Genomic DNA, 70,338 nt, shown 5'->3' with positions numbered 1-70,338 from the left:
CAAAGAAGGAGTTCTTGCCTGAGTTGTAAGGTACGAAGTTAAGACTTAAAGCTCGACCACGGCAGAATAGAGAGAAAGGACGAAGGTCGTCCCCTATGCTTAAGACGTAGGATCTTCAGTATGCTATGCTGTGTACCGCACCTGAAGTGTGCCTTGCCATGAGACAGTCAAGGGGTACAAGAGTGATCCAAGAATGGCTCACAGTACAACGGTCAAAGTTATCCTTAGTAACTAGTGGACTAAGGAATTTTCTCGATTATGGAGGTGGTAAAAGAGTTCGTCGTAAAGATTACAACGATGCAAGCTTGACACCTATCCCGATAGCTCTGAGTAGAGAGACCGGATACATATAATGGAGCAATAATTTAGAATAGCTCCAAGTAGAACATTTGTTTGGAATAGCTCCAAATAGAGCGTGGTAGCTGCATCTAGGAGATGACATAGAGATTTGTAAAGAACACACGGATCTGAAAGGTTCAGACCTGTTGACTAAAACCTCTCTCACAAGCAACATGATCAAACATAAAACTCATTGAGTGTTAATCACATAGTGATGTGAACTAGACTACTGACTCTAGTAAACTCTTGGGTATTAGTCACATGGCGATGTGACCTGTGAGTGTTAATCACATGGCGATGTGAACTAGATTATTGACTCTAGTGCAAGTGGGAGACTGTTGGAAATATGCCCTAGAGGCAATAATAAAAGTATTATTATTATATTTCCTTGTTCATGATAATTGTCTTTTATTCATGCTATAACTGTATTATCCGGAAATCGTAATACACGTGTGAATACATAGACCACAATATGTCCCTAGTGAGCCTCTAGTTTACTAGCTCGTTGTGATCAACAGATAGTCATGGTTTCCTGGCTATGGACATTGGATGTCGTTGATAACGGGATCACATCATTAGGAGAATGATGTGATGGACAAGACCCAATCCTAAGACTAGCACAAAAGATCGTGTAGTTCATTTGCTAGAGCTTTGCCAATGTCAAGTATCTCTTCCTTTGACCATGAGATCGTGTAACTCCTGGATACCGTAGGAATGCTTTGGGTGTATCAAACGTCACAACGTAACTGGGTGACTATAAAGGTGCACAACAGGTATCTCCGAAAGTATCTATTGTTTTATGCGGATCGAGACTGGGATTTGTCACTCCGTGTAAACGGAGAGGTATCTCTGGGCCCACTCGGTAGGACATCATCATATGCGCAATGTGACCAAGGAGTTGATCACGGGATGATGTGTTACGGAACGAGTAAAGTGACTTGCCGGTAACGAGATTGAACAAGGTATCGGTATACCGACGATCGAATCTCGGGCAAGTAAAATACCGCTAGACAAAGGGAATTGAATACGGGATTGATTAAGTCCTTGACATCGTGGTTCATCCGATGAGATCATCGTGGAACATGTGGGAGCCAACATGGGTATCCAGATCCCGCTGTTGGTTATTGACCGGAGAACGTCTCGGTCATGTCTGCATGTCTCCCGAACCCGTAGGGTCTACACACTTAAGGTTCGATGACGCTAGGGTTATAAAGGAAGCTTGTATGTGGTAACCGAATGTTGTTCGGAGTCCCGGATGAGATCCTGGACGTCACGAGGAGTTCCGGAATGGTCCGGAGGTAAAGATTTATATATAGGAAGTCCTGTTTCGGCCATCGGGACAAGTTTCGAGGTCATCGGTATTGTACCGGGACCACCGGAAGGGTCCCGGGGGCCCACCGGGTGGGGCCACCTGCCCCGGGGGGCCACATGGGCTGTAGGGGGTGCGCCTTGGCCTACATGGGCCAAGGGCACCAGCCCCTAGAGGCCCATGCGCCAAGATAAAGGAAAAAGGGGAGAGTCCTAAAGGGGGAAGGCACCTCCGAGGTGCCTTGGGGAGGATGGACTCCTCCCCCCTCCTTAGCCGCACCCCTTTCTTGGAGTAGGGGGCAAGGCTGCGCCTCCCCCCTCTCCCCTGCCCCTATATATAGTGGAGGGAAGGGAGGGCATCTATACCTGAGCCCTTGGCGCCTCCCTCCCTCCCGTGACACCTCCTCCTCTCCCGTAGGTGCTTGGCGAAGCCCTGCAGGATTGCCACGCTCCTCCACCACCACCACGCCGTTATGCTGCTGTTGGATGGAGTCTTCCTCAACCTCTCCCTCTCTCCTTGCTGGATCAAGGCGTGGGAGACGTCATCGGGCTGTACGTGTGTTGAACGCGGAGGTGCCGTACGTTTGGCACTTGATCATCGGTGATCTGAATCACGACGAGTACGACTCCATCAACCCCGTTCACTTGAACGCTTCCGCTTAGCGATCTACAAGGGTATATAGATGCACTCTCTTTCTACTCGTTGCTGGTCTCTCCATAGATAGATCTTGGTGTTACGTAGGAATATTTTGAATTTCTGCTACGTTCCCCAACAGAAAACCCAGTACCACATATCCTGATGAATTGTGATAATCAAAATGTGATCGTCAAGATAAACAGTTCTAAGGATAATATGAAGTCCTCAAGGCATGTGAAGAGGAGAATAAAATTTGTAAGAAAATTGAGGAACTCCGGAGTTATTATGTTGGATTATATCCAAACGTCAAAACACTTGGCAGATCCCTTCACAGAGGGTTTATCACGTAATGTGATAGATAATGCATCGACGGAGATGGCTTTGAGACCCATTGCATGAGTTGTCCATAGTGGTAACCCACTCTATGTGATCGGAGATCCCATGAATTAGAAGTGGGAGACAAGCTATTGGTCAACTGGGAAGAGAGTATCCCTATTTTAATTATCCCACTCTGTGAAGATGCAATACTCTCCTGATCTGCATGGCAGGTTGATATTTATCTTAATGTGTTATGAGTGGCTTATCTGAGTAAGCAAAGATGCTGTCCTACGGAGCATCTCCTGAGGAACACACCTATATGAATTTGACTGTTAATGTCGCAGTCTGTGAGAATTGGGTGTTCTCTAATAAATTCATGAAAGGCCTTGAAGTATGACGTATACGCTCCACCCATGGGGAAGCCTTGCGGCAGCCCAGTATCGGTCAAGAGTTTGTGTGAAACTAGTCTCACAGAAAACTTGTAGTTCAAGACATAGTCCACAATTCAAGTTGTGTTCTAGTGTAGCATAAAATTCTAAGTGGAAGTTCAACTTCACATTCTCCACTAAGCACCGGTATATAAACAATGTTTTGGAACTAAATGATGAGATGTGCCAATGAGACTTTGTGGGGGATTGTTGGAATTTGTTAGTAGGCCTTTGGCCAAAAGACCAACCAAAATTCTGAAATTCTCTTGGCCCATTCATGCATAGCTTGAGAGTGTTGTGAGTTGAACTAAAGTTTAGTCTCACCCCGGAAGTTGAGTGAGACTTTCACCTCTTTATAAGGTAAGCTCTTCTACCACTTGTACGAGCATGAGAAGAGGATACCTACACGCGCGGTCCTCCTCGCTCGCCTCACCGCGCCATGCCTCGTCACGACGCGCTGTGGGTTGTGGGAATGATCCGAGCCGTGGACACGCTTGTGCGAGGCGATGAACAAACCGAAATGGGCTCCAATGAGAAGCACGGTATTAGGGGACTGTTGCACCACCAAGGAGGACACGGCCAGGGGCAAGAAGATGGTGCGGGCTTTTTTTCTTCTAGTGAAGTGGGAGCTACGAAAACATTGAAATACAATTGTATTTGAGGTGGCTAGGCCTTCCATTAGGTATGTGTTGACTAGGATTGTAGTCAAGGGTAAAACATGGAAGAGCGGGGCATCCTAAAACGAGAGGTTGAAGCCTTCCTTGGCACCCTAGCGACATGGGCAGACATGAGAAGTTAGGCAATTCCTAGTACGCACACTCGTGCATATTCGAGAGAGAAAAAAACTTCAACATGCACCGATCTGCTCCCAGCTGCCGTGCGCGTCATTGTAGTCGCTACACCCGGCGCATCTCCTCGTGCTCGCCATGGCCGCGCCGGCAAATTGCTCGCGCTGTAGCACCGACTGCCTGTGGTGATACCCGTGTGTTCCCTACGAGGTCAACTTGCACCCCAAGTGCTTGCCTCAGACCGAGCAGACGCCGCTAAGTATTCCCTAAGGCTTTGTTCAGTTACACCCTATCTCAAGGGGATTTGGGGGGATTTGACTTCTATGGGATTCAATCCCTGTCAAACCCCTTCAAATCCATGCCAACCGAACGCAACCTAAGGGAAATAGGCTATCAACTGCATTGCAGATGTGTTATGCATGCATGATGCATCAGGTTAATTTGATTGTCGAAGCAATGATGTCTGCTGAAGCCTGAGAACTTCCGATTTCATGTTGTGCGGCGTCTGTCTGGTCATTCAGCTACATGATTGTTGTTTCCGTATCACTTCCTATATGTATTTGAGATCAACATCTACTACTCTGATTGATCACCCCCTGCGTTATTTCTTTGTGAGACTTTAGTTACGGCTTATGTTATCTCGCGAACGACAACTGGAAGGGGATGACAAACAAATATTCTTTTATGGCAAATTTAGTTGGTAAGAGACGGCAAATCCCGCCATTTTTACCTCAAAAGTTCTTCTTCCGACAAGATGACATGCGTTTCTGAGGAAGTTGCCATCCCATGCAACAAAACTTGTCATCTAAAACTTTTGAAAATGTCAATCCCTCCCATCGAACGTTTGCCCACTATTGCTTTCCTTAGTTACAAGGTAAACTCTAGATAGTTGCCTCTAGTGACGACAAGTGGCATGCTATACATCACCAGGGAGTTAAAAAATGCTAGACCTACGTGTGGGCTACTTAATTGAAAATTTAATTCGGTGTCCGGGCTCATCTACACCCGGTGGACGCTAAAATAAATGTGCTTCTGCAAAATTGGAATTTCAAATCCGAATATACTTTGAACCATTCATCCAAGTTACTGAAGGTTTTCACTGTTGTGTTCATCACATTTATTTTTTTGAATTAGATGCCATGTTAATAAGTTTTATAGTTCCATACGTAGCTTACTTCTAGTCTTCAAGATGCAACTGTAGTACATGTGTACTTCCTGTTATAGTATACTCTCGTCATTGTGGAGTGCACTTGTAATTCATATTGTACACTTTCTGGGCAGCTACTATAAATCCATCAAGCTGGCCGGGAGGGATTCATCTGATGAAATTTTGAAGGGCAAAATGACTTCCCCGACCTTCGACATTCCTTTACAGAGGGAGGCAAGCCCTCCTGCTCCTTGGCCGGCCCCGTTGTCGGGCACTGTTGCCCTGTCTATTGATGGCTCATTCCGGGGGGTCGACGACTCCGCGGCTGTTGGTATGGTACTCAGGGACAGTGATGGTTTGGTTTTATCTGCAACATATCGATCCATATTCCAGTGCAATGACCCATTGGAAGTGGAACTTCATTCAATCGTGCAAGGAATGGCTTTGGCTATCCAACACCCCAACCTTCCAGGGGTCCTGCAGTCGGATTCTTCTGAAGCTCTGTCTAGTTTGTCAAATGATGCCTTGGCTCACTCTGTGTATGGCCACTTAGTTCTAGAAATCAAGGATTTAATGTGTGATGGGGAGTTTTTACCTCAGAATATTAGCCGTAGTCAAGTAGAGTTGCCGATTTGTTGGCCAACTATAGCCGATTCGAGTGAGCTACAACTGTGTGGTTGGGCTCGGTTCCACCGTGTATCGAGGACTTGTGGCCTCTTGACCGTAACTCTATGAACTTGTAATAAAACTCCCTTTACCCCCGCAAACTTTTTTCATATTGTACACAATTGCATGGACAAATTTCCATGACTGGTCACCAATGATGAGCCTTCACCTGTAATCGGAGATACATGGAAAATGTGCAACATGCATTGTTGGGTCATTGAACTGTTATGTCATTGGTGTGATGGCCGGAAGCTCCCTAGGACCGTCGACCACCTTTTGTGAGATGTTGGTGACAGATTGTGGCCAAAAGCTCGTCACTCGCCTCCGAAAAAATATATAAGCGTCCCATGGTGATATCAAAGGATGCCTCGAAGTAAATAGCATAAAGCTATCACTTTTCGGGTTAGGGTTCCAAAAACCTACAAGAATTTTATTTGTCATTGATAACTACGAAAAGTATGGAGCGAGACGGCGTGTTCATTAACGGTTGTTACTAGACCGGTGTGGTCGGAACCAAGTCGCTCGGTTGTTCCCCATTCTCTCTCTGTCGGTCACTCTCTCCTCCATGCTTTCTCTGACCTAGCACCGACGATGGCGGCGGAGAAGCCCATCCACGGCAATGATTTGGTGGTTGTAGGTGGTACTGGAGGCGAGGGCTATGGGCACTTTGAGGTGGACAAGTGGCTCGGCAACGCAAGTTTCCCGACACAACGGTCACCGCGGCCAACACTGTAGAGGTTCAGATCTCGTCGATGTTCCGCGCGGCAAGGGCAGTGGCGTGATGTATTCACTTGGATCCAGATGGCGTACACCACTGGGCGTCCTCATTAGTGGCAAGAGTTTCTTGTAATCCTTTCATACCTCTAGTATGTGGTTTAATTTTAGCTTCTTAGTTTGAGCATTTAGGAATTAGGGTTATATTAGATTTTCTAGCCAAAGCCCGAGGTGTGGATGGCAACAAAGAAATGCTTCACAAAGCGTGACATAGCACATAGTGTGCAAGATGGAACTGAGAGCGAGGTGGTGGAGTTGGAGACCGCAGAGGAAACAAAGACTGTGGAGAAAAGAATGAATGGGAAACCGAGGCCACGCACGAGGTGAAGGACAAAGCATACCCGCTCCTTGTTGGATGCGCGGGGTTGAGGCACCGTGATGGACCAGGCATTGTTGCCCTTGGAGACTAGCGCTACATGTGTGAAGGCGCGCTCCAGCAGCAGCAGATAGTCGGCCCTGGACAGCCGGTCCAACTGGGCTTTGATGGCGATTGATGGCTTCATGTCAGCGTTCACCGCCTTCCCTCACTTGAGGAGCTTCCTCTCTCCGACAATGAGGTCCAGGGTGGTGGCGGCGCGCGAAATGCTTTGCTTTTGGGGTGAGCATGTGCGCGGGGGTGATGAGAGCAGGGGCACGAGGAAGAAGATGATGGCAGGAGAGATTGGGAGCGTAATGCTCTCTCCCTCCTCACCTCCTCCTTTTATAGGATGGGCAAATGCGAAGCAGCGAGTGAGTAATCACCGCCATGTGGCAGTAAATCCCCTCGGTTTCCCCATGCTTATGCGATGATTATGCAGGGGGATTGGGGGGGCGGGCCTGTCACTATTATTGGGCCTTTCGATATGCATGCTCTCTTTGATGGGACTTAACCTTGGTGGGTCCCACACCCACATCCACACGTCACATGGACAGTTAGGTCAAGGTCGCCACATGACCATGTGGGCCCATGGACAAGACCGGTATGCGTTGTCAGAACCAGACTGGATAATCATCACACCGTAAGCGAGAAAATACTTTGCGCCCATGGCTAGGTTGCGAGTGAACATTTCCGACGTGTAGCTTAGATCCAATTCTTACGGCACTTGTCAGAGACTGAGGTGATATAGGTAACTTCGGATGCATCTCGACGCTAGACCTTGGGTATGGGGGAAGATGATTTCGTTGACCAATTTCAAGACCGTTGGTTGAAGATGATGTGAAGTTTGGATGAGCCAAGGTGCGACTATACTTGACGAATAGTTCAGGGACTACTGACAGTGTTCCAGCTAAGCGGCCTCTCACCATGTCAACTCTCGCCTTGGTGGGCCGGGTTGGGGACCCCCTTTGCCGGTTTCTGATGGAAATATGCTCTAGAGGCAATAATAAAGTGGTTATTATTATATGTCCTTAATCATGATAAAGGTTTATTATTCATGCTAGAATTGCATTGACCGGAAACTTAAATACATGTGTGGATACATAAAAAATAACGTTTCCCTGGTAAGCCTCTAGTAGACTAGCTCGTTGATCAACAAATGGTTAAGGTTTCCTAACCATAGACATGTGTTATCACTTAATAACATGATCACATCATTAGGAGAATGATGTGATGGACAAGACCCATCCGTTAGCATAGCATATGTTCGTTCAGTTTATTGCTACTGCTTTCTTAATGTCAAATACATTTTCCTTCAATCATGAGATCATGCAACTCACTGATACCGGAGGAATACCTTGTGTGCTATCAAATGTCACAACGTAACTGGGTGATCATAAAGATGCTCTACAGGTATCTCCAAAGGTGTCTGTTGAGTTGGCATGGATCGAGATTGGGATTTGTCACTCCGTGTATTGGAGAGGTATCTCTGGGCCCTCTCGGTAATACAGCATCACAAGAAGCTTGCAAGAAAAGTGACTAAGAGTTAGTTACGAGATGATGTATTACGGAACAAGTAAAGAGACTTGCCAGTTACGAGATTGAACTAGGTATGGAGATACCGACGATTGAATCTCGGGCAAGTAACATACCGACAAACAAAAGGAATTAGGTTTGACTGATAAAGATCTTCGTAAATATGTAGGAACCAATATGGTCATCCAGGTCCCGCTATTGGTTATTGACTGGAGAGGCATCTCGGTCATGTCTACATCATTCTCGAACCCGTAGGTCTGCATGCTTAACGTTCATTGATGATATAGTATTATATGAGTTATGTGAGTTGGTGATTGAATGTTGTTCGGAGTCCCGGATGAGATCACAAACATGACGAGGAGCTCCGGAATGGTCCAGAGGTAAAGATTGATATATGGGACAATGCTATTCGGTCACCGAAAAGGTTTCGGAAAGTATCGGGTATTTATCGGAGTGCCGGAAGGGGTTCCGGGAGGCCACAGGTAAGTGGTGGGCCTTATGGGCCAAAAGGGGGAAGCATACTAGCCCACAAGGGGGTTGGCACGCCCCTCCACCCCGGCCCACACGCCAATAGGGGAGGGAAGGAAGGGCGAGGCACCCTAAGGCAGGCAACCCCCCTTTCCTTCCCCCTATGTTCATATATGGAAGGGGGCAGCTAGACAGGCCCTAGGGCTGGCCGCCGGCCCTTTGGGGGTGCCCTGGGCTGCCTCATCTTCCCCCCTCCACCTATATATATGTGAGGAGGGAGATGGGCAACACAGACCACGATCCCCAAGCCGTGTGCGGTGCCCCGTCTCCCTCTAGCTCTAGTTCCTCCTCCCTCCATGTCCATTGTGCTTGGCGAAGCCCCAGGGATAGTTTCACCACGCCGTCGTGCTGCCAAAAATCATCTACTACTTCTCCTCTCTTGCTGGATCGAGAAGGCGAGGACGTCATCGAGATGAACGTGTGTTGAACGCGGAGGTGCCGTACGTTCGGTACTTGATCAGGACGGATCGTGAAGGTGTATCACTACATCAACCACGTTGATAAACGCTTCCTCTTAACGGTCTACGAGGGTACGTAGACATACTCTACCCTTCTCGTAGCTATGCATCTCCATGGATAGATCTTGCGTGTGTGTAGAATTTTTTTTGTCTTCCATGCAACGTTCCCCTACAGTGGCATCATGAGCTAGGTCTATGCGTACATGATATGCACGAGTATAAGACAAAGGAGTTGTGGGCGGTGATGTTCATACTGCTTACCACCAACGTCTTATTTTGATTCGGTGATATTGTGGGATGAAGCGGCCCGGACCAACCTTACATGTCCACGCACATGAGACTAGTTCCACCGACTGACATGCAACTTGTTTTGCATAAAGGTAGCTGGCGGGTGTTTGTTTCTCCTACTTTAGTTGAATCGAATTTGACTACAGCCGGTCCTTGAAGAAGGTTAAAACAGCAAACTTGATAATCACCATTGTGATTTTTGCGTAGGTAAGAACGGTTCTTTCTAGTTGCCCGTAGCAGCCACATAAAACTTGCAACAATAAAGTAGAGGACGTCTAACTTGTTTTTGCAGGGCATGTTGTGATGTGATATGTTCACGATATGTTGTGATATATGTTCATGAATAAGATGACCATGTTTTGTAATAAATTCAGAACTTGCATGTCAATTAGTACGACAACCGGCAGGAGCCTTCGGGTTGTCTTTAATTATTGTATGACCTGCATGTCAATCACTAGGCGCCATGTAGTTGCTTTACTTTATCACTACGCGTTAGCAATAGTTGTAGAAGCAATAGTTGGCGAGACGGCCCCGACGCTACGATGGAGATCAAGGTGTCGAGCTGGTGACGATGGAGATCATGCCGATGCTTTGGAGATGGAGATCAAAAGCACAAGATGATGATGGTCGTATCATGTCACATATTTTGATTGCATGTGATGTTTATCCTTTATGCATCTTATTTTTCTTAGAACGATGGTAGCATTATAGATGATCCCTTCACTTAATTTCAAGATAAAAGCGTTCTCCTTGAGTGTGCACCATTGCCAAAGTTTGTCGTTTCGAAGCACCTCGTGATGATCGGGTGTGATAGGCTCTACGTTCACATACAACGGGTGCAAGACAGTTTTGCACATGCATAATACTTGGGTTAAACTTGACGACCTAGCAGGTACACACATGGTCTCAGAACACTAGAGACTGAAAGGTCGAACATGAGTCATATAGTAGATATGATCAATATAGAGATGTTCACCATTGAAAACTACCCCATCTCACGTGATGATCGGACATGGGTTAGTTGATATGGATCATGTATCACTTAGACAATTTGAGGGATATTGATTTAAGTGGGAGTTTATTAGTAATTTGATTATTTGAAATAAAATTTATCATGAACTTAGTCTTAATAGTTTTTGCATATCTATGTTGTAGATCAATGGCCCGTGCTACCGTTCCCTTGAATTTTAATGCATCCCTAGAGAAAGCTAAGTTGAAAGATGATGGTGGCAACTACACGGATTGGGTCCGTAACTTGAGGATGATCCTCATTGTTGCACAGAAAAATTATGTTCTTGATGCACCGCTAGGTGACAAACCTACTGCAGGAGCTACTACAGATGTTATGAACGTCTGGCATCGATCTGATGACTACTCAATAGTTCAGTGTGCCATGCTTTACGGCTTAGAACCGGGACTTCAAAGACGTTTTGAACGCCACAGAGCATATGAGATGTTCCAAGAGCTGAAGTTGATATTTCAAGCTAATGCCCGGGTTGAGAGATATGAAGTCTCCACCATGTTCTATAGCTGTAAAATGGAGGAGAACAGTCCTGTCAGTGAACACATTCTCAAAATGTCTGGGTACCATAACCACTTGACTCGGCTAGGAGTTGATCTTCCAGCTGAGAGTGTTATTGACAAAGTTCTTCAGTCACTGCCACCAAGCTACAAAGTCTTCGTGATGAACTATAATATGCAAGGGGTGACGGAAACAATTCCCGAGCTCTTTGCGATGCTGAAATCGGCGGAGGTAGAAATCAAGAAGGGGCATCAAGTGTTGATGGTTAACGAGACCACTAGTTTCAAGAAAAAGGGCAAGGGAAAGAAAGGGAACTTCAAGAAGAAGGCAAGCAAGTTGCCGTTCCCGTGAAGAAGCCCAAAGCTGGACCCAAGCCTGAAAATGAGTCCTTCTATTGCAAAAGGAATGGTCACTTGAAGCGGAACTGCCCCAAATACTTGGCGGATAAGAAGGATGGCAAAGTGAACAGAGATATATTTGATATTCATGTTATTGATGTGTACCTTACTAATGCTCGTTGTAGCGCCTGGGTATTTGATACTGGTTTGGTTGCTCATATTTGTAACTCGAAATAGGAGCTGCGGAATAAACGAAAATTGGCTAAGCACGAGGTGACGATGCACGTCAGGAATGGTTCCAAGGTCGATGTGATCGCTGTCGGCACGTTACCTCTACATCTACCTTCGGGATTAGTTTTAGACCTCAATAACTGTTATTTGGTGCCAGCGTTGAGCATGAACATTATATCTGGATGTTGTTTATTGTGAGACGGTTATTCATTTAAATCAGGGAATAATGGTTGTTCTATTTATATGAGTAATATCTTTTATGGTCATGCACCTTTGATGAATGGTCTATTCTTGTTGAATCTCGATCGTAGTGATACACATATTCATAATATTGATGCCAAAAGATGCAAAGTTGATAATTATAGTGCAACATACTTGTGGCACTGCCGTTTAGGTCATATTGGTGTAAAGCGCATGAAGAAACTCCGTGCGGATGGACTTTTGGAATCACTTGATTATGAATCATTTGATACTTGTGAACCATGCCTTATGGGTAAGATGACTAAAACTCCGTTCTCCGGAACAATGGAGCGAGCTAATGACTTATTGTAAATAATACATGCTGATGTGTACGGTCCGATGAGTATTGAGGCACACGGCGGGTATCATTATTTTCTAATCTTCACAAATGATTTAAGTAGGTATGGGTATATCTACTTGATGAAACACAAGTGTGAAACATTTAAAAAGTTCAAAGAATTTCAGAGTGAAGTGGAGAATCATCGTAACAAGAAAATGAAGTTTTTACGATCTGATCGTGGAGGCGAATATTTGAGTTACGAGTTTGGCCTTCATTTAAAACAATGTGGAATTGTTTCACAACTCACGCCACCTGGAACACCACAGCGTAATGGTGTGTTCGAACATCGTAACCGTACTTTATTAGATATGGTGCCTTCTATGATGTCTCTTACCGATTTACCTTTATCGTTTTGGGGTTATGCATTAAAGACAACTGCATTCACGTTAAATAGGACACCGTCTAAATCCGTTGAGACAATACCGTATGAACTATGGTTTGGCAAGAAAACCTAAGCTGTCGTTTCTTAAAGTTTGGGGATGCGACTCTTATGTAAAAGGATTCAACCTCATAAGCTCGAACCCAAATCGGAGAAGTGCGTCTTCATAGGATACCCTAAAGAAACTATTGGGTACACCTTCTACCACAAATTCAAAGGCAAGATCTTTGTTGCTAAGAATGGGTCATCTCTAAAGAAGGAGTTTCTCTTGAAAGAAGTGAGTAGGAGGAAAGTATAACTTGATGAGGTAATTGTACCTTCTCTCGAATTGGAAAGTAGCACATCAGAGAAAACCATTCCCGTGATGCCTACACCAACTAGAGAGGAAGCTAATAATGATGATCATGAAACTTCAGATCAAGTTACTACTGAACCTTGTAGGTCGACCAGAACACGTACCGCACCAGAGTGGTACGGTAATCCTGTCCTAGAAGTCATGTTGTTAGACAACAGTGAACCTATGAACTATGAAGAAGCTATGATGAGCCCAGATTCCGACAAATGGCTTGAGACCATGAAATTTGAGATAGGATCCATGTATGAGAACAAAGTGTGGACTTTGGTGGAATTGCCCGATGATCGGCAAGCCATTGAGAATAAATGGATCTTCATGAAGAAGACGGACACTGATGGTAATATTACTGTCTACAAAGCTCGACTTGTCGCAAAAGGTTTTCGACAAGTTCAAGGGGTTGACTACGATGAGACTTTCTCACCCGTAGAAATGCTTAAACCTGTCCGAATCATGTTAGCAATTGTTGCATTTTATGATTATGAAATCTGGCAAATGGACGTCAAAACTGCATTCCTTAACAGATTTCTTAAAGAAGAGTTGTATATGATGCAACCAGAAGGTTTTGTCGACCCTAAAGGTGATAACAAAGTGTGCAAGCTCTAGCGATCCATTTATGGATTGGTGCAAGCATCTTGGAGTTGGAATATACGTTTTGATGATATGATCAAAGCATATGGTTTTATACAGACTTACAGAGAAGCCTGTATTTACAAGAAAGTGAGTGGGAGCTCTTTAGCATTTATGGTGTTATATGTGGATGCCATATTACTGATTGGAAATGATATAGAATTTCTGGATAGCATAAAAGAATACTTGAATAAGAATTTTTCAATGAAAGACCTCGGTGAAGCTGCTTATATATTGGGCATCAAGATCTATAGGGATAGATCGAGACGCTTAATAGGACTTTCACAAAGCTTTTGAATAAAGGGTTCTTGCCTATAAAAGGACCTTGACAAAGTTTTTGAAGATGTTCAAAATGGATCAGTCAAAGAAAGGGTTCTTGCCTATATTGTAAGGTATGAAGTTGAGTAAGACTCAAAGTACGACCACGACAGAAGATAGAGAGAGAGAATGAAATTCATTCCCTATGCCTTAGACATAGGTTTTATAAAGTATGTCATGTTGTGTACCAGACCTGTTGTGTGCCTTGCCATGAGTCTGGCAAGGGGGTACAATAGTGATCCAGGAGTGGATCACTGGACAGCGGTGAAAAGTATCCTTAGATACCTAAATAGGACTAAGGAAACGTTTCTCGGTTATGGAGGTGATAAAGAGTTTGCCGTAAAGGGTTACATTGATGCAAGCTTTGACACCGATCCAGATGACTCTGAGTTTTAGTCTGGATACATATTGAACGTGGGAGCAATTAGCTAGAGTAGCTCCATGCATAGCATTGTAGACATAGAAATTTGCAAGATACATATAGATCTAAATGTGGCAGACCCGTTGACTAAACCTCTCTCACAAGCAAAACATGATCACACCTTAGTACTCTTTGGGTGTTAATCACATGGCGATGTGAACTAGATTATTGACTCTAGTAAACTCTTTGGGTGTTAGTCACATGGCGATGTGAACCATGGGTGTTAATCACAAGGCAATGTGAACTAGATTATTGACTCTAGTGCAAGTGGGAGACTGATGAAAATAGGACCCATCCGTTAGCATAGCATATGATCGTTCAGTTTATTGTTACCGCTTTCTTAATGTCAAATACATATTCCTTCGACCATGAGATCATGCAATTCACGGATACTGGAGGAATACCTTGTGTGCTATCAAATGTCACAATGTAACTGGGTGATCATAAAGATGCTCTACATGTATCTCCGAAGGTGTCTGTTGAGTTGGCATGGATCGATATTGGGATTTGTCACTCTATGTATCGGAGAGGTATCTCTGGGCCCTCTCGGTAATACAGCATCAGAAGAAGCTTGCAAGCAAAGTGACTAAGGAGTTAGTTACGAGATGATGTATTACAGAACGAGTAAAGAGACTTGACAGTAACGAGATTGAACTAGGTATGAAGATACCAACGACCGAACCTCGGGCAAGTAACATACCGACAGACAAAGGGAATTACGTATGTTGTCATAAATGTTCGATTGATAAAGATCTTCGTAGAATATGTAGGAACCAATATGGGCATCCAGGTCCCACTATTGGTTATTGACCAAAAAGGCGTCTCGGTCTTGTCTACATCATTCTCGAACTCGTAGGGTCCGTACGCTTAACGTTCGTTGACGATATAGTATTATATGAGTTATGTGAGTTGGTGACCGAATGTTGTTCAGAGTCCCGTATGAGAACACGGACATGACGAGGAGCTCTGGAATGGTTCAGAGGTAAACATTGATATATGGGACGGTGCTATTCGGTCACCGGAAAGGTTTCGAAAAGTACCGGGTATTTATCGGAGTGCCGGAAGGGGTTCCGGGAGGCCACCGGTAAGTGGTAGGCCTTATGGGCTAATGAGGGGAAGCACACCAGCCCACAAGGGGTTTGGCGCGCCCCTCCACCCTGCCCACGTGCCAAGAGGGGAGGGAAGGAAGGGGGAGGCACCCTAAGGCAGCCAGTCCCTCTTTCCTCCCCCCATGTTCATATATGGAGGGGCTAGGCAGGCCCTAGGGCTGGCCGCCGTCCCTTTGAGGGTGCCCTAGGCTGCCTCCTCTTCACCCCCACCTATATATATGTGAGGAGGGAGAGGGGCAACACAGACCGCGATCCCCAAGCCGTGTGCGGCGCCTCGTCTCCTTCTAGTTCTAGTTCCTCCTCCGTCCATGTCCGTTGTGCTTGGCTAAGCCCTGCAGATTGTTTCACCACCTTCGTCACCACGCCGTCGTGCTACCAGAACTCATCTACTACTTCGCCTCTCTTGCAGGATCGAGAAGGCGAGGACGTCATCGAGCTGAACGTGTGCTAAACGCGGAGGTGTCGTACATTCGATACTTGATCGGGACGGATTGTGAAGGTGTACGACTACATCAACCGCGTTGATAAACGCTTCCGCTTAACGGTCTAGAGGGTACGTAGACATACTCTCCCCTCTTGTAGCTATGCATCTCCATGGATAGATTTTGCGTGTGCAATTTTTTTTGTTTTCCATGCAATGTTCCCTTACAGTTTCGCCCTGGGCCACTTCGGGCTGCCCATCACAATTATAAGAAAGATCTAGAAGACTTAATGCATACTCCAAGACGCTGGATCTGTGGAGAATTATATCTTCTCATGCGTAGCCGATTAGGATCATGTACCATAGGAGCCCCTAGTACCTATATGAACCAAGGGGCCTGACTCGTAGAATCATACTTCGAATCTCTTAGTAGATATCTGTACTCTATATTTGTTCCAACGCAATAAACACAAGACATAGAGCGTTATTTCCTCGAAGAGCCCAAACTTGAGTAAAATCCCTGTATTACCCTTGTTTCAAGATATCTAGCTTAGGATTACCTACCTTGAGATCCGTTGGTTTAGGTTTAGTCACATGTGCACTCGAGTCAGGAGGCGACGGGATACGCACGTGAACCCTTGGTACTTTGGTCGGTTTTAGCATATCATTGCCTTGCCAAATACTCCCTCCGTTTCTAGATATAAGATGTTTTAGTAGATCAATTTGAACTACCAAAACATATTATATTTAGGAACATAGGGAGTAGTTGGCCATCGAAAAATTTGGTGAAGTTTTTGTTTAGAAGGCTTTGAAGACTGCAATAGCCACTCGTCCCTTGAGAAGAGATGTATAAATCGCTAAAGCAGCATTAGCTGGAGTATCACCCCACGCAGAATAGGATTGTGATCCATCACCCCTAGTTCATAGGGTTGGAGAAACCAGGTCAAGCCAAAGAACAACACAGAAGAAGGTGTCGAAATCGCTACACCAATAACCAGCCAATAGCTCTCCCTGAAAGATACACGGACTTCCAATATTTGAAGGGAACAAACGCATCCGAGGACACGAACTCTCACAAGCTCTTTCGTCAGCGTCGGATTAGACGTCGAGGTTAGGAGTGACGGAGAGACCTTATTCCAACACGGCATCGCCGCCACCACCTCATCAATGTCATCGATGAAACGAAAAACTAAGAAAAATAAAACAAGACAGACATGTCCCCACTCCTCTTGCCGCCGTCAACGCCGTCGAACGAGGAATACGAGGGGGACCAAGGCGGCGGCGTGTAGGGAAGCTGTGGTGACGGTGGCAGCTACTAGGGTTGGGAGAAGGAGGAATGTGGTTGACATGCGCTAAGATCAAAACTTTTTCTTTTCTTTTTGATCGGATGACCACCATACAAACACACCGTTCGTTTGTCACGCCCCCTCCACCCTAGCCCCTAGGGCTTCCGCTGCCTTCCGTTCCGTGCAGCAGCAGTCCAACGATTCGCTCACGCGGTGCCCGGCGACGCACTCAATTTTCGGGAAAGAAACGGTGGAAGCGATCTTAAATGGAAACCAGTCAATCACAGGCTGGGCAGGCGGTAACTCGTACTACCTTCGTTTCAGTTTACAAGTCCTACGCGTGTACCTAGGTTGCCAATTTGATCACCTTAATATAAACTATATAACACAAAAATTATATCTTCTGAAAATAGAACATCTAAAGTTTATATTGATATACTTTTTGTAATATATGACTTGTATTGAAAGAAGTCCACATAACCCCCCGGGGTTTCATGAACTGGCCAGTTTACCCCCTAAACTAAAAAACAGGGTACTTAACCCCCTCATCTTTCTAAAACCAGATAAAGCACCCCCTAACCTTGATTAAAGTGGTTTTACAGGCGGTTTTGCTTATGTGGCCAGGCTGGGGAAAGGAATACGAACTGAGGTGCATGTCCCTCCCTGACGCACGAGCAAGAAGGCGCCATCCTTGTCGTCGCTGTCTTCGTTGGCCTGCTGGGCAGGGGCCGGCCGGCCTATGGAGGAAGGAGAAGACGAAGCCGGATCCAGGGCACAGCGTGGAGTAGACGGAGTTGGCCTCGGCGTGATGCGGCCGAGGTGGAGGCGCTCAGCGACGGCTTTGTGCAGTCTGGATACCGATGCGATCAATGACGATGAGCGCCGAGTCCGCCACCCGCACGGCAGCGGAGACCTTGGAGCATTTTTTTTTTAAAGAAAAGGTGCCGGCCGAGCCCGAGAAGAGCTTGAACCTAGTCCGACTTTGAATTAACAAATCCATCAACCGGCCAGAATATAAGGGCACCACATTACAAAAGGAATGAATGCAAAGCAAAGCGGAAAGAAGATACAAGGTGCTAGGCAGAACAACACAATGGCAACAACCGGAGCCAAGCACACAGCACCGTTGCCGACGACCAGCACTACGCCTACACCAACTAGCCAACTGGGAGCCCGAGAGGAGGGACACCCCGTGCAAGCATCGAGCACCGGCTGCATCCACGACCAAACTTGGGCAACACTTGAGATGTCTCCATCATCGCAAAGGGCCACTACCCTTTCACCCAGGTTCGATGGGTGCCGCACCGGCGACCGGCAGAGTGGCTACCACAAAACCCATCTCAAGGTGACCGAGCTGCCATAGGAGAAGCAGACAACGCTAACCACGAGCAACGGAAGCCCATCCAGACGAGAACCAGAGCCGGCAGAGGCAGCACGAAGCACAGGACGCGAGCTGTCAGACGAAGACGCGCCACCATGAAGAAGACCGAAGAAGGTTCACCACGCAAGGGCGAGCCCGAGCAGGATGAAGTAGGAATATCAGGCCGCCGTGCTTCGGAACCGGGACACCGGCCACTCCACCACCAAGAGCCAATCCCGACCGCCACCTTCAAGAAGGAGCACGCTACCGAGGTGCCGTTGACGCCCAGACCAGGGGAGAGCCGGCTTTCGCCGGAGCTCAAGAGCTCAAGGGGTAGGCGGGAGGGGGAGGGTCCACCCCAAAGCCTCCAGGGAGGGGATCGGCGCCAAAGACGTCGACTTTGGGGCAGCCGCCGCGCCGGCCAGGGGTTTCCCCCGGAACCACACCCAAACGCCAGATCCGGCCGCCCGGCAGCACAAGGCGACGGACTCCGCCGCCAGGGGCCACCGCCGGCGCAGATCGGAGCAGATCGGGCCGGGACCGAAGCTTCTTCAAGGGACCCGACAGACTGCGAGGAGCCGCCGCTGCGCCGTCGACCGCGCCCTCCATGCTGCCCGCGCAGCCGTGGGAAGCCACCCACCAGCACCCGTCGGCGCCGCCCGCCGCCCAGGCCGCGCCGCGCGCCACCGGCCGGAGCCGCCGCCCCGGGAGCCACAGCCCTCCATCCGAGGAGGAGGCGCTGAATCCCCGCCGCCACCGTCATCAGGGCCACGCGCCGGCGCCGAGCGCCCCTCTGGTAGCGGCGGAGAGGAGGAGGGAGGGGGAGAGCTCGGAGGCGGCGCTAGGGTTGCCCCCGAGTCGCCTCAGAGGAGACGACGCGGGAGGGGGGGGGGGAGGGGCTTGGAGCATATGTCTATCCAGCTCCAGGCCATGGAGCACGACCGCTGCCGCGTCTAGTGGCCGGCGTGACAGACACGAACACACTCCATGCATCACCCGTTGTCTATGCACGCGTGCTCTAATTTTCACTCGATGGATAGGATGCACGCGTCCATGCACGCACGTACAGAAGAATAAATAAGTTAGCTCCCTACTACTAGCACCATCAACAGATAAAGACGCAAGCACGTAATGAATGCCATGTCGCCGATTCAAGGAGCTTCATCTGCTACCCGGGGGTGATTTGGCCGGTTTCACAAAGTTTGGGGGGCTAGACACCCGGTATTATAGTTGAGGGGGTTAAGTAATCGATTGTTGAAAACCCAGGGGGGCATGTGGACTTCTTTCGACTTGTATTAGGTTGGTTAAATTGACGACCTAGGAGTACGCGCACGCCCTGTAAACTGAGAGAGAGGTAGTAACGCCTCCCTCGTGCTAAGGCAAAGGCATCTCTCATTTCGATTTGAACTCCCGCTCGACACCTGTTTTGAAAACCCGGACCGCGTACCCTTCTCCCAAAGCCAAAGGCACCCGCCGCCTCCTTCCATCCTCCCCCCTGCCCAGGCCGCGAACCCTCCCAAACCCCCGGCCAATCGAAACCCAAAACTCGACGGCCAACGCAATGGAGCCACGCGGCTGTCGCCGGAAGCAGCAGGGGGCGGCGGAGGACAAGGAGAACACCGCCGGCACGGCGCCGCCGCCCCCCAAGAGGCCGCGCTGCACGGAGCGCAGGGCCCTTGCCGAGCTCCCCGCCGCATCCACCGCGAACAACGCCTCGGCGGCGCCGTCCAAGCCGATGACGCGCGCGGCGGCCAGGGAGGCGGCCGCCGCGGCGGTGGAGGAGGAGGCGCGGAGGAGGGAGTGTTCCGCCATTGCCGCCCGCCCGGCGGCCTCGAGGCAGACGGACGCCGGGGCGGCGCAGGCGTCGGTTGGCCCGTACGTCGCGGATATCGACGGTTACCTGCGGTCCCTGGAGGTGAGGGTTCCTCGATCCATCTTCTCGTCTGACAATGCGTGCGGAAATCTGAGTCATTTTAGAGGGCGGCTTGTTTAGGGGGTGCGAAGTTCGTGGTGTGGTGGTGGGATTCGGTCCTGTTGGTATGTCACGGTGATAAATGGTACACACATTTGGGAGTTTTTGGGGGCGTTTACTGGGTTGGATTGAGTTGGGGGTGAATTAATCATTTTTTTACTGTTAGATTGGGACATTTCTAGTGTTTTTCCACCTTCACTAGCAGAAAAACAAGTCTTTGGGAAAAAAGTATACATGTCATCCTGATTGTCTGAAGGTACTATCATTACGATGAACGGAATGCAATATAGCCTGGTGCACCGTGGCAAAAATGAGGGACATTATTTGTGATTTTGTTGCGTTTTGTGACATTACAGGTTGAACAATTGAGGAGGCCGAGGGATGACTATATGGTGGCCATGCAGAAAGACGTCAACGCCACTATGAGGGGGATCTTAGTAGATTGGTTGGTGGATGTGGTTGACGAGTTCAAGCTTCTGGTTGACACACTTTACATTGCGGTTTCATATATTGACCGCTTCCTCACGGCGAGTGTCATTACCCGGGACAGGCTGCAATTGCTTGGTGTCGCTTCATTGTTTGTTGCTGCGTATGCGCCTAAACTTTCCTCTATCTCCTTTATGCCTCTCTTTGTCATATCTTACCATGACTGGCCAACTTACAACGGCCTAAATTTAATGCTGTAGGAAGTACGAAGAGATTCATGTTCCTAAGTTGGACAAATTCAGTGACATTACTGACGGCACATACACCAATCAGCAGGTAACCTTCTGCTAAACTTGACATTTTTGGTAAATTTCCTAGCACTCATGTGAATGGTGGAGATAAATTTGTAATTTGTATGCACTGCAGGTGGTGAAGATGGAGGCTGACATACTGAAATATCTCAACTTTCAGATGGGGAGTCCCACCGTAAGAACTTTTCTATTGTACGTGCTCTATCTGAAATTTCCGCATTTAATTTGCACATACCTATCAACTATCATCGTGATGTCAAGTACTCCCTCCGTCCAGAATTACTTGCCGCTCAAACGGATGTATGTAATTTCGGATGGAGGGAATAGTTACCATGTTTAAATCACATGGAAAATAGCAGCATGATTACTGCCATAATGGACTAAAAGAATTTCATAAGCCTAACGTTTGATACATGTCTATTGCAGAAGATTCCTAATATCTTGTCGTGGAGGCAATGTAAGCACATTTTTTAAGCCTTCAGCAGTTGCTTTTTAAACTTTTGTAACATGTTTCCCCCTTCAAACTTCAGTGTGCAAGTGCAAAAAGGTTGGAGCTTATGTGCTGCTATCTCGCGGAATTGAGCTTGCTAGACTACGACTGCATAAGGTTCCTGCCATCAGTTATTGCTGCTGCCTGTATGTTCTTAGCCAGGTTCACAATCAGCCCAAAGATTCGTCCTTGGGTAAGATTAATCAAATATTGCTGAATTATCGAATCCACATTATGCTTTGCCTTGTGTTTGTTCTGACATTTACGTCTGCTAGAACTTGACGCTGCAAGAGAAAACGGGCTACAAGGTCTCTGATCTCAGGAGCTGCATCCTGAGGATACACGATTTGCAGTTGGGCAGACAGTATTCAAATCTGAAGGCCATCAGGAGCAAGTATAGTGAGCGCAAGGTGATATCCGCTCTCCCTGCTTTCTTTGGCTGTTACATGCATTTTCATAATTGTTTGTTTTTGTGACTGTACAGTTCGGGTGCGTGTCGATGATGGCCTCACCTGTAGAAATTCCTGCATCTCTCCTCGAAGACCTCGATAAGTGAAAGGCTGACAACATAAGATGGAAGCAGGGAGCGGATCCCTTATTTTTGGTGCAAAGGGGGTTAAAATGCTGATTTGCTCATGCAGCATCTTTTGCAGGCTAAGGCAGAAAATTCTATCTAGCAAGAATTTTTCATGGCCACCTGTAGGTAGTTAGTCGTGCCATTTTGGTTGCATTTATCAGTGCAGCCATCTAGCTGTATCTGTAATCTGGTATCAAGTGTGACCGGAATGTTTTTGTACAGAGGTTAGCATGTTGGTGCTGCCGTGGTCAATGATAAAATTCAGCATGAAAGCTTTCAGGCAATGTTTTTGTTGCATACATCGTGCTTAATAAAACCACTGGTGAAGTGATGAGCATATTCTCAAAGTTGAAATGGGCCAGCAAATATTGCACTTGCCATCAGCAAGTCAACGTGTGCACAACAGTAAACTGAATAAGATCAGCCGGTAATGTCGTACTCCCTCTGTCCGAAAATACTTGTCATCAAAATGGACAAAAAGGGATGTATCTAGAACTAAAATACATCTAGATACATCCCCTGCTATTCATTTTGATGACAAGTATTTCCGGACGGAGGGAGTAGTAATGATCATCCACAAAGTGCTTAATCGAAGAGATAACTGACAGCGATTTGAGTAAAGTTCAGTAGCAATAGGACTTCAGAATGGCGTCGCAATCATTACATGGGTAACCTAGCAATGTCGGCTTCAGAATGGTGTGGAGAACGGAGCTTGACGACTTCAGAATGGTGAGGTGAAGTGAGCTTGACTTACGAACGGCGATCATCTTTCTCCACCCCACAGAAGGCCTTCAATGGATCACTGGCCTTGCGCCCTTCGTCCGAGTGCCGGAACGTTGTGTAGCCGTCGTTGGTGCAGGGACGGTACAGCAGAGGGTGTTCGTCGTCGACGAGCTCGTCAATGGCGCCCAGAAGGACGCCGTCCTTCCCCGGGCAGCCGAACAGCGCCGACAGGCGCTCGCGGTTGCTCGGCGTCCTCACGCGGTGGAAGCAACCCGGCACCCTCCCGTTAGTCACGACCTGCGACGGCGGCGTGAGTCAGACGCGCGTGCGCTGCAGCAAAGAAAGGAGAGCGCGAGGGGGTGGCCCAGGCCCTTACCGTGAACAGCTCGCCGGCGACGAAGGTGAACAAGTCCGGCTCAGGCGGCACCGTGAGCCAGATCCCGTCCTGAGCCTGCACCTCGAGGCCCTCCACGCCGTGCTGCACGATCGCCGTCATGATGCTGTCGTCGCGGTGCGCCTGCAGGGACATGCTGGTCTCCGCGTCCGGCGGGGGCCCGTAGCGCGACAGCCGGACGCTGTGGGCGAGCGTGTCCAGATGCGCGCCGATGTGCTCCTCGCCGACGCCCAGGCCCTCCAGGATCATCGTCTCCACGGTGCGCTGCAGCTCCCACACGTTCTTGGCCGCGGACGCGATCGTGTCGCTGCGCGTGGACGGCACACGGTCACCATGGGCGCACCATGCAAAATGGACGCACGGCAGCTGCACGACGGCTGGAGCAAAAAAATGGTGGGCGCTGCTTGGTTACCAGAAGGCGGGGTTCCCCTGCGGCCAGAGGAGGTCGGCGAAGTCGCGGACGCGGCCGGCGTCGGTGGGCTCCGAGAGGCGCACGCTCTCCCAGTTGGTGCCGGGGACGTTGGAGATGTAGCCTCGGAAGGGGCCCACCGTGGAGACGTTCCGCTGCTTGGCCTCCGGCGGGAGCGCGAAGATCTCCGGCATGACGCGGCCGAACAGCGCCTGCCGGAGCTCCGGGCCGAGCGCGTCGTGCGCCACGACGACGAAGCCGTGCGCGACCACGGACGCCGTCACCGCGTCCCGGGCTTCCGCCCAGCCCGGCCCGCCGGGCTCCAGCCCGCGGAGGTCGACCGTGGCGATCTCCATCAGCTGCTTGCTGCTGGGAGCCGTCGTCTTGGCTTGGCTTCCGTGGGATGCTTCTGGGATCTTGCTGTGCTCGATGGCGACAGGTAACGGCTGGTTATACAGGAGTACAAGTCAGCGGATTGGGTGTGGGAATAGCTGCTCATCATGCGACGCTCTTCGGTTTTTTTAGTTTGGCGGACGGCTGGATCCATCAGATCCCGTGCGCGTCCCCTTGCGTTGCGTATCAACGCTAAAAAAAACGAATTGTGCAGATATAGAAGGATTAGGGACCCTTAAAGCGGACATATATTTGTCCGCGGTCGCGTGACGTTTCGGCGGACACCTATACAAGCCATCTATCTAACCGGTACAAAGCCAGCGTTTGCCCTAAACCTTCATCACTGATACATTTCTCTAAACGGATGGACAAATATCATGCAAACACGAACGTATTCATGCAAACCTTGACATGGTGGAAAAGCGGCAACGTCGGCTCCACTTGACGCGGTGGAGTGGCGGCGCCGGACCACGGTACTTGAGCGACTGCTAGAGGAGGAACTCCAGGTGCGCCTGCTACTCCTCCATCGCGGCAGCCTCCGTGAGGAGGAGGCGCGACTACTGCTGCGACTCCTCGTCATCGGGGAACAGGATGATCTCCTTCTTCCCAAGGGAGGTGGTCGCCGTGGATGTCGATGGCCTAGGAGAGCGATGGCGGTGACGCCAAGATCCGGATTCAGAGCAACCCGTCGATGCAGAGATCCAACACATTGGCACCGTCGAATAAAAGAGAGGAGGGTCGACGACGGTGATGGGAGAGGAGCGGAGCTGTGATGGGGAAAAGAGATATGAAATGTGATGCGAACGACGTCGAGCCATGCTTAAATAGCCGCGCCCAGGTGGAAGGACGGGCAAACTGGCTTCAATGTGGCACATCGACCGGAGTAGGCTTCTCGGGCGCCTCGCCGGCATTGCATTGAAGCACCGCCGCCTGCTGGCTTGTCCGATCACGCCACTCTGATAGACTAGCCATGACAGCCCATCTAGCCGTGGAAAGCCTGCTCGGGAGAAGAAACTGGCTTGGTGGTGGCACATACTTGTAATATTTGGTACGAGCTAACGAACCGGTATGCAACTTAATTCATTTAGCAGTGGCATCACATGTAAATTCTTGGCAACTCCTTCTTCGCTCTTTCGGAGGGCTCAAGTTTCCCAGCTCTGAGACTCCTAAAAAATTAAACTGCAAGTTTCGCCAGCTTCTCTCGCCCATAGCCGGGATTTGGATCGTTTGGCTGCACTCCTGACATGGAGTTGGGGAGCTGAGAAGCGGGAGGGCTCCCGAACACGCCTGGAGATGGTAATCCAAGCGACCCAACAAAAAGAGAGGCGACCAAGAAGGTCAAAAAGGAGGAAGAGCGAGAAGGGACAGTGACCAAAATGGCAGGGAAGTTTGAGGGCTTAATGGACAAGAAGGAGGAGGCATATGTCAAGAACCTTAACATCAAGAAGGAAAGAGAATGCGGAGAGGTTTGTCATCTTCATGGTGGCGACGGAGAAGAAGATCAACCTCGAAGAGAAGAAGGCCAAACTCAAAGAGAAGAAGACCAAGCTCAGAAAGAGGAGGTTGATCTCACAACCACTTCCGAGGAAACCAAGATGTTGATCATGAAGATGGATGAGTTGGATCCCAACACGACGAAGATCGTGCAAGCCGTCTGTGCAAAGACGTTGAAGTACTTGGCGATAGAGATGGAGGAGGCGGAAGCTGTGGAGAAGCCGGCGGCGAAGTGGTGAGGGAGAACGCACGAACAACCGGTCTGGGAGGGCAAAATTTGCACGGACTGCCTGATGGAGTCATGTACCTAGGGTAGGGTCATAGACCTGATCTAAGTACCCTACCCAAGGACACCCTTAGAAGAGATCACCTTCCAGTCGACCAAGGAGGACTTCACTCGACAGACTTGAAGGACTCGACCATGAAGACTCACTCGACCACCAGAAGGTCAAGAAGCACTCTGTACCGCAACGGTCTATAGTTAAGTAGACTTTATGGTATTTAAGACACTTTATGTGGGGCGTTACCAGTAACGCCCCAGACTTAATGTACTTTAAACCCCGCATTACTGAGGGCCGGAGGGGTCTGGCAGGCACTATATAAGCCACCCCCCACCTCAGTGTAAAGGGTTCGCACCCCTGTAATTCATACACACATAATCCACTCGACCGCCTCTGGGCTCCGAGACGTAGGGCTGTTACTTCCTCCGAGAAGGGCCTGAACTCGTACATCTCTTGTGTTTACAACCTCTCCATAGCTAGGACCTTGCCTCTCCATACCTACCCCCCACTCTACTGTCAGACTTAGAACCACGACAGTTGGCGCCCACCGTGGGGCCGGTGTCTTAGCGATTTTTGGAGAAGTTGCGATTCTTCCAAGTACTTTCATCATGGTTGCTGCTGGAGTTTTGGTCGAGGGCCGCGAGATCCGTCTCGGCGCTCTCACCTTCATCGCCGACGACTCCGCTTGGCTCCAGGAGGCTCCACTCGATGTTGATGCGCTCCCCGTCCGTGGTGCGACGCATTTTCGCGCATGTGTCCGCGGCGTTCTGCTGCGACAACCGTCGACCCCGTATCGGTCGACTCCCCTATCAGTCACCCTCCCGGTCTCCCACCAGCGCAAGCGCTCTGGTCGGTCGAGGCTCCAGCGGTGGGTAAGGCACGCGGTGGCTCGCCAAACGGCCACCGCCCAAGTTGCGGCAATCGAGCCCGACGAATCCCTCTACGGCCTATTCGATCTGTCGACTGGCTCCGTAGAGACTGCATCCGAATGCGATAGCAGTGATCCGGCGGCGGAAATCTTGATGGTCAACGGACCTCGCAGTCCTCCTGGCTTCGCCCATGAGGGCGGGGCAGGCGGTGGAGGCGAACTCGCACAAGACCACGAAGAGTACCAGCCCGAGCCACTCAATTCTCTGCAAAGGGAAGAGCTTCGCCGCAGGAACATGGATGCCCTGCATACTCCCATCGCGGGAGAAACCCCCGAGGCTCGCGCCTTGGAGGAGGCACGTTTATCCAACTTGGCTGAACGTGCTCGTCTGGAGAACCTTCAGCGAGCACTCGACGAGCGCGCGCGGCAACGAGTTCCCGACGCCAATCGACGTCAACTCTTCCCGCCGACTCAGGTATATCGAACTTCGATTCAGAATTTAGCAGCTGCAACCCGTATAGCAGAGTCCATCCAGCCCTCTCAGTTGGAAGCTGGCAGAGGCTTGATGCAGATCAGGGATTTGCTCCGGGCAGCAGGAGATCAGAATTCAGCCATGTCGCAGTCGCGCAACAGTATTCACAGTTGATCCGTCGCTGCGAATACGGTTCAGTCGGCTCACAGTCCCAGATCGCCTCCGCGGCGTGAAGGACGCGAGAATCGGCGAGACCAGTACGGTGACCGACACGATCGTGATGATAGGCGTCGAGTGCCCACTCCCCCCCCCCCCCCGTGGGGTGGGTCTTACGCTCCTCAGCAGCAAGATGACAGGCGTCAACTCAGTGTGGGGCGAAGAGCTCCAGTCGACCCTCGGGAACCAGGCTTCGACGCGCGATCCATTATCGTGCAAGGCTTGGTCGACCGAAACAGAGCCCATCGGGGCGGGCCCGACAGAGATGCGCCCACAAGCAGTCGAGTGCATGTTTCTGGTCCAGAATGTTTCAGCAGGGCTATCAGAGCCACGGTGATTCCCCCCAATTTCAGGTTGGCAACTGGAGTAAGCAAGTTCACTGGTGAGTCTAAGCCTGAAACCTGGCTTGAGGACTACCGAGTGGCGGTTCAGATTGGTGGTGGGAATGACGAGGTGGCCATGAAGCATTTGCCCCTCATGTTGGAAGGTTCTGCCAGAGCGTGGTTGAATCAGCTACCTCCTAGCAGCATTTACACTTGGAAAGATCTGTCCCGAGTGTTCGTCAGAACATTTGAAGGAACTTGCAAGCGACCAGCTGGATTGACAGAGCTGCAAGTCTGTGTGCAGAAGACGAATGAGACTCTCAGAGAGTATATTCAGAGATGGATCACTTTGCATCATACCGTGGAGAACGTGTCTGATCATCAGGCAGTCTGCGCCTTCAAGGATGGTGTCAAGAACAGAGAATTGAGTTTGAAGTTTGGTCGAACCGGAGACATGACCCTGAGTCGGATGATGGAGATTGCTACCAAGTACGCCAACGGCGAAGAAGAAGACCGACTCCGAAGCGGCAAGTACAAGCCGAGTCAGTCGGAGAAGGGAAACACCAGTCGGAAACAGAAGCGGAAGGCTGAACCAGCAGCTCCTGGAGAGGCTCTGGCCGTGACTCAGGGAAAGTTCAAAGGGAAACCCAAAAGGATCCTGGAACCCTAAGAAGGTGAAGGATAAAGAGGGAAACGACGTGATGGATATGCCGTGTCACATCCACACAAAGAAAGATGAAGAGGGTAATATCATTTACCCGAAGCATACCACTCGCCAGTGTCGACTCCTGATCCAGCAGTTTCAAGGGAAACAGTCCAAGGACAAGGAAAAGGAGTCGGACAAGGCCGAAGACAAGGAGGACAGTAAGGGAGGATATCCACATGTCAACTCCACTTTGATGATTTTCGCGGATGTGGAAAGCAAGAGCCGACTGAAGGTCATTAACCGTGAGGTGAACATGGTTGCCCCAGCGAAACCAAGTTATCTGAGATGGTCCCAAACGCCCATCACATTCGACCAGTCTGATCACCCGACTCATATTGCCACCCCTGGGAGGCAAGCTTTGGTGGTCGACCTAGTTGTCGAAGGCACTCGGCTAACGAAAGTGTTGATGGACGGTGGTAGCGGACTGAACTTGTTGTATGCAGACACATTGAAGGGAATGGGCATTCTGATGTCCCGACTGAGCACCAGTAACATGAGCTTTCATGGAGTTATACCAGGAAAGAAAGCCGAGTCACTCGGCCAAATATCTCTGGACGTGGTGTTTGGTGTTTCAAAACATTTTCGCAAGGAAAAGCTGACGTTTGAGGTCGTGGATTTTCAGAGTGCGTACCACGCTATTTTGGGGAGACCAGCTTACGCACGGTTCATGGATCGACCATGTTACGTCTACCTCAAACTGAAGATGCCCGGCCCCAAAGGAGTGATCACTGTCACTGGTGATCGGAAAAAGGCAGAAGAGTGTTTCCAGAAAGGCTCAAAGATTGTCGATTCTCAGGTGACAGCGGTCGAATTTGAAGAATATAAACAAAACGCAGATCCGAGTGATTTGCTGCGAGCCAAGAAGCCCGCCACAGAGTCTGCATTTCAGTCGTGCGGTGAGACGAAGCCTGTCCACATTCACCCGACCGACCCCAATGCAGCCCCGACCCACATCTCCACAACACTCGACCCAAAATAGGAAGAAGCGCTCATCCAGTTCCTCCGTGAGAACTGGGACATTTTTGCATGGAAGCCAGCTGACATGCCGGGTGTTCCCATGGGACTGGCTGAGCATCGTCTTAGAGTCGACTCATCAGCAAAACCAGTTAAAGAGCATCTTCGGCGGTCCGCCGTCCAGAAGAGAAAGGCTATTGGTGAGGAAGTGGCTCGACTGTTGGCGGCAGGATTTATCCGAGAGATATACCACTCCGAGTGGCTCGCTAATGTCGTCATGGTTCCTAAGAAGGACAAATCACTCCGAATGTGCATTGATTTCAAGCACATCAATCGGGCCTGCCCGAAAGATCATTTTCCTCTCCCTCGCATTGATCAAATTGTTGACTCGACCGCGGGATGCGAGAGATTGTCTTTTCTAGACGCCTATTCCGGGTACCATCAGATCCGTCTGTACGGACCCGATGAGATAAAAACAGCTTTCATCACTCCATTCGGGTGCTTCTGCTATATCACCATGCCATTCGGCCTCAAGAATGCCGGAGCCACATTTATGCGAATGATTCAGAAGTGTTTGCTCACTCAAATCAGTCGGAATGTGGAAGCGTATATGGATGATATCGTGGTCAAGTCACGAAAAGGTTCCGACCTGCTCACTGACCTCGCCGAAACATTTGCCAACCTCAGAAGGTATGATATCAAGCTCAATCCATCAAAGTGCACATTCGGAGTTCCTGGTGGCAAGTTACTCGGTTTTCTCGTTTCCGAACGAGGGATCGATGCTAATCCAGAAAAGATCGGCACTATACTCCGAATGAAACGCCCCGTGCGAGTGCACGATGTCCAGAAGCTTACTGGATGCTTGGCCGCATTAAGTCGATTCATTTCACGACTCGGTGAAAAGGCATTGCCTCTTTACCGACTGATGAAGAAAGCAGACAAGTTCGAGTGGACTCCAGAAGCTGATGCAGCATTTGCCGAGCTAAAAGCTCTGCTCTCCACCCAGCCGGTGCTTGCTGCTCCAATCAGCAAAGAGCCTCTGTTGCTTTATATCACAGCCACAGGACAAGTCGTCAGTACAGTACTTACGGTCGAGCGGGAAGAAGAAGGGAAAGCCTTCAAAGTTCAACGCCCAGTGTATTATTTGTCTAAAGTTTTGACTCCATCCAAGCAGAGATACCCTCATTATCAGAAGCTTGTGTATGGGATATACATGACCACGAAGAAGGTTGCTCATTATTTCTCTGATCATTCCATCACAGTCGTCAGCGATGCTCCACTTTCAGAGATTTTGCACAACAGAGATGCAACTGGTCGAGTGGCGAAATGGGCGATTGAACTTCTTCCCCTTGATATCAAGTTTGAGGCAAAGAAAGCCATTAAGTCCCAGGCAATAGCAGATTTCCTCGCCGAGTGGATTGAACAACAGCAGCCGACTAAGGTTCACTCGGAGCATTGGACCATGTTCTTTGATGGCTCTAAGATGTCGAATGGTTCTGGTGCTGGGGTTGTCCTGGTTTCCCCCAGAGGAGATAAGCTCAGATATGTGCTCCAGATTCACTTTGATTCCTCCAACAATGAGGCAGAGTATGAGGCCCTCTTATATGGATTGCGCATGGCCATTTCACTCGGCGTCCGTCGCTTAATGGTCTATGGCGATTCAGATTTAGTGGTCAACCAAGTGATGAAGGAGTGGGACGTGAGAAGCCCAGCCATGACTGGATACTGCAATGCAGTGAGGAAGCTGGAAAAGAAGTTTGAGGGGTTAGAGCTCCATCATATACCCTGATTGAAAAATCAAGCAGCTGATGATCTAGCAAAGATAGGTTCTAAGAGAGAAGCCATTCCGAGTGGTGTGTTCTTGGAGCATATTCATACTCCGCCAGTTAAAGAAGATCCTTTCACTGAAGAAGCCCCGCAACCCAAGAGTGCCACGGATCCGACTGAAGTAGAAGTCCCAGCAGTGGTCGACTTGGTTATGGAGGTCTTGGTAGTCACTCCTGACTGGACAGTGCCATATATCGCGTATATCCTGAGAAAAGAGCTCCCAGAGGATGAGGAAGAGGCTCGACAGATCGTCCGTCGATCCAAGGCCTTTACCGTAATCAAAGGACAGTTGTATAGAGAGAGCACGACTGGAGTCGGTCAGAAGTGCATAACGCCATAAGAAGGTCGAATCATTCTTGATGACATCCACTCGGGGACCTGTGGTCATCATGCGTCCTCTCGGACCATCGTGGCCAAAGCATACCGAGTCGGATTTTACTGGCCAAAGGCGAATGATATGGCAAAGGAAATAGTGGACAAGTGCGAAGGATGTCAGTTCTACTCAAATATGTCACACAAGCCCGCATCAGCTCTGAAGACCATTCCACTCATCTGGCCCTTCGCAGTATGGGGGTTGGATATGGTCGGCCCCTTGAGAATAGGTCGAAGCGGTTTCACGCATGTACTGGTGGCAGTCGACAAGTTCACCAAGTGGATTAAGGCTAAACCCATCAAGAACCTTGACGCCGGTACTGCTATTAGCTTCATCAGGGAACTGATATTCAGATATGGAGTCCCGCACAACATCATTATAGATAATGGGTCGAACTTTGACTCAGAGGAATTCAGGGATTTCTGCAACTCTCAAGGCACACGAGTCGACTATGATTCAGTCGCCCATCCGCAGTCAAATGGACAAGCAGAGCGAGCCAATGGCCTGATCCTCAAAGGGTTGAAACCCCGACTGATGCGTGATCTCAAACATGCGGCTGGAGCATGGGTCGACGAACTTCCCTCGGTGCTTTAGGGACTGCGGACCACGCCTAATCGGTCGACCGGGAGAACTCCATTCTTCTTGGTCTATGGAGCTGAAGCAGTCTTGCCGAGTGATCTTCTCCAGAATGCTCCTCGAATTGAACTCTACAACGAAGCAGAAGCTGAACAAGCGCGACAGGACGCAGTCGACCTCTTAGAGGAAGAAAGGGAGATGGCTCTGATCCGATCGACCATCTACCAACAAGACTTGCATCGCTTCCACGCCAGAAGCGTGAAGAGTCGAGCCTTCCAGGAAGGAGATTTGGTTCTTCGAGTGGATCAGCAGAAACAACACAAGCTTGCTCCTTCTTGGGAAGGACCCTTCATCATCACCAAAGTCCTCCACAACGGGGCGTACCGTCTCTACAATGTCAAACACAATATCGACGAGCCCCGAGCTTGGAACGCGGAACTACTCCGCCCATTCTACACTTAAGTTTATCACTCGGATGAGTTGTAATAAAAGTACTTCCGTAGTCCATGTTTTGCAAGATAATAGTGTCATAATTTCCCCAACGATTTTTGTCACTTTTATTTGTTCAGTAAAAATTTCCCCCTCAGTGGGTGACTTAGCCGCGAATCCGTTTCACCTAAGTTTGTAAAAAAATCCTTACCGAGCGATGAGCCAGCCTCCCACTCGGGGGCTTAGCTGCAAATCCGTTTCGCCTAAGTTTCAATAAAATCCTATCGAGTGATAAGCCAGACTTTCACTCGGAGGCTTAGCTGCAGTCCAAGTACTCGCCTAAGTTCGAATAAAATCCTACCGAGTGGCGAGCCAGACTCCCACTCGGGGGCTTAGCTGCAGCCCAGTGCTCGCCTAAGTTTGAATAAAATCCTACCGAGTGGCGAGCCAGACTCCCACTCGGAGGCTTAGCTGCAGTCCAAGTACTCGCCTAAGTTCGAATAAAATCCTACCGAGTGGCGAGCCAGACTCCCACTCGGGGGCTTAGCTGCAGTCTAAACACTCGCCTAAGTACAAGTACAACGTGCGCTCGCAAAGAGGACGAGGTGCAGGTCGACTGCGACCCTCTCCTCTGAGCTACGCCACAAATACAACGTGCGCTCGCAAGGAGGACGAGGTACAGGTCGACCGCGACCCTCTCCTCTGAGCTACGCCACAAATACAACGTGCGCTCGCAAGGAGGACGAGGTGCAGGTCAACTGCGACCCTCTCATCTGAGCTACGCCACAAATACAATATGCGCTCGCAAGGAGGACGAGGTGCAGGTCGACTGCGACCCTCTCCTCTGAGCTACGACACAAATACAACGTGCGCTCGCAAGGAGGACGAGGTGCAGGTCGACTGCGACCCTCTCCTCTAAGCTATGCCACAAATACAACGTGCACTCGCAAGGAGGACGAGGTGCAGGTCGACTGCGACCCTCTCCTCTGAGCTACGCCACAAGTACAATGTGCGGTCGTAAGGAAGACGAGGTGCAGGTCGACTGCGACCCTCTCCTCCGAGCTACGCCACAAGTACAATGTGCGGTCGTAAGGAGGACGAGGTGCAGGTCGACTGTGTCCCTCTCCTCTGAGCTACGCCACAAGTACAATGTGAAAATCCTACCGAGTGAAGAGCAGACCTCCCACTCGGGGGCTTAGCTGCAGCCCTGTGCTCGCCTAAGTTATAAAAATCCTGCCGAGTGTGGAGCAGACCTCCCACTCGGGGGCTTAGCTGCAGCCCAGTGCTCGCCTAAGTTATAAAAATCCTACCGAGTGAAGAGCAAACCTCTCACTCGGGGGCTTAGCTACAGCCCAGCGCTCGCCTAAGATATAAAAATCCTGCCGAGTGAGGAGCATACCTCCCACTCGGGGGCTTAGCTGCAGCCCAGCGCTCGCCTAAGATATAAAAATCCTACCGAGTGAAGAGCAAACCTCTCACTCGGGGGCTTAGCCGCAGCCCAGTGCTCGCCTAAGTGAATTGAAGAGAAAGTCGACTGCAGTAAGCACCCTGCTTTTAAACCTGCAAAAGACATGTCAAGACAAAAACAAGCGTATTCAAACGTCGAATCCAAGTTCAGATGGATACTTAAGGGAACCGAAAGTGCTCAGGCATTAAGCCTGTTAAGGTTTATCGATTACAAAATCACTCGGCATACCGAGGCAAATTTAAAGTGTCGAGCTCAAAGAAGTTTTTTACCCCTCCTGTGGAGGGCTGGAAGGTGCAACAAACTCATCAAGATTAATTCCATCCGCGATCCGAGTGGCAGCAGCGATGAAGGTCTCCATGAAGGACCTGAAGTCATGTTTCTTGGTGTTGGCCACCCGAAGGGCCGCCAGCTTGTCTTCTCGCGCATCCTTGCAGTGGACTCGAGCCAGACACAGAGCAACATCTGCGCCACACCTAGCAGAGGACTTTTTCCACTCCTGCACTCGACCAGGAACTGTGTTTAGTTGAGCCATCAGAGACTCGAGGTCGTTCTAGAGTGTCTCCCTGGGCCAGAGCGTGGTGTCAATGCGGGAAGTGGCGACTTTCAGCCTTGCAAGATAGTCAACGACAGCAGCAATGCGAGACTCAAGTCGGAACACATTCATGGCAACTTCATCGTTCACCGGAGAGTTGATGGGGTCCAGGTTTGGTTCTAGCCGACTAGTTTCCTCTTCAAAGTTTTGGCAAAATTCTGCAAGTACAATCACTGAGTCAAGGCGATGGTCGAATGGAAAGATCACTGTAAAAATAACTGTTCAACGCAAAAGATTACCTTCGAGCATGAGGAACAACTTCTTGGCAAGTCCACTCAGAAAGGCCTCCAGATCATTCTTCTTCCCAGCCAATTGACTGGCCTTGTCATTCAGAGCAGCCTTGTCGTTCTTCAGTCGACTAACCTCCTTGTTGGCAATCTCAAGAGCAGCTTTCAGATTAGTATTTTCTTCTTCGAGCTTGGTGATCGAGGCTAACTCAGCAAGTTTGGTCTTCTCAGCTAGTTCAAGATCTTTCTTCTTTTGGGCCTTCTTCACCTTGCCTGTAAAGCAGATGAAGGTCAGATTTTGAAACAGATGAAGGACAAAAGTAGTCGTCGAGGTCTCACCGAACATACCTTTGGTCTCCTCCTTCGCCTTCGTCAGATTCTCTTGGACCAGCTTCAGATCCAGCTCAAGCTGGATGTGCTTGTTCTCCAGTTTAGTATAACGAGCCGCAAGGTCGCAGGATTTCTGCGAAGAACCAATCGACAAAATGTCAAAGATAATTCACTTCCGAGTGGATAAGCGAAAATCATGCGTTTCTAAGACTACAGCCGAATACAAACATTCGACCGTAGTCTCGGGGACTACACCCAGTGGGTGCACTCAGCGTGCCCCCACTAGTTCTATAAAGATAGAGTTGACCAATCGACCCAAAAAAAACGAGACGTATTCTTTAGACTGTAATCGACTGCAAGCAGTCGACCACAGTCTCGGGGACTACACCCAGTGGGTGCACTCAGCGTGCCCCCACCGGTTTGGGAAATCATTTCAACCTGGTCGACTGACGGAAGGATTTAACTTCTAAAGCCTATGGTCGACTGCCAGCAGTCAACCATAGCCTTGGGGACTACACCCAGCGGGTGCACTCAGCGTGCCCCCGCTAAACCGGAGTTTCAATCGACACACCCAGTGGGTGACTACTATGGATTCCGAAAAGAAAGACTTTCAGATAGCATATCCTAACAGAACAGGCGATGATCGACTGACCTGAACATTGCTTTGAAGGGCAGAGTTGGCGTCATAAGCTGCCTGGCTTGCCTCCCGGATGGCCTTCACCTGCTCCATCATGACTCTCGCTTGGCGTATCGCTTCCTTTGCGGCACCGGCTTGGTCCTCTGGGACGTAGTGGGTCGAGAAGAGCGAAAGCTGTGCGGCACTCGACGACGCGGGATGAGCACTCGTCAGCGGCACCGCGAAGGATACGGTGTGCCGAGTGGTGTTCTCTTCCTCCGCAACCAGAGTCTCGGGTGCCGTCACATCCTAAGCCATCCTGCTGGCAGACGCTTTCCTGCTTCTCCTGTGCTTCAGCGGTTCCTCGTTGTCGTCATCATCAGGAAGGGTGATAACGACGTTGGATGGAGCTACAGAAAAGAATCAGAATTAGAGACGAAGAGTCAATCGACTAAAAACAGAATTAAGAGAGTGGTACCAGGTTTTGAGGTTGCGGCATCCTCCATCTCATGATCGTCAGCCCTGGCTGAGGTATCGGAAGTAGCAGCACTGCAATTCCAAAAAATCAGTCGGCTAACTCAAGTGTCAATCAAAGATAAAGCTCGCACAAAACAAGAAGACTCAAGCAACATGTTTACCCTGATATGGTGGGGATGGACACCTTCATCTTCGGCAGGACCTTGGTCGGCTTCGACGGTGCCACCCTGGACTGCTTCGGAGCCTTTTCAGTCGGCACCGGAGAAGTGGTCCGAGGGCGCTTGGTCGACTGCGCGACAGTCGCAACCCCCTTACCTCGTTCAGTCGCAGGGTCATGGGCAAGCTTCGACCGCCTTTCCAAGCACGGTGGTGCGACCTCCTCCTCCTCCTCTTCTTCTTCCTCCTCATCGTCATCATCATCATCATCATCTTCAGCAGCATCCGAGTCCCACTCCTCCTGGCTCTCGCCCCCGCTCGCTTCTCCCTCTTCAGTCGGAGTCTGTGCTCCATTGGGCATCGAGTACAGTTCGGTGAGGGCCTGTTAGACATCAAGACAAAGATCAATCGCCCAATTTGCAGAGAAAACGGAAATAAGTATGGCAAGAAGACAATTGGAGGTAGAGTGGGCATACCTTGTCTGGAATGCTGCGATGGTCGAGTGGAGGAATCCTCCTGGCTCCACGAGGGTTATCCTTGTTCCCAGTGACCGCGGCCATCCACCTTTCCAGCGTGGCATCGTCGACTACTTCTGGATTGATCCGAGTCTCATCTTCGGTCCCGCAGTACAACCACATGCAATGGCTCCGGAACTGAAGAGGCTGGATACGCCGCCTAAGAAAAACCTCCAGGAGATCCATACCCGTCACTCCCTCCCGAACCAACTGGACTACCCGCTCCATCAGCATCTTCACGTCGGCTTTCTCCTCCGGAATCACCTTCAGAGAGGAGGGTTTGTTGGCTCAGTCCATGGTAAACTGAGGGAGTCCACTCGACTGCCCCGGCGTCGATTCATTCTGGCAGTAGAACCAGGTCGACTACCAGCCTCTTACCGACTCGGGAAACGTCATGGCTGGGAAGGTGCTCTTGTTCCTCATCTGGATCCCCAGACCTCCACATATCTGGATAACTTTGGTTTTGTCGTCATCTGGACTCGCCTTCTTCACGGTCTGAGAGCGACACGTGAATATATGCTTGAACAGGCCCCAGTGCGGTCGGCAACCCAGAAAATTCTCACACATGGACACAAATGCGGCAAGGTAGGCGATAGAGTTCGGAGTGAAGTGGTGGAGTTGCGCTCCAAAGAAGTTCAAGAAACCACGGAAGAAAATACTCGGCGGCAAAGAAAACCCGCGGTCGACGTGGGTAGCCAGAAGGACACACTCACCCTCTTCCGGCTGGGGTTGCCACTCGTTTCCCGGGAGCCTTGCTGCTCCGTGGGGGATCAGACCGTCGTTGGCCATGTCGAGGAGATCCTTCTCCGTGATGGTCGACCGGATCCAATCTCCTTGGACCCAGCCGTTCGGCAGACGAGATCTGGACGACGACCCGCCCCGACTGGTGGATCTCCCCTTCGCCTTCCCCGTCGCCGACGCCTTCTTCGCGTGTTCCAACGCCGCTGTCTTCTCCTTCACCATGGCTACCGGCGAAGAGCACGAGGAGCGGTTGCGCAGGGGCAGGAGCGGGCGCAGTGGGCGGAGGCAGGGAGGGCAGCGAGAGAGAGAATGGAGAGGTACTGTTCAAAGTTCCTCGCCGGGCGCCTTTATAAGATCACTTCCGAGTGGATGACAGGTGGGCCCGAGAGATCCAATCACATCCCGAAACAGTCGCGCGTACGCGATACGTGGCGAAAAAGGTGGCATGAGAATCGAGGCGTCTATGCCCTATCCCATCCGAGCGCCGCGGTCTGCCCCGCTTCGCGCGCTTCTCCAAATTTCGTATCCCGCAGAATCCGCGAACGGCAGAACAATCTGTCAGGCGCGAGATTTCCTGCGACCCGTCGCTCGAAAATTGTTAAGTTCAAAAGGTCACTCGACGAAAGGAAAGAATGGATCGAGTCGACTGAAGAAAAGTTGCTGATTATCAACAAAGAGATTATTGATCCAAGGCAACGCATATCCAGCACGCAGAAGCAAGTCGGAAACAACATCAACTCCTTCTTCACTCAAGCCTCAATCCATTCGGGGGCTAATGATGGAGTCATGTACCTAGGGTAGGGTCATAGACCTGATCTAAGTACCCTACCCAAGGACACCCTTAGAAGAGACTACCTTCCAGTCGACCAAGGAGGATGTCACTCGACAGACTTGAAGGACTCGACCATGAAGACTCACTCGACCACCAGAAGGTCAAGAAGCACTCTGTACCGCAACGGTCTGTAGTTAAGTAGACTTTATGGTATTTAAGACACTTTATGTGGGGCGTTACCAGTAACGCCCCAGACTTAATGTACTTTAAACCCCGCATTACTGAGGGCCGGAGGGGTCTGGCAGGCACTATATAAGCCACCCCCACCTCAGTGTAAAGGGTTTGCACCCCTGTAATTCATATACACATAATCCACTCGACCGCCTCCAGGCTCCGAGACGTAGGGCTGTTACTTCCTCCGAGAAGGGCCTGAACTCGTACATCTCTTGTGTTTACAACCTCTCCATAGCTAGGACCTTGCCTCTCCATACCTACCCCCCACTCTACTGTCAGATTTAGAACCACGACACTGCCGAACTGGCACTTTTGTGACTGGGCACATATAAAAACTTACGAACACCCGCCATTTTTTTTGGGTTTCGAACATTGCATATGTATGCACTTTTATTTGGTTATCATATTGCTATTTTGATCAACATTTTCACTTCAAATGTATTCGGATGGGGTCGAACTTGGCGGACGTTTGGGACACGACATTGGATGGCCAACTCCCGTATCCATATCCATGGACGGCTCGTCCACGGAGGAAACATGTGTCTGTTTTGCGGCATGACGTTTTGAGATGCCCTCAGTGCATTCCTCTGAAAAAAGTTGTTCCTAAACCACCTGCTCTGGTTACTCAGTTGCTCAACATGTCTCTAGCTGAACCTACCTGGGAGGATGCCAACTTCATCAAACATACTTTTCCTGAATTTTTTAACCAGGCCATTCTTTCTTGGTTTCCCCAAAAGATCCTTGAGGACAATGATCGTCTTCTAGGAGGAGTGACCGTCAGGACCTACATCAAGCCTGCACTTTGCCTACTTGGACGAAACTGAAGAATTCGACAGTTGGACTTGAGAAGAGGCGAACCGGTGCGCTAAATTGATGGACGCCCAAAGTAGAGTAAAATTCATCCATGGTCATTGAATTTGTGTCGAAAGCTCACTTTGGTTGTTGTACTTAAGAATACGGTCAATAAGATCACTATATACTCTCTCCGTTTTTATTTAGTTCGCATATTAGTTTTGGTCAAAGTCAAGCTTTACAAACTTTGACCAAGTTTATAAACAAAAATATTTAGATATACAATAATAAATCAACAATATTAGATTTATTATTGAATATACTTTCACATCGTATAGATTTATTATGATAAATATCTATATTATTTTCAATAAACTTGGTCAAACTTTACAAAGTTTGACTTCAGTCAACTCTAATATGCAGAGTAAATAAAAACAGAGGGAGTACGATTTGAGGTGATTATATGGTCACTGCCTTTTGCTATGTTGACTGGTCAAACGCCACAGAACCCTCTCTCTACCTTTACGAGTGTCCCACTTGTCAAAATATTCTCTCTCGAAAGTGGCGATCACGGGCTCTCTCATCGACCACGCCAAGCCAGCGATAGACGTTTCTTAAAAAAAACAGCGATAGACAGAGACATTCATAGGCTCCGTGATTGCTGGCACCAACAAGCTATTAAACCCAGCCGCATCCGGTGGATCGGCTTTAGGCCCCTCCCAATGCTCCACCCTGTAAAGATGCTAAGCCTGCCACATAGGCAAAAATCAGACGTGGCATGTTAATTAAAGGGTCCCGATAACTGCCACACGTGTGGTGTATCGGGTAGTTGTGCCACACGCCTCGTGTGTCATGGACAGCAACCACCCCACACATCTACGTGTGGGCAAAACAACTAATGCCCACACACCTCTTTTTTTCCCTCCCGAACCCTCTCACATGCGTGTGTGTGGGCGAAGTTGATAACGCCCACACGCCCGTATGTCAGGCCTCGTACCCTCCTGGTCCCGCACGCCACGCGTGACGCCCACCGTGCGCCCGCAGTTGCCATGGTCCAGACCCTCGTCCATGTTCGTTTAACTGCAGTTGCCATGTCGCTGAACTACGGTTGCCATGTCGGACAACTGCAGTTGCCATGGTTGCTCAACTGCAGTTGCCATGTATGGTCTGATCTAATGTAGTTGCCATGATTTCATAATTTTAGGAGTTGCCACATACTAACACTAGGCAGTTGAGAGAGTTGTCATGTGCTCGCAAGCATGCTAGGGCAGTTGCCATGTAAAAAGGAAGAGTTGCCATCTGCTTACGTGCACGTTAGGGCAGTTGCCATGTACGTGCACGTTGGGGCAGTTGCCATGTACCATGCAAAAACACATGGCAACTCGGTAAAAGAGAGTTGCCATCTGCTTACGTGCACACTAGGCAGTTGCCGTGTACCCTGCAAAAACACATGGCAACTCGGGTAAAAAAAGAGAGTTGCCACCTGCTTATAAAGCACACTAGGGGCAGTTGCCATGTGCGCTGCGAAAACACATGGCAACTAGCAGCTTGGGTGTGGGAGAGGAGACGGACGTGTGGGCGAGATGGCAAATGCCCACACACTAGCCCTTGTGTGCGTGTGCAAAGTGGCGTGTGGCGCGAACTGCTGAACGCCCACACACCGGCCACTCCGTATGGTAAAACGGATGTGTGAGCGACCTCTCTCACGCACCACACACACGAGTTGTCCTACGTGGCATACAAAATCAGCTAATTCGTGCCAAGATTCGTGCAGAAGTTACTGGACGGTGATGGAGACGTGTGGGTGAGTTGGCTAATGCCCACACGTGTGGGCGTTAACATTTCCGTAATTAAAAAGGAGAGAGAGCAGATCGGTAACCCCACGAAGAAACGAAGCCAGGCGCACAAACCTAGGCAGAACGCAGTTAATACGATCCCGTGTGCAGCGCTGCTCCTTTCCCCTTCTTCTCCCCGCGAACGACCAGGCCTGCTGTTCCTCCTCGCCCCGTGCCGCCGCCTTGGCGCAGGCGCGCAGCCACTTCGTCTCACCCTGCGCCGCCGCCACACCCCTCAATCGCCTCTCAGCGATCATCCTGTTTGATCGTGGAAGCCCAGCTCTGGCTAACCCTCCAGCCCCCATGGACGGCCGCCAAGGGATGGTGTTAGGGACACCAGCGCGGCGCCACAAGTTCAGTACGTTGCCGCCGGCAGATCCTCCGGCTACTCAGACATCTGAATAATTAGACGAGATTTTGCTGTCATTTTGTATTCTGTTTCACCTCGTGCTCGCTCTCTCCCGTGACCTGTCCATGGCTCCATGCTTAGATGAGTTTCTCTAGTTGATAGACTGAACCAAAGTTAATTAGATGTGTTCTGAACCATAGGTAATTGATAGTCTGAACAATGGATCATGGAGATTCTGTAGTATGTCATCTGAAGTTTTGAACCACATGGCCTAGTCTCAGATTCTTTCAATATTCAGTCATAGAACTACAGTCCATGATTTCTTTTGCACATCACCTATCTAATTAAATGTTACAGTCCATGGTTTCTTTCGCACACGAACAGAATGACTATTGTGTGTATCATACGGATCAAAAGACACACCAGGCCACAACGTTTACATACTACTAAAGATCCTACAACAAATTAAATGAGGAGAGCTTAGGCCCTTCCCAGTGCTCCACGATGTACAGGTGCTAAGGATGCTACATAGACAGAAAAATGATGTGGCAAAGCAATTAAAGAGGAGAGAGAGGATTATAGTGACCCCAACAAGAACCAATGCTAAGCACGTGAACCTAGACAAAAAGACTACCAACCAATACATGAAGGAGTTTTATTACTAAACAATTAAATAGAGAAGGCTTGGCTACAAAACCTAAGCACCAATGCATTGGGGACATTAGTTGCTAAGCATTTTAATGCACTTAGCACCCCACTTTAGCACCAATGCATTGAGAGAGGTCTTAGCAACAGAAAGCTAAGAACCCATGCATTGTGAAGTTTGGTTGCTAAGTCATTTAATATGCTTAGCACCTCATCTTGGGCGAAGTATCAAGTGAAAACTCTTGATCAGTAAAAACTGAAAACTTTCATCCTAGCCCATCGGATCGAGGACGTACAGCAGGGATTGGAGGTGGGAATATGACCATCCACTTAACAATTGTTTTACACATAACCCCCTGCTTACGTTCTGTCTTGTGAAAATTTTAGCGAACAAGAAAAAAAAAGCAAAACAAATCTCAACCCAGGCGAGGGTGAGACTTGGCGGCGGCGCCTGGATTGCGACTTGGCGGCCGCCATGAAGCCTCGTCATGTGCAGAACGCCATGTGCCCTAGCTCTCCAGCGGCTCAGTCCTTGAGCCCTCTTCCTCGTCCTCCATCGGCCATGTACACCAATGGCAGTCCTTCGTCGGCACCGTCCAGCAGCGTGAGCGCTCCGCCGCCCGTGGTCATCAGCCCATTGCCGGCCCTGAGCGCTCCGGCGGCCATGATCCCCCGTCCTCCGTTGGCCCCGTCCAGCAGCACAAGCGCTACAGCGGCCATGATCCCCCGTCCTCCGTTGGCACTGTCCAGCAGTGCGAGCGCTCTGGCTGCCATGATCCCCCGCCCGCCGTTGGCCCCGTCCAGCAGCGCGATCACTCCGTCAACCGTGATTCCACACCCTCTGGCGGCGTCGTCCAGCAGCGCGAGTCCTCTGCCGGCCTCCGCGGTAAGCAATGATTTTTTTGATGGTTTATTTTCTTTCTCCATTGATACGAACTGATCATGCTAATGCCATGGTTACTTTTGTTAGCTTGGTGGTGATTTGGTTTTTCAAAACCATAATTGCGATGAAGGAGTACGCCATGATATAGAAATACATCCTCCCCCCATCAATTTGGATAGCTTCCGGACACCCAAAAAAAGAGCCACGGACATCCCAGTTTGTGTGAGTGTCATACAACTTAATTCAAATGCCTTTAACAATTACTAACTTGTATGACTAATGGGTGTTGTAATTTTTAGAGTTCATCATGTACACCCAACTGCGATGAGAACTTGAAGCCAGCTGTAGGAATGACATTTGATAGTATGGAAGCGGTCGAGGAGTTTTACAAGGCTTATGCACACAATGTTGGATTTTCAGTTCGAATTGGACAGAAGAAGACTGTAGATAATGTGATGGTCTGGAGGCGTTTCCTTTGTTCAAAATTAGGATTCCGAACAGAGAAGGTGGATGAACCCAGGACGAATTTGAATGGAGAGAAGAAAAGAACACATGCAAGAAAGATCACTAGATGTGGTTGTGAGGCCATGATAACCGTGAAGCGTACAAAGGATGGCAAATACTCGGTATCAGATTTTCATGAAGAACACACCCATGATTTTGTCACACCTAGTAAGCAACATTTAATCAAGTCTAACAGAAAAGTCAGTGAAAAGGCCAAGGGCACACTATTCACATGTCACGCAGCTAGCATTGGTACATCTGGGGCGTTTCGGTTGCTTCGTGCTGGTGAGGGCGGATTTCAGTTTGTGGGGTGCACAAAAAGAGACCTGCAAAATTATCATCGTGACATGAGAAGTACTTTCAAGGATTCAGATGCTCAAATGTTCATTGACAACCTCAGGAAGAGGAAGAAAATCAACCCGGGGTTCTTCTTTGAGTATGTTCTTGATGATAAAAACTGTCTGACACATGTATTTTGGGCTGATGCTTTTTGTAGAAAGAATTATGCTTTGTTTGGAGAAATGGTATCCTTTGACTCTACATATAGCACCAACCAGTACAACATGATTTTTTGCCCATTCACAGGAATAAACCACCACATGGGATCTGTTTTTTATGGTGCCGCCTTGATTGTAGATGAGAAGATAGAGTCATATGAATGGGTATTTGAAACGTTCTTGAAAGCAATGGATGGGGCAGCACCAAGGCTTATAGTAACTGATGAAGACCAAAGCATGAAGGCTGCAATTGAACATATAATGCCAAACACTATCCATAGGTTATGCATGTGGCACATAATGAGAAAGCTTTCAGAAAAGGTTGGCCCTCCATTGAGAGAGGATGAACATTTCTATAGTACAATTAACTCATGTGTATGGGGCTCTGAAAACCCAGCTGAATTTGAGGCAAAATGGTCTTCGTTGATTTCTGAATTTGGGCTTGGGGAAAACACATGGTTTGCCAGGAGATACGAACTTCGTGAATCATGGATACCAGCCTACTTCAGAGGTGTTTTTTTGGGTGAGACTCTAAGAACCACTTCAAGGTCGGAGAGTGCTAACTCGTTTTTCAATCACTTTATTGGCTACAAACATGCTTTGGTGGAGTTTTGGATTAGGATTGGTACAGCCCTAGAAGAACAACGTCAGAATGAACTCAAGGCTGACCACGAGTGCCTCAATTCTATGCCTCCATTGATTACATCTTGGGAGATTGAGAAGCATGCTAGTCTGGTCTTCACCCATGAGGTTTTCAAATATTTTCAGAAGGAGGTGCGTGCAGCTAGAGATCATTGCTTGATTGAAAGCATATCACAGGAAGGTGACGTGAGAACCACGGTTATAGGTGGTGACCGCTCTTCGAAGTCTCGAGAAGTTCAATTCAACACAGCATCCATGAGTGGTCATTGCTCTTGCATGTTATTTCAGACACGTGGAATTCCATGCCGACATATCATTGTTTTTTTGAGAGGTGCAAAGATGAATGAGCTACCTAGCCATTTTATTCTAGATAGGTGGAAGAAAACGGTTAACAGGAGGGTACTATATGATAGCTACGACAACTTGCTTGAAGAGAATGAAAGTAGTTCCTTAGATTTGGCAAAGCGAAAAATGATTTCTGAGATACACCAAGCAGTGGATGATACAATTAGGTTGGCTGAACACTCTCCTGAAGAATTGGAAGCAATAAGAAACATTCTCATTGACATGAAAAGAAATGTTTCTGAAAGGGTTGTTGCCAATCATCCTAGTAGACAAGATGAGTTTGAGGCATATATTGGTTGTACTATGCCTAATCAAGTTGAAATTCATCCACCAACAGATGTCCATACAAAAGGGAGATGCAAAAGAATTAAGGGGCACTTAGACAAGGGTGGGCATCAAAATAAGGATGTAGAAGGGAAGCAAAATAAGGATGGAGAGGGGAAGAAAAATGTTGGTGGACAAAAAAAGAAAGTGCCTAGAACGTGCAAGAAGTGTAAGTAAGTTGGCTTCCATGATAGCCGTAATTGCCCCAACAATAACTAAGAAAACTACTGGTACTTTTCATGACCATACAATTTATTTTTCTTTCAAAAATGTATACACAGACACAAACTTATCTGTTTATGTCAAACTGCAGGTCTTGTTCCAACTCCAAGATGCATTTCGAAACGACAAGTTTGCATTGAAGCTCATGTTTTGGAGGGATTTTACATGAACTTTCCTATTATATTTCCTAGGAGATTATTATTTTATTTCCAAATATTGTAGTTCTGTTGAATATTTATGTTTGAATATTGTATTTCTGAATATTTATGTCTGAAGATTCATCAAAATGGCCAGAGTGGAATTTTGTTTCGTGATGCAAGAATATTATTTCGCATGGCAAGTTGTTTGCTCCAGTTTACTGTGTACAAGTGATGTTGAAATCATCGCCTGCTTATGTCAAGTGTGGGAAAGGTTTGTAGATAACAGAGGGCATTGAGCTTACAATGACCCCCCTGCCTACTCCTCCTGCTGCTATCTTTTGGCTGGCAACTGTTCGCTTTTACTAAAAAGAGTTACACTTAGACAGGATAATAAGGCACAAGAGGTTCATTCGTTAACGTTGCGTCCTGTTGGTTTTAGCACATGTGGCTTACGGAATTCTGAAATTAGCAAGACAAAAGATGTTAAATCACCAGTACATGCCTCACTTTTAACAAGGGAATATTTCTGCAGCCAATTCACGTTCATTCTGTATATCTGCAAATTCAGTATGTACAGCAGTAGCAAAAGAGCAAATATTTCTTGTATATTTGAAGCTGTTGTGTGTACATCTAAATATTTCAGTATGTAGCAACATGTTCATACGTGAATGTACGTCCAAATCGACGTGCATAGCAAAACAACAGCAGTAGCAAGAGCAAATGTTTCTATATGTAGATCGACTCACGTGTTTTTTGAACACCCACTTTCACTTTCACTTCAGGTGAAGCAAAACAACAAAGATTTATCTTATCTGTGCATCCCATTCAGTCGGCTACAGCAAGAACACCAACGATTTTAATCTACAGCAAAACAACAGCTTCAGAGGGGCCGGGTCGCCGTCGCATGGAGGCAGCGCCGCCGCCACTGGGTCTCCCTCGCCTGGGCCAGCGCCAGGTCGCTGGGTCGTGGACATCGCCGTGGCCAGGGTCATCTCGGTGGCCGTCTCGTCGCCGTTGGGTGGGGATACCGTCGGTGCCGCCGCCAGCGCGCGCCAGATCGCCTGGGGCATCGCGGTCGCGTCGTGCCTCCATCGTGGCCTCCGAGTGGCCGTCGCTAGGGGAGCGGCGTCGGCCTCCAAGTCGCAGTCCAGTCGCCGCCGCCAAGTCTCGCCCTCGCCTGGGTCGAGATTCGTTTTTTTTTCTTGTTCGCTAAAATTTTCACAAGACAGAACGTAAGCAGGGGGGGTTATGTGTAAAACAATTGTTAAGTGGATGGTCATATTCCCACCTCCAATCCCTGCTGTACGTCCTCGATCCGATGGGCTAGGATGAAAATTTTCAGTTTTTACTGATCAAGAGTTTTCACTTGATACTTCGCCCCTCATCTTAGCACCCATGCATTGGAAGAGGTCTTATCTTCTCCTTTCCCCAAGTGTAAACCCTAGCTACTTGTAGCCAACTCTTAATTCAGGGTATCCGTGAGTGGATTGGTCGGTCAATATCCTGCTATTTCCTCTGATCTGCTGATTGATCCTCTAGATCCAGCCTTTGGGCCTCTCTCCCTAACGCGTGCCCGATCCGATCGATCTGCAGACTCAGAATCGGTCGATGGGGTCCTTCCTCTCGTCGGCTGCCGGTGCCGCGGGCGAGGTTGATCATGGCGCACGCGCCCACCGCTCTCCTACCATAAAGGAGTGCACCCGCCTTATGACAAACCAGGAGCTAGCTCGGTTAGACGGATACGATCCAGTAAGCTTCCAAGAACTCATGGCCAGAGGAAATGCTGGCCGCCCCACGTTGTTACAAGAGTACGTTCATCCTACCTACACGCTCATTACCCCATCCCCAGCTAGTTTAGCTACTCCCTCCATTCACAAATATAAAATGTTTTAGATATTTCAGTATGACTACATACGGATTGAAATGAGTTAACAAATACACTAATGTGTATATACATCCAATTTAGAAAAAAAGATATTTCAGTATGGACTACATATAGACCGAAATGAGTTAATAAGCACACTAAAATGTCTCTATATACATCTGATTCAGAAAAAAACTACTCCCTCCGATCCAATAGAGTACGTCAATTAATTTCGACCAGAGGGAGCAGTGGAACATCTTATATTTGTGAATGGAGGGAATACCTAATTTCTTCTTTCATGCACATATAGTTATTTAAAGAATTGTGTCGAATAACGAATGAATGAAAGGATCATGTTTACTTTTTGTTTTGATCGACAGCGAGGCTGACTCCGCCGCCGTTTGTAAGCTTGTCCGCTGCGCCCTCAAACACTACAACTCCAAAAACCCGGTAGGTACTCCCAACAACTCAGGGGACCCCTAGCGGCTTCCCAATTCTATAATCTTTGGTTTCGATCCTCTTGGATGTGCATCATGTGCTAGTACTGGCTTGACGCAGGGCGTCGACTTCGAGTATCCCGCCGAGCTGACAACGGAGATGAAGGCCACTGGTATCAGTTTCAGGGAACGTTTCTGGTACCACGTCGGTTTCTTGGCGCGCCGGAGGAATGCTGGCGCTGATGATGAGTTGCAACACTTCTTTGCCGAGCTACGCTTCAATGAGTGGACCCGCAGACCAAATGTTCAAACATGCACCATCTTAGGTACATAATCAACCATACCAGCTAACCGTGCTGTATATATATGCAATTTGATCAGCCCTAGCTAATTCTCTGTATGTCCTTCCCTATTTATGTCGACAGAAAAGCCGTTGTGCCGCTTCAGAAGCAGGTGTGCTTTTTGTACAGATGGGTCTAAGGTTTTGCACCCAAGTGATACGGAATTTGCGTGTGGAAAGGAGGGGCACGAAAAGGAATTCTTCAACAAGAAAGATATGCAAGTGTGGCCGATTGATCCTATGAGACATGCATCACAGATGTAGGATACTTACGGTTTTCTTATTTGTCATCCTTGTTGTTTAATTTCCTGGATCATAAGAGAAATAAATTGTTGTCCGAGCTTCACCATGCACAGGATCCTTGCTTTTTGAGCACGAAGACGTCTATAAAATTTGAACAACTGGAGAACTAAATCAAAATGTATGCTGTAAGCTAGCTTATCGCAATAAGCGGACCCTCAAATACTCTGTTCAGGATTAAACTTTGGCCATTGGACATAGGTGGCATATGCAATCCATAAGCTGACCCTCAGATACTCTGTTCAGGATGAAACTTCAGTGCTATAGGCTTCTATGCTTAGCGATTGAAAAATGAAAATGGAACAGAGATTTAAAGTATTGGACATCAAGTTCTTGTATGCCTGTGTCAAACCTATGATAGTTGTCCTCTACCAGGTTTGCTCAAACATCAGCATTTCTTTACATCGTTTCTAGTATCAAACATCAATCAAGCAGGACAAAGTATTGAACTATATCAACTGCAAAGCACTGGTGTAATGATGAATATGCACTTGCCATATTTTTAGAGTTTTCCCTTCTGCTCAAGTGGAGCAAATACGGTGTGTTGGTTACACATTTAATCCATGGTGATGCTTTTTTTTGGTCTTATAAAGCATAATCTGCTCGCAACTTGCATTCCTTAACTGCTTATACATGGTATACAATATGTTACTGGTGAATGTTTGTAGGGTTGAGTTTCTAGATTAGTGGATATGTTGTCCAGTGATTTATTTTTTATCGACTACTAGATTAGTGGATATATTGTACATATTTGTGATTCTTGTTTTGACATGTCGACTCAGTTCAATACTACTGGAGATAAATACTCGGTATTCTTTGTGAAACAAAACAAACTTGCTTTTTATTGTTCTGTTACTCACTGTGAAATCTTGAAGTTAACCCCATAGAAATTTTGGACCGGTTTTAACTTTTAACATCAAGTTGTGCAATTGGTGTACTGAAATAATTTAATTATTATCTTCTTATCTTTTGGGCACTGACTTGACATACCTTCTCTTTATTGCTGATTTGCCCAACCTTCTTGCTTTAGGTTTACACCTTCGTGTTTCTGTTACGAATAATTCCACTAGTGAAACAGTAGCAGAACTTGATGAATTGTATTTCCCGTACCTGCATGTCCGGATAATAAAGATGCAAGGCATGTTAAGACATATCATGTTGCACTGAAGGAGAAAGGCTTTGTTGATGGTCCGTGGTGTCATAATTATTGGCTAGGAGACAGAAAAGAAAGTTTTGGAAGCCACTCTCCCACCCTCACCCCAACAAAGAAAGGAAAACCAGTTACAACTAACAGGGCACTACACCCACACAAAAGTATGCCTGCATGTGCAAAACAGTGTGTGCACTTACTGGAAAAGAGTTTCAACCATCCTTTATGTTGTTCTTTAAAATTGAAATTTGCAGTAAATTATTCATTGCTCTTGATAGCTGGTAAAGCTGAATCTCCAACCTGATGCATCTGGTTCATTTGTTGAAATCCTTGGTATGTGAATTTTAGCTTTCCACTTTAATTTGAAATATCGGCCCGTTATGTGTTTGTAGGTCCTACTCGACCTGACGGCAGCTTACCATTATCAGTATCAGTCTGCATCTCGTTTGTCTTCAGCAAGATGCTCTTCGGTTCCATGCGTCTCGGTCTCGGGTCATATGACTGGGCTAGAAGTAATGCGGAGACTTGATGCCAATACACTCGTGACCTCAGATGGTAAGTGGGAGGTTCCTTGCTTTTGGTTTCTTCTATGGTTAAGTTCCCATTATTTCTAGGGAATCCCGTCGATCACACTTCATATGCTGATCTGGTCCTCGTCCTGACCGGCTGACTGCAGGGGTCTCATCTAGCAAAGGCAAACATAGATGCTGTCGTTGACGCTTCAGCCGACACCATGGTTCTGTACCCTGAGAAAGGACGCAATCTGCACAGAGCGTGTGAGTTTTTGTTCCGACGCAATCTGCTCTCAGCCTTGGATTCAGCCTGAGAAGACAATAGTCGAAATGACGAGCGGTATTTTTCTGACTTAACGTGAGGATGTAAACCTGAAACTAAAGAACATTCGGGTGCTTACTCGCGCCCCAGGCGGAGACGACGCGCGGTATTTGTGGCTGGAAGAGACCTCCTTTTCTTGGCAACTAATGCTGTTCCATGGTGTTGCAGAGCTTCTCTGTCTATCCTTTGGGCATTATCGTCTGTGAAGTGAGCACATCGCAGTGAAGCATTGACTCTGATCGCCTTTTGCTGCTTTTGGTGAGTTGCTGTACTCATCCACCCTCTTCCCCAATCAGTTAGGACACCAAGATCATTGCCCAATACAAAGACAGTGATGCAAAGTTCAAGTAGATATGATGTGAGTGTGACTCTAAGAAAGTGAAAGTGACAAGATTGATTTCAGCACAGTGAAGTACAGTAGGGCACGAACAGCCCCGGGGTTTATCCTCCTTTTGGAAAAGAAATAGTAGTAGGACACAAACTACACACATATCGATGGTAACTACAAGCAATGCAACGAGCATGTTATTCTCAACACACTGAAGAAAGAGGCTGCAACCCCGCAAACCATGTGTCTTTTCATGCACCGGCGGCCGCCGGGCTCACGTAGACAAAGGCATCCAGCTCGAGGACGGCGCTCCCCCCACTCCAGCTCGCAGTTTTCCAGAGCACATACCCTGTCGCCATCCTGAAAACTCCGGTCCCGCCAACCACCGCCAGCTCCCGCTCCGGCATCATGACGTTGTTGCGGCCCACCACGGCCAGCGAACTCCCGTTGTAAGGCCCGTCGGCGAGCAGGACGTTCATGGTGAGGAGCACTGCGGGATCGCCCTGTGATGCTGTCACGTAGAATCCCTGGGCACGCCCGACGACTCTCGAGGCCGGCGTAGGGCCCTCCGTGAGGCGGTCGTCCATGACCATTGTGTCACCGAACCGGGCGCTGCCGCCGGAGCCCTTCAGCGGCTGGCCGGTCCCGTTGGCGATTAGAACGGTGGTGGGTTTGGGGCCGGTGCTGGAGTCGTGCATGTAGAAGTGGAGATGTCTGGGGGCACCCTGCGTGCCCACGCCGTGGGCGGCAGAGGCAAAAAGGACGGTGGCCATGCCGGCCGTGAGTAGCGTAGCTAGAGATGCAGAGGTGAGGTGGGAAGCCATGTCGAGCATGCGTGAGGAGAGGCCAGTGTGTCCATGTCCTTAAATGGTGTAAGCTACCAAAGGTCAATCATTAGCCCCGAGGGAAGGCACACACTATGTGTCGGCCAACTGATCTTTTGCAAAATCGGCCTAGTCGCGAGCAGTTGGATCGGCACGATCACGCGTTGCGGCTCCACTTGCAACATGGCGCATGTTGCGAAGCTCCTTTGCAAGATAGCACATGTTGTGAAGCTTTGGTGTTGCGTTGTCGGCAATAGAAAGGAAATTTGTAGCATACAAGGACGGGGGCACGCAGATCGTGGGTCGTCTATCCGCGTCATGATTTAGAAAGATGGTTGTGTATATGGCCTATTTCCTTAGTATAGCTCAAAGGCAATTACCGTCTCTATATGTCTGTAATGCCTTCGTAAATGTGGAAATTATATAGTTGTTCGTGTGGGCTCGGATTGGTGGTTACAGATATTAGATATACATTTCTTTTGCGGGAAAGATATTAGATATACATTGGATGCACGAAGTAATGTACTCATATATCCCTGTTTTTAAATATAAGTCTTTTTTTAGAGATTTCAACATGGACGACATACGGATGTATATAAACATAGTTTAGAGTGCAGATTCATTCATTTTGCTTCGTATATAGTCCATATTAGAATATCTAAAAAGACTTATATTTAATAAGGGAGGGAGTAGTAGAGCTGTGCAAAAATGATTCATTCCGTCTCCGTCTAGTTCTTCTACTACTGTCTCTGTTCTTGTACGCGCCTGTTAGACCAGCAATCATGTATCATGTAAGAGAAAAAGGAGATAACTGTTGTTGTTCTAAGCGATTGAAAGAGGAGCAGAGGCATATCAAAAGCTTTTATTCATAAGGTTAGTATGAAAATTTTCTGATGTGGAATATTATAATGCAAATAAAAAGGCGGGCAATAGCGTTACGTATTTCAAGTTACATGTAATTAAACTTAATACTGATGGAATAAGTTAGTAAGTTTTTGTGACTGAAACTTGCAGAAAATTAGTTCATAAATAATATTATTAGAAAGATCCTGACGTGCAGTCTTAGTATTGAAATGAAAATGATGCCAATAATTATGTATGTACTAGGCGAGTCATGTCATCTCCCCTGGTACTCGCCTGTTGAGTAGCATCTTAATAGTACAAATTGAAACGAAGTTGTAGTTTGCGACTCCCCCTCTCGGGTTGCACGCGCGGGCAGAGGGGGGGGGGGGGGAGGCGCGAAGGCGGCGGGCACGGTCGACGCGCCCCGACGAGCCTCCCTCGTGCGGGGAGAGGCGTCATCTGGGCGGCGCGTGACGGATCTAATGGCGCACGACGTACGTAATGGCGCGCGGCGGAGAGGAGGAGGCGCCAGGGGCTCGCGGGAGGAGATGGTCGCGGCGCAGTGGATCCTCCGGGAGGTGACAGCGCGGGACAAGCGGGTGGCGGGGCGAGCTCGGCCAGGAGTGGCTGCCTTGCAGCAGCCGAGTATGTTGCGTCCTCGGATGCCTGCTCCAGGTCGCGGTCGTGGAAGATGGAGGTGGTGGCGCGGGCCGGATGGGCCCGATCTGGGCCGCAGGGCCGTGGCACGGGCTTCTGCCTGAGTTGGCTTGACTGCTGCAGTGTGCGGCTCCTGGCGTTCCTTGGTACGGCTGGGAGGGCGATCTGCGATTTGCAGCCGCGGGGAGGTTGGTTCTAGTGGTGTTTTGCTTCTGCATGTGCGGGTCTTCGGTGGACAACGACAGGCGAAGTGCTGCAGCGGCGGTAGAGTGGTCAACTTGGACAGTGTGGCCCCAATCCGGAGGGCAGGGATGAAGGTGTGCGGCAATTCGAAAGAAATTCTAGCCCGTATTCGGCCGGCGCTGGCGGCGCCGGTGCCCGTGGATATCGTTTCCCTCCTTGGAGGGGTCGCCAAGATGTGTCGGCATCTTCCTCGCTCGCTTGTAGGATTGGCAGATGTCTTCGGGCAAAAGCCTAGGTTCAGAGTTGAACCGGCGTCATGACGGTGTCCTCATCGTCACTACTCTGTTGGGAGCGTCGCTCTTGAAGGCCAGGTCTAGAGGTTCCTTGTTGTGCTACTTCCGGTGCACGCTAATGTGCAAGGTTAGCTTCAGAGGCGCAATGTACGTCGCAGCCGGTGAGTCCAAGACGGTGGCTTTAGTGTACCGATCAAGTTCCGCCATCTACTTGCCACCTCCTTTTTGGCATCAAGGGTGGATGGTGTGTCGACAAGGAAAGTACAATTGGAGTTAGTTTTGTCTTCAGAGGTGACCGGCGCTGGTCGAGATGCGACGATGTTGCTTAGTTTTGGTCAGGCTCTTTTTGCTTTGTAGTTGTGTCGTTGGTGGTGGCTGTCTTCGGACTAGCCCTGGTGTGGAGTCTATGCTATGCTTGTTGTTCGCAACAAGTTGTAGTCATCTTGTAATTGAAATTCTGACTTCTACAAAAATATGGTTTGCATTCGCATACTCTCGCAAAAAACAGTACAAATTCCAGTGGTGACTAGCTTCCTGTCTAACTAGTTCAAGTCCTCGATAGGTTGCCTTCATAAGTAACAAACGCTACTGGGAAGTGGGCGTGGTACTCGCCTGGTCGAGTAGCATCTTAGTCGTACAAATCCCAATGGTGACTAGCTTCAGGTCTAAGAGCATCTTCAGCCGTTCGGTCCCCTAGGGCACCGAAAAACTGTGCCTTGTGGGGCGAGCCGGCGCTAGTTCGGCCCCTGGGGGCGGCCTAGCACCCAGCTACGCCCCCACGCGCCCCCAGCCACACCAAATTCAAACGTAGTTCATTCCCGCCCCTAAAAATAAACACCACAATCCGGCGATCAAGCGACAATCGGCGATCGATGAAAAGTTCGGCGTACAAAAATCAGAACGGAAGCGCGTATCAGAGGGAGAGGTCGGCCTCCGGCGTCGGCGGAGTCGGCGTGTAACGCCCCGGATTCGATGCGCCAGATGTCTGCCAGTTATTCGCCGTCGTTGCCATGTCATGTGCTTGCGTTTGCCTTTTGCCATGTCATCATCTGCATTTCATATCATGTCATCATGTGCATCTCATTTCGCATTCATGTTCGTCTCATGCATCCGAGCCTTTTCCCCGTTGTCCGTTTTGCAATCCGGCACTCCTATGTCCCCCGGCGTCCCTTTTTGTCTCTCGTTGTGTGCGGGTGTTAAACTTTCTCGGAATGGCCCGAGGTTTGCCAAGCGGCCTTGGTGTAGCACCGGTAGACCGCCTGTCAAGTTTCGTGCCATTTGGAGGTCGTTTGATACTCCAACGGTTAACCGGGTAACCGCAAAGCCCTCTTTGAGTTGCAGCCCAACACCCCTTCCAAAGTGGCCCAAATCCCAGCAAACTCCCCTCCATGCTCTCGGTCGTTCGATCATGATCGCGTGGCCGAAAACCGCACCTCATTTGGAGTCTCCTAGCTCCCTCTACCTATATAAACACCTCCCCCTCCGAATTTTCGGGTCATTCTACCCTAACCCTAGCAAAATCGCCCTCCGCCGCCACCGGACGCGTCCGACCGCACCGGACACGTCCGCGCCCGCGCCCGCAGCCAATCGTGGCTTGCCACGTGGCAGCCGCCGCCGCCCCGCGCCGCCGGCCCGCCCGGGCCCGTGGCTGGCCCGCGCGAGCCCGCGCATCTCCACCGCCCGCGGCCCGTTCGCGCCCCGCCGCCGCGCGCTGCCCGCCGCCTCCTGCGCCTCCGCTCCGTCGCCGGCGTGCTCGCTCCGCCGCCGCCGTCAGCCGGCGCGCCGCCCGCCGCCTCCCTCCCTGTGCCGCCTCGCCGGCCGCGGTGCGCGCCCGCGCCGCCCCGCCGCACCCGGCGCGCGGAGCGTGCGCCGGCCCCGCCTCACCACCGCCGCGGCTCCGCCCGCCCCGCGCCCCCGCGCCCCGGCCCGTGCCGGCCCCGCCGGTTGGCCGCGGCGACCTCCGGCCGCCTCCGCCCCGCCGGACTCCTCGAGCGCCTCCCGAGCCCATCTCCGTGAGCTCCGGCGCCGCCTCGATCCGCGCTGAGCCGGATCCTGATCTAAAGGTTGCCCCCCCCTCTCCCGAAATCCACAAAAGTCCTGTATATCATGTACATAATCATGCCATGCTCATCGCACTGTATCTCTACCACCGCAGCTCGGTTTTCGTGCGTGTAATATGTCAAATTGTTCGTCTCGACGAGTACTTCATTTCATTCCATTGCATCATTTTCATTTGAGCTCATCTTGATGCCTGAAATGCTGTTGGAAGAGTGCATGTTGATGTTAATCTGCTGAAACTGTTATAACTTGCTGTTTTATCATTTTTGCCATGATTGATGTGCGCATCCTATGAGGTTGATGTCTACATATATTTTGATCTATGCCATGCCATCTTTCCAGAGGTGCCATCCTTGTATTTTTGTGAGTTATGTGCTGAGTGCATCAAGCCTGCTAAGTAGGGTAGTTGCTGTTGCTGTTTTCCTGACAGATTCTGTTATATTTTGTTGCTATGTAAACATGTTGCTACTAATCATTCTATGCATAATCTGGAGATGTTCTGTAAATATGTTTTGATCTACATGTCTAGATCTATCCATTCATGCCCTTGGTTGCATTTATAGGTTGCTGTAGCTTGTTGTAATCTTGATCCAAAGTTGCTTGATGATGTTGCTGTCAGCCTGTTAACATTAAATTCACTTGTTCCCATGTGTTTTCCTAGTGATCCATGCACCCTATGAACTTGTTCTTGCCATGCTTAGCTTCATAAACATGCCTTCTTACTGTTGGTTACCTTGCCATGCCATGTATTGCTCTGTGGTGAGTGGTTCAAGCTCACGAACATGCCTACTTATTGTTGTTCCTGCCATGTATGAATCTGTTATATAACTTGCCATGTTTATATGGGTGCCATCATATTTTCTGATCCTTTTTGGCTCATGGCCAGTAAGGGACTTTTGATCTATGCAATTAGTAGATTCATGCCATGCCTTTGTTTGCCATGATATGTTCCTGTAGCATGTTGTTTGATAGCTCTAAACATTGCAACCTGATATTATTTCTGCTAAAGTCTGAAACTGTTATTATTTGCAATCTTCCCATGTCTTTTTGAGCATGTTCTAGTGATTTCTGGAGATAGCTCAGTGTTCATGTTTTGTAATGCTTTACCTGTACTTCATGCTCATGCCTTTTATTATTATGTTGGGATGCTGTAGCTTTTTGTTTTGATGCTTGTAAGATGCCTAGTTGCTGTTATGGACAGATTGTTGCTATGACTTGTATAGTGTGTGTGTGTTGAACCGTTGCTCCGTTTTGAGTGTGCTCTATATGAAACTTGCTTGATTTTGCATGTAGTGCCATATTATCATGTTGAATCCTTGTTTTGAGGTGTTTGCTTGATGTTTGTATGCATTTTGCACCAATGCCATGTTTAACTTGTTTTGCTCATATCTTCTAGACCGTAGCTCCGAATCTAATGAACTTTATATGTAACTTGACTAGAATTTCGTGTAGATTATCTTGGTGTTTTTTAACTTGCTATTTAACAACTTGAACATAAGGTTTATTCAGATCTGGACCAATTTCGAAATTTGCATATGAGGACTTACCGGAATTGTTATATGTTGTTTCCGGCCTCATTTAAACTTGCCTTGATGTGTTGTTCTTGTTTGCATTATTTCTTGCCATGAGTAGCTTCATGTAGCTTTGCCATGCATCATGCTTGTTGTGCATCATGTCTTGTTCATGTGTGGTGTGTTTACCATGTTGTGTGCTTCTTCTCGATAGTTCCCATTTCGTTGCGATCGTGAGGATGCGTTCGTCTACGTGTGGTTCGTCTTCGTGGCTTCATCTTCTTCATGGACTCGTTCTTCTTCCTTGCGGGATTTCAGGCAAGATGACCGCTACCCTGGATCTCACTACTATCATTGCTATGCTAGTTGCTTCGTTCTATCGCTATGCTGCGCTACCTATCATTTCTGTTATCAAGCCTCCCAAATTGCCATGAACCTCTAACCTTTGACACCCTTCCTAGCAAACCATTGTTTGGCTATGTTACCGCTTTGCTCAGCCCCTCTTATAGCGTTGCTAGTTGCAGGTGAAGTTGAAGATTTCTCCATGGTGGACAGGGTTTTGTTGGGATATCACAATATCTCTTATATTATTAATGCATCTATATACTTGGTAAAGGGTGGAAGGCTCGGCCTTATGCCTGGTGTTTTGTTCCACTCTTGCCGCCCTAGTTTCCGTCATACCGGTGTTATGTTCCCGGATTTTGCGTTCCTTACGCGGTCGGGTGATTTATGGGACCCCCCTGACAGTTCGCTTTGAATAAAACTCCTCCAGCAAGGCCCAACATTGGTTTTACCATTTGCCTCACCACCACCTATATTTCCCTTGGGAGTAATTAAACCAAGGGTCATCTTTATTTTAGCCCCCCGGGCCAATGCTTGTCTAAGTGTTGGTCCAAACTAGAGCCCTTTGCAGCGCCCCCTCAGAGAAACTCGAGGTCTGGTTTTAGTTGTACGGACTGCTCATCCGGTCGTGGCCTGAGACGAGATACGCGCGGCTACTATCAGGATGTCGGCACGCCGGGAGGTCTTGCTGGTCTTGTTTTACCATTGTCGAAATGTCTTGTAAACCGGTATTCCGAGGCTGATCGGGTCTTCCCGGGAGAAGGTCTATTCCTTCGTTGATCGCGAGAGCTTGTCATGGGCTAAGTTGGGACACCCCTGCAGGGTATAAACTTTCGAGAGCCGTGCCCGCGGTTATGTGGCAGATGGGAATTTGTTAATGTCCGGTTGTAGATAACTTGACACCAGATCCGAATTAAAACGCATCAACCGCGTGTGTAGCCGTGATGGTCTCTTCTCGGCGGAGTCCGGGAAGTGAACACGGTTTCTGTGTTATGTTTGACGTAAGTAGGTGTTCAGGATCACCTCTTGATCATTGCTAGTTCACGACCGTTCCTTTGTTTCTCTTCTCGCGTTCATTTGCGTATGTTAGCCACCATATCTTGCTTAGCCGCTGCTGCAACCTCACCACTTTACCCCTTCCTTACCCATTAAGCTTTGCTAGTCTTGATACCCATGGTAATGGGATTGCTGAGTCCTCGTGGCTCACAGATTACTACAACAACAGTTGCAGGTACAGGTTATGCGATGATCTTGACGCGAGAGCGATGCTTGCTTGCTTTGAGTTCTTCTTCTTGCTTCTTCTTCGATCAGGGGATAGGTTCCAGGTCGGCAGCCTGGGCTAGCAGGGTGGATGTCGTTTGAGTTTCTGTTTGTGTTTCATCCGTAGTCGGATGGTGCTCTTATGTAAGATGATGTTGTATTCGTGTGGCATTGTATGCCTTATGTATGTATCCCCATCTATTATGTAATGTTGATGTAATGATATCCACCTTGCAAAAGCGTTCAATATGCGGGCTCTATCCTTGGTGGGACTTCGAGTTCCTTTGGATAGGGTCGCATCTTGGGCGTGACACGATGACGGCTGCGGGCCCTTGTCCATAAGTGGATGGCTTCTGCGTAGGCAGTCTCACGCATCGTCGTCATCTTGCCGTGCGTTGACGTGCGTTGCGGCGTCGTCGTGGGGTGGGCGTGGCTGTCGTCGGAGCTGTCCAGGATTCCGACGTGCCCTGACCACGCTTGACCGCCTCGTCGGCTCTGGAGCATGTCCGCCCTGCCCAGCAGGAAAGCTAGGTCGGTGTTCCTCTCTTCGCGGCGACGTTGGTCCGGAGCAGGTCGAGCTTGACGGCGCTTGTCGACATCAACGCCAACCACCGCGCCTCAATCTTCTCTTCACGAAGGACGGCACGGGCCTGTGCGTCGGCGAGGCAGTGCTGGATGGATTCCTGCACGCGAGCGGTGGCCGCGTCCGCGTGTTTCACCTTCTTTGCACCTTTGTTGCCGTCGGGACGCCCTTCTGACGCGCCCGGAGCCGGCGCGTCCGGCTTGTATATCTCCTTAGCCTTCTCTAGGTTGCGCCGGACTTTCGCCCACTTGTCGCACTTGTCAATGCGCTTGTAGACGTGGAGGTACTTGAACACGGCGTCGTTGTTGCTCTGACTATACAGGCCGAACATGCGCAACAACTGCGCGGGGAGAAACAAACAGTTGGCGAGCGCGCGCGCACGGCGAAGAGAGACGGGAGACCGGCGTGTCATACCTGATCCTCAATGCTGGCGCCGCTCTCCGGGCGAGCGGCCACCTCCTCGACGACACCATGTCATTTGTTGCACGCCCCTGGATGCGCACCCAATGGTTCGCCATCGCCTTCGACCCGCGCTGCATGTAGACGCCTTTGAAGTAGGGGTCGACTAGTTTGCGCTCGTCGAACTCGGCCTTGATGCGCGCCCAGTACTTCTCAATGCTCTGGTTCGCGCCGGTGGTCGGGTCGAGGCAGACGACTTTCCATGCCTCGGCGAGGCATTCCTCCTCCTTGGACGCCCACTTGATGCACGGTTCGGCTGACCTGGCCGTCCGTTTCTTCTTCTTGCGCCTCCTCGCTGGCTCCTCCTCGTCCTCGTCGTCCTCCTCGTCCTCTTCCTCCTGCTCCTCCTGCTCCTCGTCACCGTAGACGTAGTCGAGCTCGCCGTCCATGCCGCTGCTGAGATCCACCGCCTCGTCCGCGGTGAACCCGGGAGACGCGACGGCCGCGGTGGATCCTTCCGCGATGATGTCGTCCATGTCGGCCTCGGTCTCGTCGGCGTCGCTGAGGTGCGAGAAGGGCAGTGCGCAACGGCGGAGAGGAGGCGTCAGGGAGGACGTGTACGCGGGCGGCGAGTAGTTGTATGGAGGGTACTGCACGCCGGTGAAGGCGGGCGAGGGCGTGCGCTGAGCCGGGTGCCCATGGGGGAACGTGACATTTGGGTTGAACCCACCGAGCACGGCCCCGTCGGCGTAGCCCGGCGATCCCCATGGCTGCGGCGTCCGAGACCTGACACCTTGCTGGCCCCATGGCGCGTACTGCGCGTGGTTGCCGGGGGGATTCATCATCCCCGCACGTGTCGCCTCGGCCTCGGCCTGGTCCGCGGAAGCGGCAGCCGCGCGCGCCGCTTTGTCGCGGGCCCTGTTCCGTCGGTCGGCGGTGACGATCTCCCGTCGTTGTACTTCTACCCTCCAATCGGCGTTCGTCATGCCCGGCGGCTTTGACGGCGGCGCCCTCGGCTTCCTCTGCTTCGGCTGGGCGACGGAGGCGGTCGCGGTCGCCGCGGCGCGGGGAACGACGTACTTCTTCGGTGGCATGGCGGCCGGCTTGGAGGCGAACGGGAGAGAGAATGGCGGGAGGAAAGGAGAAAATGGGAGGGAACTGGGGCAAAAGCGGGGGGAATCGGCGGGAAGAGGCGCTCGGCTCGCCGACAGGGCGGACCCACGCGCGCCTTTTCGCTTGTGTCGGCGCCCCAGGCACCCCCCAGGGCGCCGGGTTCTGCCTGGAGATCGATCGCATGCTTGATCCCCGCGGGAGAAGGTAGGATTCTTAAAAAAAATTGAAACAACCCTTTTTTTTAGAAACAAAACTGAAACAACCTGAGGGGCTTGATCACAACGTATGTGTCAAAGGCCCAAGTGGAGGAACACAGGCCCAACTCTGGTGATACGAATAGCTGATACGTAACTTTCCTCTACAAATTAGTACCATCTTATGTATTTCACGTAACGTAGGATCAGATGCGGATCACCTTACTTTAATAGTAGGTATAGATATAGATATGGATACATAATGAGTTATTATTTGGTTAGGTACAATTATAAATACCTAACATATTAGGTATGGCATGTAGATTTGATTAATATGATTGCTCTACATGTAGTAATTATATAGATTTAGCGATTACATTTTATTTAATTAGGTGCAATTACGATGACCTAACGGTGTGATATTGCGGCATTAAGCTTAGTTGATTGTGTGTTTCAGTGCCTTTAAGTTCTGCAAGTTAGATAGTTGTTCATTCTATTTATCCAACAGTCCCTGACATAAGGGTTGTTGTTGGCATCAATTGAATTTAAGCTCTATCTGTTGGGGAACGTTGCAGAAAATTAAAATTTTTCCTACGGTTTCACCAAGATCCATCTATGAGTTCATCTAAGCAACGAGTCATGGGAGAGAGATTGCACCTACATACCACTTGTAGATCGCGTGCGGAAGCGTTCAAGGGAAGGGTGATGATGGAGTCGTACTCGCCGTGATTCAGATCACCGATGACCAAGTGCTGAATAGACAGCACCTCCGCGTTCAACACACGTACGGGATGGTCGACGTCTCCTCCGTCTTGATCCAGCAAGAAGGAAGGAGAGGTTGAGGAAGATTGCTCCAACGGCAGCACGACGGCGTGGTGGTGTTGGTGCAGCAGTACTCCGACAGGGCTTCGCCAAGCACGTGACGGAGGAGGAGAGGTGTTGGGGAGGGGAGGGGCTGTGCCTTGGGTTGTGTGCAGCAGCCCTCCCCTCACCCCTCTATTTATAGGGGAAGGGGCAAGGGGGGCCGACCCCTCTAGATGGGATCTAGAGGGGGGGCGGCGGCCAGGGAGGGGGGACTTGCCCCCCAAGCAAAGGGGGCGCCCCCTCTAGGGTTTCCCCCCAACCCTAGGCGCATGGGCCCAGGGGGGGCGCGCCCAGCCCTCCAGGGGCTGGTTCCCTGCCCCTTGCGGCCCATGAGGCCCTCCGAGAGGGGTGGCCCCTCCCGGTGGACCCCCGGAACCTCTCCGGTGGCCCTGGTACAATACCGATATGCCCCCGAAACTTTCCGGTGTCCGCATGACAACTTCCCATATATAAAACTTCACCTCCGGACCATTCCGGAACTCCTCGTGACGTCCGGGATCTCATCCGGGACTCCGAACAACATTCGGTAATCACATACAAGTCTTCCTAATAACCCTACGTCACCGAACCTTAAGTGTGTAGACCCTACGGGTTCGGGAGACATGCAGACATGACCGAGACGACTCTCCGGTCAATAACCAACAGCGGGATCTGGATACCCATGTTGGCTCCCACATGTTCCATGATGATTTCATCGGTTGAACCACGATGTCGAGGATTCGATCAACCCCGTATGCAATTCCCTTTGTCAATCGGTACGTTACTTGCCCGAGACTCGATCGTCGGTATCCCAATACCTCGTTCAGTCTCGTTACCGGAAAGTCACTTTACTCGTACCGTAATGCATGATCCCGTGACCAACCACTTGGTCACTTTGAGCTCATTATGATGATGCATTACCGAGTGGGCCCAGAGATACCTCTCCGTCATACGGAGTGACAAATCCCAGTCTCGATCCGTGTCAACCCAACAGATACTTTCGGAGATACCTGTAGTGCACCTTTATAGTCACCCAGTTACGTTGTGACGTTTGATACACCCAAAGCACTCCTACAGTATCCGGGAGTTACACGATCTCATGGTCTAAGGAAGAGATACTTGACAATGGAAAAGCTCTAGCAAAACGAACTACACGATCTTGTGCTATGCTTAGGATTGGGTCTTGTCCATCACATCATTCTCCTAATGATGTGATCCCGTTATCAACGACATCCGATGTCCATAGCCAGGAAACCATGACTATCTGTTGATCAACGAGCTAGTCAACTAGAGGCTCACTAGGGACATATTGTGGTCTATGTATTCACACGTGTATTACAATTTCCGGATAATACAGTTATAGCATGAATAAATACAATTATCATGAACAAAGAAATATAATAATAATACTTTTATTATTGCCTCTAGGGCATATTTCCAACAGTCTCCCATTTGCACTAGAGTCAATAATCTAGTTACATTGTGATGAATCGAATACCCATAGAGTTCTGGTGTTGATCATGTTTTGCTCGCGAGAGAGGTTTAGTCAACGGATCTGCGACATTCAGATCCGTATGTACTTTGCAAATATCTATGTCTCCATCTTGAACATTTTCACGGATGGAGTTGAAACGACGCTTGATGTGCCTGGTCTTCTTGTGAAACCTGGGCTCCTTGGCAAGGGCAATAGCTCCAGTGTTGTCACAGAAGAGTTTGATCGGCCCCGACGCATTGGGTATGACTCCTAGGTCGGTGATGAACTCCTTCACCCAAATTGCTTCATGCGCTGCCTCCGAGGCTGCCATGTACTCCACTTAACATGTAGATCCCGCCACAACGCTCTGCTTGCAGCTGCACCAGCTTACTGCTCCACCATTCAATATATACACGTATCCGGTTTGTGACTTAGAGTCATCCAGATCTGTGTCGAAGCTAGCGTCGACGTAACCCTTTACGACGAGCTCTTCGTCACCTCCATAAACGAGAAACATGTCATTTGTCCTTTTCAGGTACTTCAGGATATTCTTGACCGCTGTCCAGTGTTCCCTGCCGGAATTACTTTGGTACCTTCCTACCAAACTTATGGCAAGGTTTACATCAGGTCTGGTACACAGCATGACATACATAATAGATCCTATGGCTGAAGCATAGGGGATGACACTCATCTCTTCTTTATCTTTTGCCGTGGTCGGGGATTGAGCCGAGCTCAATCTCACACCTTGCAACACAGGCAAGAACCCCTTCTTGGACTGATCCATTTTGAACTTCTTCAAAATCTTATCAAGGTATGTGCTTTGTGAAAGACCTATGAGGCGTCTCGATCTATCTCTATAGATCTTGATGCCTAATATATAAGCAGCTTCTCCAAGATCCTTCATTGAAAAACACTTATTCAAGTAGGCCTTAATGCTGTCCAGAAGTTCTATATCATTTCCCATCAAGAGTATGTCATCTACATATAATATGAGAAATGCTACAGAGCTCCCACTCACTTTCTTGTAAACGCAGGCTTCTCCATAAGTCTGCATAAACCCAAACGCTTTGATTATCTCATCAAAGCGAATGTTCCAACTCCGAGATGCTTGCACCAGCCCATAAATGGATCGCTGGAGCTTGCATACTTTGTTAGCGTTCTTAGGATCGACAAAACCTTCCGGCTGCATCATATACAACTCTTCCTTAAGATGTCCATTAAGGAATGCCGTTTTGACGTCCATCTGCCATATCTCATAATCATAGTATGCGGCAATTGCTAACATGATTCGGACGGACTTCAGCTTCGCTACGGGAGAGAATGTCTCGTCGTAGTCAATCCCTTGAACTTGTCAATAACCCTTAGCGACAAGTCGAGCTTTATAGATGGTAACATTTCCATCCGCGTCCGTCTTCTTCTTAAAGATCCATTTGTTTTCTATCGCTCGCCGATCATCGGGCAAGTCTGTCAAAGTCCATACTTTGTTTTCATACATGGATTCTATCTCGGATTTCATGGCTTCAAGCCATTTGTTGGAATCTGGGCCCGCCATTGCTTCTTCATAGTTCGAAGGTTCACCGTTGTCTAACAACATGATTTCCAGGACAGGGTTGCCGTACCACTCTGGTGCGGAACGTGTCCTTGTGGACCTACGAAGTTCAGTAGCAACTTGATCCGAAGTACCTTGATCATCATCATTATTTTCCTCTTCAGTTGGTGTAGGCATCATAGGAACATTTTCCTAAGCTGCACTACTTTCCCGTTCGAGAGGTAGTACTTCATCGAGTTCTACTTTCCTCCCACTTACTTCTTTCGAGAGAAACTCTTTTTCCAGAAAGGATCCGTACTTGGCAACAAAGATCTTTCCCTCGGATCTTAAGTAGAAGGTATACCCAATGGTTTCCTTAGGGTATCCTATGAAGACGCATTTTTCCGACTTGGGTTCGAGCTTTTCAGGTTGAAGTTTCTTGACATAAGCATCGCATTCCCAAACTTTTAGAAACGACAGCTTAGGTTTCTTCCCAAACCATAATTCATACGGTGTCGTCTCAACGGATTTAGACGGTGCCCTATTTAAAGTGAATGTAGCTGTCTCTAGAGCGTATCCCCAAAATGATAGCGGTAAATCGGTAAGAGACATCATAGACCGCACCATATCCAATAGAGTGCGATTACGACGTTCGGACACACCGTTATGCTGAGGTGTTCCAGGCGGCGTGAGTTGTGAAACGATTCCACATTTCCTTAAGTGTGCACCAAATTCGTGACTTAAGTATTTTCTCCACGATCTGATCGTAGGAACTTTATCTTTCGGTCACGTTGATTCTCTACCTCATTCTGAAATTCCTTGAACTTTTCAAAGGTTTCAGACTTGTGTTTCATTAAGTAGACATACCCATATCTACTCAAGTCATCAGTGAGAGTGAGAACATAACGATATCCTCCGCGAGCCTCAACACTCATTGGACCGCACACATCGGTATGTATGATTTCCAACAAGTTGGTTGCTCGCTCCATTGTTCCGGAGAACGGAGTCTTGGTCATTTTGCCCATGAGGCATGGTTCGCATGTGTCAAATGATTCATAATCGAGAGACTCTAAAAGTCCATCAGCATGGAGCTTCTCCATGCGCTTGACACCAATGTGACCAAGGCGGCAGTGCCACAAGTATGTGGGACTATCGTTATCAACTTTACATCTTTTGGCATTCACACTATGAATATGTGTAATATTACGCTCGAGATTCATTAAGAATAAACCATTGACCATCGGGGCATGACCATAAAACATATCTCTCATATAAATAGAACAACCATTATTCTCGGATTTAAATGAGTAGCCATCTCGTATCAAACGAGATCCAGATACAATGTTCATGCTCAAACTTGGCACTAAATAACAATTATTAAGGTTTATAACTAATCCCGTAGGTAAATGTAGAGGTAGCGTGCCGACGGCGATCACATCGACCTTGGAACCATTCCCGACGCGCATCGTCACCTCGTCCTTCGCCAGTCTCCGTTTATTCCGCAGCTCCTTCTGTGAGTTACAAATATGAGCAACGGCACCAGTATCAAATACCCAGGAGTTACTACGAGTACTGGTAAGGTACACATCAATTACATGTATATCAAATATACCTTTGGTGTTGCCGGCCTTCTTATCCGCTAAGTATTTGGGGCAGTTCCGCTTCCAGTGACCCTTCCCCTTGCAATAAAAGCACTCAGTCTCAGGCTTGGGTCCATTCTTTGACTTCTTCCCGGCAACTGGCTTACCGGGCGCGGCAACATCCTTGCCGTCTTTCTTGAAGTTCTTCTTGCCCTTGCCCTTCTTGAACTTAGTGGTCTTATTGACCATCAACACTTGATGTTCTTTCTTGATTTCAACCTCTGCTGACTTCAGCATTGAAAATACTTCAGGAATGGTCTTCACCATCCCCTGCATATTGTAGTTCATCACAAAGCTCTTGTAGCTCGGTGGGAGCGACTGAAGGATTCTGTCAATGACCGCCTCATCAGGGAGGTTAATGTCCAGCTGGGTCAGGCGGTTGTGCAACCCAGACATTTTGAGTATGTGCTCACTGACAGAACTGTTTTCCTCCATCTTACAACTATAGAACTTGTCGGAGACTTCATATCTCTCGACCCGGGCATGAGCTTGGAAAACTAGTTTTCAGCTCCTCGAACATCTCATATGCTCCGTGTTGCTCAAAACGCTTTTGGAGCCCCGGTTCTAAGCTGTAAAGCATGCCGCACTGAACGAGGGAGTAATCATCAGCACGAGACTGCCAAGCGTTCATAACGTATTGGTTCTCTGGGACGGGAGCATCACCTAGCGGTCCTTCTAGGACATATTGTTTCCTGGCAGCTATGAGGATGATCCTCAGGTTCCGGACCCAGTCCGTATAGTTGCTGCCATCATCTTTCAGCTTGGTTTTCTCTAGGAACGCGTTGAAGTTCATGTTGACATGAGCGTTGGCCATTTGATCTACAAGACATATTTGCAAAGGTTTTAGACTAAGTTCATGATAATTAAGTTCATCTAATCAAATTATTACAATGAACTCCCACTCAGATTAGACATCCCTCTAGTCATCTAAGTGTTACACGATCCGAGTCGACTAGGCCGTGTCCGATCATCACGTGAGACGGACTAGTCATCGTCGGTGAACATCTTCATGTTGATCGTATCTTCCATACGACTCGTGTTCGACCTTTCGGTCTCTGTGTTCCGAGGCCATGTCTGTACATGCTAGGCTCGTCAAGTTAACCCTAAGTGTTTTGCATGTGTAAAACTGTCTTACACCCGTTGTATGTGAACGTAAGGATCTATCACACCCGATCATCACGTGGTGCTTCGAAACGACGAACTTTAGCAACGGTGCACAGTTAGGGGAGAACACTTCTTGAAATTGTTGTAAGGGATCATCTTATTTACTATTGTCGTTCTAAGTAAACAAGATGCATAAACATAATGAACATCACATACAATTATATAGTAGTGACATGATATGGCCAATATCATATAGCTCTATTGATCTCCATCCTCGGGGCTCCATGATCATGTTGTCACCGGCATGACACCATGATCTCCATCATCATGATCTCCATCATCGTGTCTTCATGAAGTTGTCACGCCAACGACTACTTCTACTTCTATGGCTAACGCGTTTAGCAATAAAGTAAAGTAATTTACATGGCGTTCTTCAATGACACGCAGGTCATACAAAAATAAAGACAACTCCTATGGCTCCTGCCGGTTGTCATACTCATCGACATGCAAGTCGTGATTCCTATTACAAGAACATGATCTCATACATCACAATATATCATTCATCATTCATCACAACTTCTGGCCATATCACATCACATGACAATTGCTGCAAAAACAAGTTAGACGTCCTCTAATTGTTGTTGCATCTTTTACGTGGCTGCAATTGGGTTCTAGCAAGAACGTTTTCTTACCTACGAATAACCACAACGTGATTTTGTCAACTTCTATTTACCCTTCATAAGGACCCTTTTCATCGAATCCGCTCCAACTAAAGTGGGAGAGACAGACACCCGCCAGCCACCTTATGCAACTAGTGCATGTCTGTCGGTGGAACCGGTCTCACTTAAGCGTACGTGTAAGGTTGGTCCGGGCCGCTTCATCCCACAATACCGCTGAAGCAAGAAAATACTAGTAGTGGCAAGCAAGTTGACAAGATCCACGCCCACAACAAAATTGCGTTCTACTCGTGCAATAGAGAACTACACATAGACCTAGCTCATGATGCCACTGTAGAGGAACGTTGCAGAAAATTAAAAATTTTCCTACGGTTTCACCAAGATCCATCTATGAGTTCATCTAAGCAACGAGTCATGGGAGAGAGATTGCATCTACATACCACTTGTAGATCACGTGCGGAAGTGTTCAAGGGAAGGGTGATGATGGAGTCGTACTCGCCGTGATTCAGATCACCGATGACCAAGTGCTGAACGGACAGCACCTCCGCGTTCAACACACGTACGGGACGGTCGACGTCTCCTCCGTCTTGATCCAGCAAGGACGAAGGAGAGGTTGAGGAAGATTGCTCCAACGGCAGCACGACGGCGTGGTGGTGTTGGTGCAGCAGTACTCCGACAGGGCTTCGCCAAGCACGTGACGGAGGAGGAGAGGTGTTGGGGAGGGGAGGGGCTGTGCCTTGGGTTGTGTGCAGCAGCCCTCCCCTCACCCCTCTATTTATAGGGGAAGGGGCAAGGGGGGCCGACCCCTCTAGATGGGATCTAGAGGGGGGGCGGCGGCCAGGGAGGGGGGGGGGACTTGCCCCCCAAGCAAAGGGGGCGCCCCCTCTAGGGTTTCCCCCCCCCCAACCCTAGGCGCATGGGCCCAGGGGGGGCGCGCCCAGCCCTCCAGGGGCTGGTTCCCTGCCCCTTGCGGCCCATGAGGCCCTCCGAGAGGGGTGGCCCCTCCCGGTGGACCCCCAGAACCTCTCTGGTGGCCCCGGTACAATACCGATATGCCCCCGAAACTTTCCGGTGTCCGCATGACAACTTCCCATATATAAAACTTCACCTCCGGACCATTCCGGAAATCCTCGTGACGTCCGGGATCTCATCCGGGACTCCGAACAACATTCGGTAATCACATACAAGTCTTCCTAATAACCCTAGCGTCACCGAACCTTAAGTGTGTAGACCCTACGGGTTCGGGAGACATGCAGACATGACCGAGACGACTCTCCGGTCAACAACCAACATCGGGATATGGATACCCATGTTGGCTCCCACATGTTCCACGATGATTTCATCGGTTGAACCACGATGTCGAGGATTCGATCAACCCCGTATACAATTCCCTTTGTCAATCGGTACGTTACTTGCCCGAGACTCGATCGTCGGTATCCCAATACCTCGTTCAGTCTCATTACCGGCAAGTCACTTTACTCGTACCGTAATGCATGATCCCGTGACCAACCACTTGGTCACT

The 70,338-nt window shown here is 49.1% G+C and overlaps 5 protein-coding genes across 7 annotated transcripts; 3 read left to right on the top strand and 2 right to left on the bottom strand.

Annotated features, from left to right (window-relative positions):
* The first annotated feature begins 19,946 nt into the window (after window positions 1-19,946).
* Window positions 19,947-22,590, top strand: LOC123093038 (cyclin-A3-2). Of its 2 annotated transcripts, none has more exons than XR_006445010.1 (8): window positions 19,947-20,432; window positions 20,846-21,078; window positions 21,176-21,251; window positions 21,342-21,401; window positions 21,653-21,683; window positions 21,757-21,909; window positions 21,992-22,126; window positions 22,201-22,590. XR_006445010.1 is itself a non-coding variant. In XM_044514914.1 (8 exons), the coding sequence occupies exons 1-8, from the start codon at window positions 20,079-20,081 to the stop codon at window positions 22,270-22,272; spliced, it is 1,131 nt and encodes a 376-aa protein (XP_044370849.1). In that variant the 5' UTR covers window positions 19,947-20,078; the 3' UTR covers window positions 22,273-22,590. The 2 variants fall into 2 exon arrangements, 1 of the variants encoding a protein (XP_044370849.1); XM_044514914.1 differs by having other exon boundaries at window positions 21,342-21,418.
* A 270-nt stretch (window positions 22,591-22,860) lies between these two features.
* LOC123093039 (probable 2-oxoglutarate-dependent dioxygenase AOP1) lies at window positions 22,861-24,282 on the bottom strand. The gene is made up of 3 exons (XM_044514915.1): window positions 23,823-24,282; window positions 23,393-23,717; window positions 22,861-23,313 (listed from the first exon to the last, which is right to left on the bottom strand). Exons 1-3 carry the CDS (start codon window positions 24,173-24,175, stop codon window positions 23,044-23,046), a joined length of 948 nt encoding a protein of 315 aa, XP_044370850.1. The 5' UTR covers window positions 24,176-24,282; the 3' UTR covers window positions 22,861-23,043.
* A 19,173-nt stretch (window positions 24,283-43,455) lies between these two features.
* LOC123095087 (protein FAR1-RELATED SEQUENCE 5-like) lies at window positions 43,456-45,895 on the top strand. Its single transcript, XM_044516915.1, has 2 exons — window positions 43,456-43,585; window positions 43,663-45,895. The coding sequence occupies exon 2, from the start codon at window positions 43,714-43,716 to the stop codon at window positions 45,850-45,852; it is 2,139 nt and encodes a 712-aa protein (XP_044372850.1). The 5' UTR covers window positions 43,456-43,585; window positions 43,663-43,713; the 3' UTR covers window positions 45,853-45,895.
* Window positions 45,896-46,694: 799 nt separating this feature from the next.
* LOC123093036 (uncharacterized) lies at window positions 46,695-51,364 on the top strand. 2 transcript variants are annotated; one of them, XM_044514912.1, is made up of 6 exons: window positions 46,695-47,527; window positions 47,631-47,845; window positions 48,282-48,351; window positions 48,460-48,664; window positions 48,764-50,683; window positions 50,805-51,364. In XM_044514912.1, exons 2-5 carry the CDS (start codon window positions 47,646-47,648, stop codon window positions 48,940-48,942), a joined length of 654 nt encoding a protein of 217 aa, XP_044370847.1. In that variant the 5' UTR covers window positions 46,695-47,527; window positions 47,631-47,645; the 3' UTR covers window positions 48,943-50,683; window positions 50,805-51,364. The 2 variants fall into 2 exon arrangements, with proteins under 2 accessions (XP_044370847.1, XP_044370846.1); XM_044514911.1 differs by having other exon boundaries at window positions 46,698-47,845.
* On the bottom strand, window positions 51,305-52,119 carry LOC123093037 (pterocarpan synthase 1-like). The gene has a single exon (XM_044514913.1). The coding sequence runs from the start codon at window positions 52,112-52,114 to the stop codon at window positions 51,542-51,544; it is 573 nt and encodes a 190-aa protein (XP_044370848.1). The 5' UTR covers window positions 52,115-52,119; the 3' UTR covers window positions 51,305-51,541.
* Between the last annotated feature and the right edge of the window lie 18,219 nt (window positions 52,120-70,338).

Source organism: Triticum aestivum, chromosome 4B (genome assembly GCF_018294505.1).
Source record: "Triticum aestivum cultivar Chinese Spring chromosome 4B, IWGSC CS RefSeq v2.1, whole genome shotgun sequence".
Lineage (NCBI taxonomy): Eukaryota > Viridiplantae > Streptophyta > Magnoliopsida > Poales > Poaceae > Triticum > Triticum aestivum.
The sequence above is the reverse complement of the archived record's forward strand: the minus strand, read 5'-3'. Positions and strand labels throughout refer to the sequence as shown.

Coding starts and splice junctions, on each gene's coding strand:
- LOC123093038 (XM_044514914.1), top strand. CDS start 20,079: ATGGAGCCACGCGGCTGTCGCCGGAAGCAGCAGGGGGCGGCGGAGGAC. Junction 21,684..21,756: donor TATCTTGTCGTGGAGGCAAT/GTAAGCACATTT, acceptor TTCAAACTTCAG/TGTGCAAGTGCAAAAAGGTT. Junction 22,127..22,200: donor GCAAGTATAGTGAGCGCAAG/GTGATATCCGCT, acceptor GTGACTGTACAG/TTCGGGTGCGTGTCGATGAT.
- LOC123093039 (XM_044514915.1), bottom strand. CDS start 24,175: ATGGAGATCGCCACGGTCGACCTCCGCGGGCTGGAGCCCGGCGGGCCG. Junction 23,718..23,822: donor CAGGGGAACCCCGCCTTCTG/GTAACCAAGCAG, acceptor GTCCACGCGCAG/CGACACGATCGCGTCCGCGG. Junction 23,314..23,392: donor TCGCCGGCGAGCTGTTCACG/GTAAGGGCCTGG, acceptor CCGCCGTCGCAG/GTCGTGACTAACGGGAGGGT.
- LOC123095087 (XM_044516915.1), top strand. CDS start 43,714: ATGACATTTGATAGTATGGAAGCGGTCGAGGAGTTTTACAAGGCTTAT.
- LOC123093036 (XM_044514912.1), top strand. CDS start 47,646: ATGGGGTCCTTCCTCTCGTCGGCTGCCGGTGCCGCGGGCGAGGTTGAT. Junction 48,352..48,459: donor ACTACAACTCCAAAAACCCG/GTAGGTACTCCC, acceptor GGCTTGACGCAG/GGCGTCGACTTCGAGTATCC. Junction 48,665..48,763: donor TCAAACATGCACCATCTTAG/GTACATAATCAA, acceptor TTATGTCGACAG/AAAAGCCGTTGTGCCGCTTC.
- LOC123093037 (XM_044514913.1), bottom strand. CDS start 52,114: ATGGCTTCCCACCTCACCTCTGCATCTCTAGCTACGCTACTCACGGCC.